We start from the raw sequence: 72,089 nt of genomic DNA, 5'->3' as shown, positions 1-72,089 counted from the left end.
CTACTACCTGTACACTGTAAGTAATATTAACTGTTTACTGTTACAGTTCTGAATGTGTTCACCCTTCACTACTACCTGTACACTGTAGGTAATATTAACTGTTTACTGTTACAGTTCTGTGTGTGTTCACCCTTCAATACTACCTGTACACTGTAGGTAACATTAACTGTTTAGTGTTACAGTTCTGTGTGTGTTCACCCTTCACTACTACCTGTACCCTAAAGGTAACATTAACTGTTTAGTGTTACAGTTCTGTGTGTGTTCACCTTCACTACTACCTGTACACTGTAGGTAACATTAACTGTTTACTGTTACAGTTCTGTGTGTGTTCACCCTTCACTACTACCTGTACACTGTAAGTAATATTAACTGTTTACTGTTACAGTTCTGTATGTGGTCACCCTTCACTACTATCTGTACACTGTAGGTAACATTAACTGTTTACTGTTACATTTCTGTGTGTGTTCACCTTTCACTACTATCCGTACACTGTAGGTAACATTAACTGTTTACTGTTACATTTCTGTGTGTGTTCACCTTTCACTACTATTTGTACACTGTAGGTAACATTAACTGTTTACTGTTACAGTTCTGTGTGTGTTCACCTTTCACTACTATTTGTACAATGTAGGTAACATTAACTGTTTACTGTTACAGTTCTGTGTGTGTTCACCTTTCACTACTATCTGTACACTGTAGGTAACATTAACTGTTTACTGTTACAGTTCTGTGTGTGTTCACCCTTCACTACTATCTGTACACTGTAGGTAACATTAACTGTTTACTGTTACAGTTCTGTGTGTGTTCACCTTTCACTACTACCTGTACACTGTAGGTAACATTAACTGTTTACTGTTACAGTTCTGTATGTGTTCACCCTTCACTACTATCTGTACACTGTAGCTAACATTAACTGTTTACTGTTACAGTTCTGTGTGTGTTCACCCTTCACTACTATCTGTACACTGCAGGTAACATTAACTGTTTACTGTTACAGTTCTGTGTGTGTTCACCTTTCACTATTATTTGTACACTGTAGGTAACATTAACTGTTTACTGTTACAGTTCTGTGTGTGTTCACCCTTCACTACTATTTGTACAATGTAGGTAACATTAACTGTTTACTGTTACAGTTCTGTGTGTGTTCACCTTTCACTACTATCTGTACACTGTAGGTAACATTAACTGTTTACTCTTACAGTTCTGTGTGTGTTCACCTTTCACTACTATCTGTACACTGTAGCTAACATTAACTGTTTAGTGTTACAGTTCTGTGTGTGTTCACCCTTCACTACTACCTGTACACTGTAGGTAACATTAACTGTTTACTGTTACAGTTCTGAATGTGTTCACCCTTCACTACTACCTGTACACTGTAAGTAATATTAACTGTTTACTGTTACAGTTCTGTGTGTGTTCACCCGTCAATACTACCTGTACACTGTAAGTAACATTAACTGTTTAGTGTTACAGTTCTGTGTGCGTTCACCCTTCACTACTACCTGTACCCTAAAGGTAACATTAACTGTTTAGTGTTACAGTTCTGTGTGTGTTCACCTTTCACTACTATCTGTACACTGTAGGTAACATTAACTGTTTACTGTTACAGTTCTGTGTGTGTTCACCTTTCACTACTACCTGTACAATGTAGGTAACATTACCTGTTTACTGTTACAGTTCTGTGTGTGTTCACCTTTCACTACTATCTGTAAACTGCAGGTAACATTAACTGTTTACTGTTACAGTTCTGTGTGTGTTCACCCTTCACTACTACCTGTACACTGTAGGTAACATTAACTGTTTACTCTCACAGTTCCGTGTGTGTTCACCATTCACTACTACCTGTACACTGTAGGTAACATTAACTGTTTACTCTTACAGTTCTGTGTGTGTTCACCCTTCAATACTACCTGTACACTGTAGGTAACATTAACTGTTTACTCTTACAGTTCTGTGTGTGTTCACCCTTCAATACTACCTGTACACTGTAAGTAATATTAACTGTTTACTGTTACAGTTCTGTATGTGGTCACCCTTCACTACTATCTGTACACTGCAGGTAACATTAAATGTTTACTGTTACATTTCTGTGTGTGTTCACCTTTCACTACTATCTGTACACTGTAGGTAACATTAACTGTTTACTGTTACATTTCTGTGTGTGTTCACCTTTCACTACTATTTGTACACTGTAGGTAACATTAACTGTTTACTGTTACAGTTCTGTGTGTGTTCACCCTTCACTACTATTTGTACAATGTAGGTAACATTAACTGTTTACTGTTACAGTTCTGTGTGTGTTCACCTTTCACTACTATCTGTACACTGTAGGTAACATTAACTGTTTACTGTTACAGTTCTGTGTGTGTTCACCCTTCACTACTATCTGTACACTGTAGGTAACATTAACTGTTTACGGTTACAGTTCTGTGTGTGTTCACACTTCACTACTATCTGTACACTGTAAGTAACATTAACTGTTTACTGTTACAGTTCTGAATGTGTTCACCCTTCACTACTATCTGTACACTGTAGCTAACATTAACTGTTTAGTGTTACAGTTCTGTGTGTTTTCACCCTTCACTACTATCTGTACACTGTAGGTAACATTAACTGTTTACTGTTACAGTTCTGTGTGTGTTCACCTTTCACTACTACCTGTATAATGTAAGTAACATTACCTGTTTACTGTCACAGTTCTGAATGTGTTCACCCTTCACTACTACCTGTACACTGTAAGTAATATTAACTGTTTACTGTAACAGTTCTGTGTGTGTTCACCTTTCATTACTATCTGTACAATGTAGGTAGCATTAACTGTTTAGTGTTACAGTTCTGCATGTGTTCACCCTTCACTACTATCTGTACAATGTAGGTAAAATTAACTGTTTACTGTTACAGTTCTGAATGTGTTCACCTTTCACTACTATCTGTACAATGTACGTAACATTACTGTTTACTGTTACAGTTCTGTGTGTGTTCACTCTTCACTACTATCTGTACACTGTAGGTAACATTAACTGTTTACTCTTACAGTTCTGTGTGTGTTCACCCTTCAATACTACCTGTACACTGTAAGTAATATTAACTGTTTACTGTTACAGTTCTGTATGTGGTCACCCTTCACTACTATCTGTACACTGCAGGTAACATTAAATGTTTACTGTTACATTTCTGTGTGTGTTCACCTTTCACTACTATCCGTACACTGTAGGTAACATTAACTGTTTACTGTTACATTTCTGTGTGTGTTCACCTTTCACTACTATTTGTACACTGTAGGTAACATTAACTGTTTACTGTTACAGTTATGTGTGTGTTCACCCTTCACTACTATTTGTACAATGTAGGTAACATTAACTGTTTACTGTTACAGTTCTGTGTGTGTTCACCCTTCACTACTATTTGTACAATGTAGGTAACATTAACTGTTTACTGTTACAGTTCTGTGTGTGTTCACCTTTCACTACTATCTGTACACTGTAGGTAACATTAACTGTTTACTGTTACAGTTCTGTGTGTGTTCACCCTTCACTACTATCTGTACACTGTAGCTAACATTAACTGTTTACTGTTACAGTTCAGTGTGTGTTCACCCGTCACTACTACCTGTACACTGTAAGTAACATTAACTGTTTACTGTTACAGTTCTGAATGTGTTCACCCTTCACTACTATCTGTACACTGTAGCTAACATTAACTGTTTAGTGTTACAGTTCTGTGTGTGTTCACCCTTCACTACTACCTGTACACTGTAGGTAACATTAACTGTTTAGTGTTACAGTTCTGAATGTGTTCACCCTTCACTACTACCTGTACACTGTAAGTAATATTAACTGTTTACTGTTACAGTTCTGAATGTGTTCACCCTTCACTACTACCTGTACACTGTAAGTAATATTAACTGTTTACTGTTACAGTTCTGTGTGTGTTCACCCTTCAATACTACCTGTACACTGTAAGTAACATTAACTGTTTAGTGTTACAGTTCTGTGTGCGTTCACCCTTCACTACTACCTGTACCCTAAAGGTAACATTAACTGTTTAGTGTTACAGTTCTGTGTGTCTTCACCTTTCAATACTACCTGTACACTGTAGGTAACATTAACTGTTTACTCTTACAGTTCTGTGTGTGTTCACCCTTCAATACTACCTGTACACTGTAGGTAACATTAACTGTTTAGTGTTACAGTTCTGAATGTGTTCACCCTTCACTACTACCTGTACACTGTAAGTAATATTAACTGTTTACTGTTACAGTTCTGAATGTGTTCACCCTTCACTACTACCTGTACACTGTAAGTAATATTAACTGTTTACTGTTACAGTTCTGTGTGTGTTCACCCTTCAATACTACCTGTACACTGTAAGTAACATTAACTGTTTAGTGTTACAGTTCTGTGTGCGTTCACCCTTCACTACTACCTGTACCCTAAAGGTAACATTAACTGTTTAGTGTTACAGTTCTGTGTGTGTTCACCCTTCACTACTACCTGTACACTGTAGGTAACATTAACTGTTTAGTGTTACAGTTCTGAATGTGTTCACCCTTCACTACTACCTGTACACTGTAAGTAATATTAACTGTTTACTGTTACAGTTCTGAATGTGTTCACCCTTCACTACTACCTGTACACTGTAAGTAATATTAACTGTTTACTGTTACAGTTCTGTGTGTGTTCACCCTTCAATACTACCTGTACACTGTAAGTAACATTAACTGTTTAGTGTTACAGTTCTGTGTGTGTTCACCCTTCACTACTACCTGTACCCTAAAGGTAACATTAACTGTTTAGTGTTACAGTTCTGTGTGTCTTCACCTTTCAATACTACCTGTACACTGTAGGTAACATTAACTGTTTACTCTTACAGTTCTGTGTGTGTTCACCCTTCAATACTACCTGTACACTGTAAGTAATATTAACTGTTTACTGTTACAGTTCTGTATGTGGTCACCCTTCACTACTATCTGTACACTGTAGGTAACATTAAATGTTTACTGTTACATTTCTGTGTGTGTTCACCTTTCACTACTATCCGTACACTGTAGGTAACATTAACTGTTTACTCTTACAGTTCTGTGTGTGTTCACCCTTCAATACTACCTGTACACTGTAAGTAATATTAACTGTTTACTGTTACAGTTCTGTATGTGGTCACCCTTCACTACTATCTGTACACTGCAGGTAACATTAAATGTTTACTGTTACATTTCTGTGTGTGTTCACCCTTCACTACTATCTGTACACTGCAGGTAACATTAACTGTTTACTGTTACAGTTCTGTGTGTGTTCACCTTTCACTATTATTTGTACACTGTAGGTAACATTAACTGTTTACTGTTACAGTTCTGTGTGTGTTCACCCTTCACTACTATTTGTACAATGTAGGTAACATTAACTGTTTACTGTTACAGTTCTGTGTGTGTTCACCTTTCACTACTATCTGTACACTGTAGGTAACATTAACTGTTTACTCTTACAGTTCTGTGTGTGTTCACCTTTCACTACTATCTGTACACTGTAGCTAACATTAACTGTTTAGTGTTACAGTTCTGTGTGTGTTCACCCTTCACTACTACCTGTACACTGTAGGTAACATTAACTGTTTACTGTTACAGTTCTGAATGTGTTCACCCTTCACTACTACCTGTACACTGTAAGTAATATTAACTGTTTACTGTTACAGTTCTGTGTGTGTTCACCCGTCAATACTACCTGTACACTGTAAGTAACATTAACTGTTTAGTGTTACAGTTCTGTGTGTGTTCACCCTTCACTACTACCTGTACCCTAAAGGTAACATTAACTGTTTAGTGTTACAGTTCTGTGTGTGTTCACCTTTCACTACTATCTGTACACTGTAGGTAACATTAACTGTTTACTGTTACAGTTCTGTGTGTGTTCACCTTTCACTACTACCTGTACAATGTAGGTAACATTACCTGTTTACTGTTACAGTTCTGTGTGTGTTCACCTTTCACTACTATCTGTAAACTGCAGGTAACATTAACTGTTTACTGTTACAGTTCTGTGTGTGTTCACCCTTCACTACTACCTGTACACTGTAGGTAACATTAACTGTTTACTCTCACAGTTCCGTGTGTGTTCACCATTCACTACTACCTGTACACTGTAGGTAACATTAACTGTTTACTCTTACAGTTCTGTGTGTGTTCACCCTTCAATACTACCTGTACACTGTAGGTAACATTAACTGTTTACTCTTACAGTTCTGTGTGTGTTCACCCTTCAATACTACCTGTACACTGTAAGTAATATTAACTGTTTACTGTTACAGTTCTGTATGTGGTCACCCTTCACTACTATCTGTACACTGCAGGTAACATTAAATGTTTACTGTTACATTTCTGTGTGTGTTCACCTTTCACTACTATCTGTACACTGTAGGTAACATTAACTGTTTACTGTTACATTTCTGTGTGTGTTCACCTTTCACTACTATTTGTACACTGTAGGTAACATTAACTGTTTACTGTTACAGTTCTGTGTGTGTTCACCCTTCACTACTATTTGTACAATGTAGGTAACATTAACTGTTTACTGTTACAGTTCTGTGTGTGTTCACCTTTCACTACTATCTGTACACTGTAGGTAACATTAACTGTTTACTGTTACAGTTCTGTGTGTGTTCACCCTTCACTACTATCTGTACACTGTAGGTAACATTAACTGTTTACGGTTACAGTTCTGTGTGTGTTCACACTTCACTACTATCTGTACACTGTAAGTAACATTAACTGTTTACTGTTACAGTTCTGAATGTGTTCACCCTTCACTACTATCTGTACACTGTAGCTAACATTAACTGTTTAGTGTTACAGTTCTGTGTGTTTTCACCCTTCACTACTATCTGTACACTGTAGGTAACATTAACTGTTTACTGTTACAGTTCTGTGTGTGTTCACCTTTCACTACTACCTGTATAATGTAAGTAACATTACCTGTTTACTGTCACAGTTCTGAATGTGTTCACCCTTCACTACTACCTGTACACTGTAAGTAATATTAACTGTTTACTGTAACAGTTCTGTGTGTGTTCACCTTTCATTACTATCTGTACAATGTAGGTAGCATTAACTGTTTAGTGTTACAGTTCTGCATGTGTTCACCCTTCACTACTATCTGTACAATGTAGGTAAAATTAACTGTTTACTGTTACAGTTCTGAATGTGTTCACCTTTCACTACTATCTGTACAATGTACGTAACATTACTGTTTACTGTTACAGTTCTGTGTGTGTTCACTCTTCACTACTATCTGTACACTGTAGGTAACATTAACTGTTTACTCTTACAGTTCTGTGTGTGTTCACCCTTCAATACTACCTGTACACTGTAAGTAATATTAACTGTTTACTGTTACAGTTCTGTATGTGGTCACCCTTCACTACTATCTGTACACTGCAGGTAACATTAAATGTTTACTGTTACATTTCTGTGTGTGTTCACCTTTCACTACTATCCGTACACTGTAGGTAACATTAACTGTTTACTGTTACATTTCTGTGTGTGTTCACCTTTCACTACTATTTGTACACTGTAGGTAACATTAACTGTTTACTGTTACAGTTATGTGTGTGTTCACCCTTCACTACTATTTGTACAATGTAGGTAACATTAACTGTTTACTGTTACAGTTCTGTGTGTGTTCACCCTTCACTACTATTTGTACAATGTAGGTAACATTAACTGTTTACTGTTACAGTTCTGTGTGTGTTCACCTTTCACTACTATCTGTACACTGTAGGTAACATTAACTGTTTACTGTTACAGTTCTGTGTGTGTTCACCCTTCACTACTATCTGTACACTGTAGCTAACATTAACTGTTTACTGTTACAGTTCAGTGTGTGTTCACCCGTCACTACTACCTGTACACTGTAAGTAACATTAACTGTTTACTGTTACAGTTCTGAATGTGTTCACCCTTCACTACTATCTGTACACTGTAGCTAACATTAACTGTTTAGTGTTACAGTTCTGTGTGTGTTCACCCTTCACTACTACCTGTACACTGTAGGTAACATTAACTGTTTAGTGTTACAGTTCTGAATGTGTTCACCCTTCACTACTACCTGTACACTGTAAGTAATATTAACTGTTTACTGTTACAGTTCTGAATGTGTTCACCCTTCACTACTACCTGTACACTGTAAGTAATATTAACTGTTTACTATTACAGTTCTGTGTGTGTTCACCCTTCAATACTACCTGTACACTGTAAGTAACATTAACTGTTTAGTGTTACAGTTCTGTGTGTTTCACCCTTCACTACTACCTGTACCCTAAAGGTAACATTAACTGTTTAGTGTTACAGTTCTGTGTGTCTTCACCTTCAATACTACCTGTACACTGTAGGTAACATTAACTGTTTACTCTTACAGTTCTGTGTGTGTTCACCCTTCAATACTACCTGTACACTGTAGGTAACATTAACTGTTTAGTGTTACAGTTCTGAATGTGTTCACCCTTCACTACTACCTGTACACTGTAAGTAATATTAACTGTTTACTGTTACAGTTCTGAATGTGTTCACCCTTCACTACTACCTGTACACTGTAAGTAATATTAACTGTTTACTGTTACAGTTCTGTGTGTGTTCACCCTTCAATACTACCTGTACACTGTAAGTAACATTAACTGTTTAGTGTTACAGTTCTGTGTGCGTTCACCCTTCACTACTACCTGTACCCTAAAGGTAACATTAACTGTTTAGTGTTACAGTTCTGTGTGTGTTCACCCTTCACTACTACCTGTACACTGTAGGTAACATTAACTGTTTAGTGTTACAGTTCTGAATGTGTTCACCCTTCACTACTACCTGTACACTGTAAGTAATATTAACTGTTTACTGTTACAGTTCTGAATGTGTTCACCCTTCACTACTACCTGTACACTGTAAGTAATATTAACTGTTTACTGTTACAGTTCTGTGTGTGTTCACCCTTCAATACTACCTGTACACTGTAAGTAACATTAACTGTTTAGTGTTACAGTTCTGTGTGCGTTCACCCTTCACTACTACCTGTACCCTAAAGGTAACATTAACTGTTTAGTGTTACAGTTCTGTGTGTCTTCACCTTTCAATACTACCTGTACACTGTAGGTAACATTAACTGTTTACTCTTACAGTTCTGTGTGTGTTCACCCTTCAATACTACCTGTACACTGTAAGTAATATTAACTGTTTACTGTTACAGTTCTGTATGTGGTCACCCTTCACTACTATCTGTACACTGTAGGTAACATTAAATGTTTACTGTTACATTTCTGTGTGTGTTCACCTTTCACTACTATCCGTACACTGTAGGTAACATTAACTGTTTACTGTTACATTTCTGTGTGTGTTCACCTTTCACTACTATTTGTACACTGTAGGTAACATTAACTGTTTACTGTTACAGTTATGTGTGTGTTCACCCTTCACTACTATTTGTACAATGTAGGTAACATTAACTGTTTACTGTTACAGTTCTGTGTGTGTTCACCTTTCACTACTATCTGTACACTGTAGGTAACATTAACTGTTTACTGTTACAGTTCTGTGTGTGTTCACCCTTCACTACTATCTGTACACTGTAGGTAACATTAACTGTTTACTGTTACAGTTCTGTATGTGTTCACCTTTCACTACTACCTGTACACTGTAGGTAACATTAACTGTTTAATGTTACAGTTCTGTATGTGTTCACCCTTCACTACTATCTCGACATTGTAGCTAACATTAACTGTTTACTGTTACAGTTCTGTGTGTGTTCACCTTTCACTACTATCTGTACACTGCAGGTAACATTAACTGTTTACTGTTACAGTTCTGTGTGTGTTCACCTTTCACTATTATTTGTACACTGTAGGTAACATTAACTGTTTACTGTTACAGTTCTGTGTGTGTTCACCCTTCACTACTATTTGTACAATGTAGGTAACATTAACTGTTTACTGTTACAGTTCTGTGTGTGTTCACCTTTCACTACTATCTGTACACTGTAGGTAACATTAACTGTTTACTGTTACAGTTCTGTGTGTGTTCACCCTTCACTACTATCTGTACACTGTAGCTAACATTAACTGTTTACTATTACAGTTCTGTGTGTGTTCACCCTTCACTACTACCTGTACACTGTAGGTAACATTAACTGTTTACGGTTACAGTTCTGTGTGTGTTCACCCTTCACTACTATCTGTACACTGTAAGTAACATTAACTGTTTACTGTTACAGTTTTGAATGTGTTCACCCTTCACTACTATCTGTACGCTGTAGCTAACATTAACTGTTTAGTGTTACAGTTCTGAATGTGTTCACCCTTCACTACTACCTGTACACTGTAAGTAATATTAACTGTTTACTGTTACAGTTCTGAATGTGTTCACCCTTCAATACTACCTGTACACTGTAAGTAATATTAACTGTTTACTGTAACAGTTCTGTGTGTGTTCACCTTTCACTACTATCTGTACAATGTAGGTAACATTAACTGTTTACTGTTACAGTTCTGTGTGTGTTCACCCTTCACAACTATCTGTACACGGCAGGTAAAATTAACTGTTTACTGTTACAGTTCTGAATGTGTTCACCCTTCACTACTATCTGTACACTGTAGCTAACATTAACTGTTTACTGTTACAGTTCAGTGTGTGTTCACCCGTCACTACTACCTGTACACTGTAAGTAACATTAACTGTTTACTGTTACAGTTCTGAATGTGTTCACCCTTCACTTCTATCTGTACACTGTAGCTAACATTAACTGTTTAGTGTTACACTTCTGCATGTGTTCACCCTTCACTACTATCTGTACACTGTAGGTAACATTAACTGTTTACTGTTACAGTTCTGTATGTGTTCACCCTTCACTACTATCTGTACACTGTAAGTAACATTAACTGTTTACTGTTACAGTTCTGTATGTGTTCACCCTTCACTACTATCTGTACACTGTAGGTAACATTAACTGTTTACTGTTACAGTTCTGAATGTGTTCACCTTTCACTACTATCTGTACAATGTACGTAACATTAACTGTTTACTGTTACAGTTCTGTGTGTGTTCACCCTTCACTACTATCTGTACACTGTAGGTAACATTAACTGTTTAGTGTTACAGTTCTGTATGTGTTCACCCTTCACTACTATCTGTACAATGTAGGTAACATTAACTGTTTACTGTTACAGTTCTGTATGTGTTCACCCTTCACTACTATCTGTACACTGTAGGTAACATTAACTGTTTAGTGTTACAGTTCTGTATGTGTTCACTCTTCACTACTATCTGTACACTGTAGGTAACATTAACTGTTTACTGTTACAGTTCTGTATGTGTTCACCCTTCACTACTATCTGTACACTGTTGGTAACATTAACTGTTTACTGTTACAGTTCTGAATGTGTTCACCCTTCACTACTATCTGTACACTGCAAGTAACATTAACTGTTTACTGTTACAGTTCTGTGTGTGTTCACCTTTCACTACTATCTGTACACTGTAGGTAACATTAACTGTTTAGTGTTACAGTTCTGTATGTGTTCACCCTTCACTACTATCTGTACAATGCAGGTAACATTAACTGTTTACTGTTACAGTTCTTAATGTGTTCACCCTTCACTACTATCTGTACACTGTAGGTAACATTAACTGTTTACTGTTACAGTTCTGAATGTGTTCACCCTTCACTACTATCTGTACACTGTAGGTAACATTAACTGTTTACTGTTACAGTTCTGAATGTGTTCACCCTTCACTACTATCTGTACAATGCAGGTAACATTAACTGTTTACTGTTACAGTTCTGAATGTGTTCACCCTTCACTACTATCTGTACAATGCAGGTAACATTAACTGTTTACTGTTACAGTTCTGTATATGTTCACCCTTCACTACTATCTGTACAATGCAGGTAACATTAACTGTTTACTGTTACAGTTCTGAATGTGTTCACCCTTCACTACTATCTGTACACTGTAGGTAACATTAACTGTTTAGTGTTACAGTTCTGTATTGTTCTACGTAATTACCAAGTTTTTAGTGCAATTCACTTACGTAGTTACAGTTAATAATAATTCAACGACATAGCTGGTGTTGACAGACATAAAACACCCACGTTATGTCCTCTGTGAAGTGCTGATAACTCCTTCCATACAAACTTAAAATAATTAGAATGAAGTAAACATTACGTTGTACAGTTTTTTATTAGCCTTAAGAAAGGAAGAAATAATCACTATAAACCTCATTCTGATGTATTTATATATACTCGTTGTGTCAGCCATTTTGGGCTCTATTTGTCTCTCTCTATAAGGCATTTCTTTTCCTTCAGTGTGTAAAAACCTGGGAAATAATCCGTTATTATTATAGTTGAGAAGACGAGGGGTGGAATAGACGCTCGCGCGCGCATGTGTGTATGGGACTTACGGGGTATGAATAACAGAAACCCCGTAATGATACCATAGTATTGTGATTACGTGAATTTTCTCTGTATATAAACATTTAGAAATATTATAACAAATGCATAAATGAAACCAAGAGTAGAAACAAACAAACAAGATGGCGATACGATATAAACAGCATCACGGTAAAATATGCTGGTTTTCTTCTCTATAATAACTCACCTAACGATCTGTTTAGCATGAACAGATTCAGTAAGGGGTTGGGCTCGTCTGGGTTTGACGAAGATGGCGGAAGTGAGAATTTATAAATCCATAGGCCGACGAGTGGTTGCTATAGTAACGGTGAACGTACGACGACAAGACTTGAAGGTCGTTCCATTTCCGAGACAGATCGGTTTTCTCGTAACTCGTCGGTTTTACTCGGGTAAACTGGTCGGTCACTCGTACTTTTTCAGTCATTGTGGTAAGCGCGAGCCGTTGCGTTTCAGGTGGATCTCCAGTTATGTATAAAGAAACGTTAATAAATAAAAAAATGAATAAATTAAAAAGCTGGCCTTATTACACAGACAACGCGACAACTCAGTAAGGAAACGTTATAATATTTATGTTAAAGACACTGTTCATTTTAAGCACAGAGCTGCACAATGGGCTGTGCGTGGTATGCCTGTAGCAGGGAACGAACTCCGAATTCTAGCTTTATGAACCATCAACAACAAGTCTTTGTATCTGTCTTAAATATTTCAGTGCTAAACAACACCTTTCTCTTGTAATGTACCGTGGGATACAAGTCCTCAATACTAGGTAAAATACGGACTGATTCACAATTAAGTGTTTTTTTTGTTGTTTTTTTCCAAGGCTATGCGATATCCGTCCCTAATTTACCAACAGTAGAAACTGACTATTGGGTTGAGGAATAATTCGTGAGCGTTTTTTCAAGTTAACAAAATATATTCATAAATGAAACGCTTTCGCAAAATAATTCTTGTCATTTGGTAGATCATTTTTTGCTCTAATAGATGGTGTGTTTGATTTTCATATGTCTTTAATTTTTGCTTTCATTTTTAGCTCATTAAATGGAATGTCAAGTGGACAAAATCGAGCATTTTCGACACCATCTGCTTTTCGCATTTAATTTCTTGCAATTTCGTTTGAAACAATGCATACTATATACCTAGGTATTACATGAAATAAAGTATCATAATAAATGTTTTGGGTGTAATGTGTTCATGCATTGAAGTATTGTATAGTCTTGCATGTAATGCTTGAATGAAATTATTTAAAAACGCTCACGAATTATTCCTCAACCTAATAGAAAGAAGACGGCTAGTTATCACCAATCACTTTTGGGCTGTTCTTTTATACACACGTTTGATGACGGAGATTAGAATCCACGACAGCGAGTGAAGTGCCATAACCACTAGGCCAAGCCGAGCCCACAAAAAAGTCACAAAATGTATTATATTTTTGTACATGTGACAACCATACGTGTATAATTTATGTTACTTTTCTTTGTATGTTTCATTTTAGATTAAAATTATTTCTTTAAGATTGACCGCTCAAAAAGTTGTTAATCGATTGCTCTAATTATCAGGACCTGCTAGGCCTCAAATGAAGCGGGAGTTCAAACAAAATTCGTGTGCCAGTTTTAGGATAATGTGGATAATTGACCTTCTAAGCTCCAGATGAACTTTTAAAATTTAAACTGACGTGAAGAAAGATAACAATAATAAAAAAAACATTATTCATTTCGTAAAAATCCTCCAAATTAACAATGAAGTCGAGGTTGTGCACTCTTCACACAAAGATGTAGTTCACATCGAGGTTGTGCACTCTTCACACAAAGATGTAGTTAACATGGAGGTTGTGCACTCTTCACACAAAAATGTAGTTAACATGGAGGTTGTGCACTCTACACACAAAGATGTAGTTCACATCGAGATTGTCTACTCTTCACACAAAGATATAGTTCACATCGAGGTTGTCTACTCTTCACACAAAGATGTAGTTCACATCAAGGTTGTCCACTCTTCACACAAAGATGTAGTTAACATGGAGGTTGTGCACTCTTCACACAAAGATGTAGTTCACATGGAAGTTGTGCACTCTTCACACAAAGATGTAGTTCACATCCAGGTTGTGCACTCTTCACACAAAGATGTAGTTAACATGGTGGTTGTGCACTCTTCACACAAAGATGTAGTTAACATGAAGGTTATGCACTCTTCACACAAAGATGTAGTTAACATGAAGGTTATGCACTCTTCACACAAAGATGTAGTTGACATGAAGGTTATGCACTCTACACACAAAGATGTAGTTCACATCGAGGTTGTCTACTCTTCACACAAAGATGTAGTTCACATCGAGGTTGTCTACTCTTCACACAAAGATGTAGTTCACATCAAGGTTGTGCACTCTTCACACAAAGATATGGTTCACATCGAGGTTGTCCACTCTTCACACAAAGATGTAGTTGACATGAAGGTTGTTCTCTCTTCACACAAAGATGTAGTTAACATGGAGGTTGTTCACTCTTCACACAAAGATGTAGTTGACATGGAGGTTGTTTACTCTTTACACAAAGATGTAGTTAACATGGAGGTTGTGCACTCTTGACACAAAGATGTAGTTAACATGGAGGTTGTGCACTCTTGACACAAAGATGTAGTTAACATGGAGGTTGTGCACTCTTGACACAAAGATATAGTTAACATCGAGGTTGTGCACTCTTCACACATAGATGTAGTTCACATCGAGGTTGTGCACTCTTCACACATAGATGTAGTTCACATCGAGATTGTGCACTCTTCACACAAAGCTGTAGTTAACATTGAGGTGGTGCACTCTTCACACAAAGATGTAGTTAACATGGAGGTTGTGCACTCTTCACACAAAGATGTAGTTAACATGGTGGTTGTGCTCTCTTCACACAAAGATGTAGTTAACATGGTGGTTGTGCACTCTACACACAAAGGTGTAGTTCACATCGAGATTGTCTACTCTTCACACAAATATGTAGTTCACATCGAGGTTGTCTACTCTTCACACAAAGATGTAGTTAACATGGAGGTTGTTCACTCTTCACACAAAGATGTAGTTGACATGGAGGTTGTTTACTCTTTACACAAAGATGTAGTTAACATGGAGGTTGTGCACTCTTGACACAAAGATGTAGTTAACATGGAGGTTGTGCACTCTTGACACAAAGATGTAGTTAACATGGAGGTTGTGCACTCTTGACACAAAGATATAGTTAACATCGAGGTTGTGCACTCTTCACACATAGATGTAGTTCACATCGAGGTTGTGCACTCTTCACACATAGATGTAGTTCACATCGAGATTGTGCACTCTTCACACAAAGCTGTAGTTAACATTGAGGTGGTGCACTCTTCACACAAAGATGTAGTTAACATGGAGGTTGTGCACTCTTCACACAAAGATGTAGTTAACATGGTGGTTGTGCTCTCTTCACACAAAGATGTAGTTAACATGGTGGTTGTGCACTCTACACACAAAGGTGTAGTTCACATCGAGATTGTCTACTCTTCACACAAATATGTAGTTCACATCGAGGTTGTCTACTCTTCACACAAAGACGTAGTTCACATCAAGGTTGTCCACTCTTCACACAAAGATGTAGTTCACATCGAGGTTGTCCACTCTTCACACAAAGATGTAGTTAACATGGAGGTTGTGCACTCTTCACACAAAGATGTAGTTAACATGGAAGTTGTGCACTCTTCACACAAAGATGTAGTTCACATCCAGGTTGTGCACTCTTCACACAAAGATGTAGTTAACATGGTGGTTGTTCACTCTTCACACAAAGATGTAGTTCACATGGTGGTTGTGCTCTCTTCACACAAAGATGTAGTTGACATGAAGGTTGTTCTCTCTTCACACAAAGATGTAGTTGACATGAAGGTTGTTCTCTCTTCACACAAATATGTAGTTAACATAGAGGTTGTTCACTCTTCACACAAAGATGTAGTTGACTTGGAGGTTGTTTACTCTTTACACAAAGATGTAGTTATCATGGAGGTTGTGCACTCTTGACACAAAGATGTAGTTAAAATGGAGGTTGTGCACTCTTGACACAAAGATGTAGTTAACATGGAGGTTGTGCACTCTTCACACATAGATGTAGTTCACATCGAGGTTGTGCACTCTTCACACAAAGATGTAGGTCACATCGAGGTTGTGCACTCTTCACACAAAGATGTAGTTAACATGGAGGTTGTGCACTCTTCACACAAAGATGTAGTTAACATGGAGGTTGTGCACTCTACACACAAAGATGTAGTTCACATCAAGATTGTCTACTCTTCACACAAAGATGTAGTTCACATCGAGGTTGTCTACTCTTCACACAAAGATGTAGTTCACATCGAGGTTGTCTACTCTTCACACAAAGATGTAGTTCACATCAAGGTTGTGCACTCTTCACACAAAGATATGGTTCACATCGAGGTTGTCCACTCTTCACACAAAGATGTAGTTGACATGAAGGTTGTTCTCTCTTCACACAAAGATGTAGTTAACATGGAGGTTGTTCACTCTTCACACAAAGATGTAGTTGACATGGAGGTTGTTTACTCTTTACACAAAGATGTAGTTGACTTGGAGGTTGTTTACTCTTTACACAAAGATGTAGTTATCATGGAGGTTGTGCACTCTTGACACAAAGATGTAGTTAACATGGAGGTTGTGCACTCTTGACACAAAGATGTAGTTAACATGGTGGTTGTGCACTCTACACACAAAGATGTAGTTCACATCGAGATTGTCTACTCTTCACACAAAGATGTAGTTCACATCGAGGTTGTCTACTCTTCACACAAAGATGTAGTTCACATCAAGATTGTGCACTCTTCACACAAAGATATGGTTCACATCGAGGTTGTCCACTCTTCACACAAAGATGTAGTTCACATCGAGGTTGTGCACTCTTCACACAAAGATGTAGTTAACATGGAAGTTGTGCACTCTTCACACAAAGATGTAGTTAACATGGAAGTTGTGCACTTTTTACACAAAGATGTAGTTCACATCGAGGTTGTGCACTCTTCACACAAAGATGTAGTTCACATCGAGGTTGTGCACTCTTCACACAAAGATGTAGTTAACATGGAAGTTGTGCACTCTTCACACAAAGATGTAGTTAACATGGAAGTTGTGCACTCTTCACACAAAGATGTAGTTCACATCGAGGTTGTGCACTCTTCACAGAAAGATGTAGTTCACATCGAGGTTGTGCACTCTTCACACAAAGATGTAGTTAACATGGTGGTTGTTCACTCTTCACACAAAGATGTAGTTAACATGGTGGTTGTTCACTCTTCACACAAAGATGTAGTTCACATCAAGGTTGTCCACTCTTCACACAAAGATGTAGTTAACATGGTGGTTGTTCACTCTTCACACAAAGATGTAGTTAACATGAAGGTTGTTCACTCTTCACACAAAGATGTAGTTAACATGGAGGTTGCATATTTTATTATTCATTGAGTAAACCACAATTGTTTTACACAAAGCTACAAAATCCCCTCCCAACCATACACACAGTGTCACAGCGATATGTCTGCAGACTCATGCTGCTAGGAAATGGGTCTCAATACCCGTGGTGGGCAGAGCAGATATAGCTCTTTATGTAGCTTTGTGCTTAATTCTAAATGATCAATCAGCAATCAAGTTGCACAAAGGGCTAAGCTGTTCTTAATTTTGAGCGGACACACTACAGGGAACCGTCCAGCACGAGGGCTACTCTTGTCTGATCGAACAGTGAGTGGTATTTAACCCCCAAACCCAAAAACCGAAGTGCCCTTTTTTTAATGTGACAGCGAGTAGCAAACCATGAATCCATTGGTTTACGTTCCAGGCACGCCACCTACGGTGCAAGAGTGCTTGTTTCGAGATGCGTGAGTTTTAGTTTCAAATTAAACAGTGTTTAAATTAGTTTGATTTTTTTTAACAATACGCCTGCTATAACTTTCCAGCCCAAAAAACGTCTTTTGTGACAAATGAGTTGAATGGTTAGGTTCAGATACAGCCATCCATAACTTTTAATCACGGACCAATGGTTGGTATCTAGTCCAGAACATCAACCAAACAAAGCAAGGAATTTTAAATCATTTAAAACTTGGACAGACAACCCCTTCCTTTCATGGATGTTAACGTCCACTCACTCTCTAATTTCCAGGAATCCATTACAAAATGAATTGAGTTTCGTTTTTTTATATTTCAAAATATTTTGGTAATAGTTTTTATTAGTTTGAAAACTGTTCAACGTCACAGTTATGTGTAAGAAATAAAATAAACATGTTTTTAGTCATAACAATAGTTCACATTGAATCTGTATAATTTTCACTTATAATGGTAAACAGCTGACACAGATGTACATCTTTAATACAATAAGGTTGTACACTTTTCAAACACACACATACACTGGTACCTAACTTTTTAATTTGTAACATAAAAACAATCAAATTTGAAAGTTACTGGCTAACAGCTGTGTCTACATTGTCCAAAATTGTGTTGGTTTATTGTTAAGCACTAAGCTACACTATGAGCTGTCAGTGTTGTATCCCGGTTCTAAGCCTTCAGAGTTACAAACCATCTAGGATTGATGTGCTTGAATACACAAATGAAACTTTACCAGAATATTCATCCGTTTAACGTCAGAGGTTTTTGCAGTAAAACAGACTTTGTGCTCCTGTTCGTGCTGTGTTATTTGGTAACAACGAACTGTTAAGAACCTAAATACATTCTTTCTGAAGTTTGACACATGTAGAGCTTTATTCGTTCGGGCTTTAGGCTTAGCCAATGAGCTAGGTACTGGTAAAGTTGAACCTTTGACGTCAAACATTCCAGCGTCAACCAAGGGTCTGCCGATTTGGTTAAGGAAAACAGAAAGACACGTTGGACTCGGATCACGAGTAGCACCCCTTTTCGATAGCACCCCTTTTCTACAGTTCATTCAGCTCCACCTGGTAACAGTAAAACACGTCACCGTTTTTTCCCAAAAAGGAAATAAACTGTAGGCCCGGCATGGCCAGGTGGGTTAAGGCGTACGACTCGTAATCTCAGGGTTGCGGGTTCGCTTCCCTGTCGCACCCAACATGCTCGCCCTTTCAGCCGTGGGGGCGTTATAATATGACGTTGGTAGTAAAAAAGTAGCCCAAGAGTTGGCGGTGGGTAGTGATGACTAGCTGCCTTCCCTTCTTTAGTCTTACACTGCTAAATTAGGGACGGCTAGCGCAGATAGCCCTCGAGTAGCTTTGTGCGAAATTCACAAACACAAACTTATACTCTGCTCTGACGTCTTTTAAATTTAAGTAAAATTAATACGTAAAAGATAATTTACTCCGTGAACCAAACGATAAACACTTGGTTTTGTTACGTGTTAATTAATCTGAGTTGTTGTATGAAATACAATAAGATAGAATTTTCATAGCGTCTTACTGCTAAGCTTTTTATTCAAATCCAAAAAGCTTGAAAACCACCTATAAATAAATTGTATAGATTTACTTTATAGCATTGCAACTTATCTTATATGTTTGGTTGTTTCAGAGTGAAGCCACTGTGTCCATAGCTGGGAATCGAACCCCGGATTTTAGTTTTGTAAGTTTGTCCGTGACCTGCCCAAAGTATGTGAGTCGTTACGTACTTACAGTAGCACATAAAGGAGAAGCTACCAACACTAACTTACAGCTGGAATGTTCTGGGATATTATCTTGTATCTTCGAACAAAATGCCACGCAATTCCAAAAACGAATAAGACAAACAATAAGACAACGCAGTAAGACAAACCCTAGTTTAAAAAAAAACAACAACAACAACGAAAACGGTTGTGCTCGTTTTAAGTATTCAAACAAGCGTTTTCTCGCATCATTGTAGAAAAACAACCTTCCAAGAGATGTTAAAGGCAACTGGTAAAATTATATTCAAGAGTTCGTGAGCCCGTGAGTGTTAAGCCTTTAAAAGTAGAATATATTTTACTTTGTGTTCGTCAAAATTCCCTATTATTTTATATTTTTGTCGCGAAGTAGAAGTGGAATATTGTAAGTCTTCTGAAATATGAGCATATTGGGGGGCTATGATGTCATGATAGAAAGGTCAGATCAAGGTCAACCACGTGCATATGAACCTGGTGTTTCGGGCACTCGCAATCTGAGAATTTCAGGTTCATATCCTGACCCTAACTGTGCCTTCCTTTTCAGTCATAAAGACGTCATTGTGTGAGGTCAGTCCCGTTATTCGTTGGTAAAACAAATTATCGTAAAGGTTGGCGGTGGGTGTTGCTGTGTAGCTACCTTTCCTCTAGTCTATTTCTTGAAAATTAAGGACCTCATCGCAGGCAGTCCATGTGTGGCTTTGTGCGAAATTCGATTCAAACATGAAGTATTTTATCTCAAGAAACCAATGTGAAAATCGTAACAAAAATAATGTTTCTCAAATAATATCGATTGATCTTTATACCTTGACGTGAAAAGTGTCTTAACACCCTCTATCAGCAGAATTTCGTGTTCCACACATACTACACAACAATAGGGAAAATCGAGGGCTTTTGACTTATCCCGCGCGCGCGCGTTTGCAAGTCAACAGTACTAATAGTGTTAGCTACACATAAGGCCATCACGCCAGTCTTATACAACGACGAAGGAAGTCGGTATAACAACCAAAACCTCAATTACGAGACTATAACTTGCAAGAAAAATGAAACATAGAACTTGTTCGTGTTGTCCTTGCTTTATTTGTTAATTCATAACGGAAGATACATTTAACACTAGCACATGCAACTGTCGAAAAAGAAATAAACGTAACCCCTGCTTTTACCATTTAATGTATACAGGTTTTGAAAATCGCCAGTTAACTGAAATTTTGCTCCTAACGCCCATGGGTGGACGTGCATCTTCCCCGCGGTCTCCTGATGATGGGTGTTGTGTTAGAATAACCTTCGCTAACAAAGCAAGATCTGATCTAGTTAAAGCAATACGTGGGCATCTTAATGAAAGGCTTCAGTATTACTACTGTACTAGCATACTAAAATGTTATTAAAGTTCGAATCTCACCGTACAGGTCGGTTATAGACTTCTCCTGGCTTTCGGTACTGGAAGTAAACAGTCGCTGATTCTAAAGCAAGTTGGCTCTTCGTCTTACACTGATGGCGTATTCACAAAACCTTGCCGACATGTCGAGACGCCCGACCGAGTCCACAGGATGGCAGCCACAGGTCGATAAGGAACCTAGAACATTCGTCAGTTAATTATACCCCTCGTGCAAATTGTCAATACCGGAAACTAATGAGTCCTCGAGTGCTGCCATCTTCTGGGTTAATTGTAACACAAGCGTAATGTTTAATAGCCGAAAACATTATCATAACCCCACACAACAATGAAGTAGGTAGGCTTCGTCTGAAGACAGGTGTCACTCGTCGTATTATAAAAGTTGTCAAAGTGTTGTGTCGGTTAGAGTGTGGTTAGACTAATGAGTGCTTGTTGCAAAACCTGTTTTCACACCTAGCATGACTTGAAGTAGAGAACCTAACAGTTGTAACCAGAATCTCATGGGGCTTTAAAAAATCATTTCACCGAATACCAGTGTGATGAGTTTGAGCAAAGGTTCAGGAGAAAGTCAGTTACACGATTTGTAGGAGCAAAGGTTCAGGAGAAAGTCAGTTACACGATTTGTAGGAGCAAAGGTTCAGGAGAAAGTCAGTTACACGATTTGTAGGAGCAAAGGTTCAGGAGAAAGTTAGTTACACGATTTGTAGGAGCAAAGGTTCAGGATAAAGTCAGTTACACGATATGTAGGAGCAAAGGTTCAGGAGAAAGTTAGTTACACGATTTGTAGGAGCAAAGGTTCAGGATAAAGTCAGTTACACGATTTGTAGGAGCAAAGGTTCAGGATAAAGTCGGTTACACGATATGTAAGAGCAAAGGTTCAGGATAAAGTCAGTTACACGATTTGTAGGAGTAAAGGTTCAGGATAAAGTCGGTTACACGATATGTAAGAGCAAAGGTTCAGGAGAAAGTCAGTTACACGATTTGTAGGAGCAAAGGTTCAGGAGAAAGTCAGTTACACGATTTGTAGGAGCAAAGGTTCAGGAGAAAGTCAGTTACACGATTTGTAGGAGCAAAGGTTCAGGAGAAAGTCAGTTACACGATTTGTAGGAGCAAAGGTTCAGGAGAAAGTCAGTTACACGATTTGTAGGAGCAAAGGTTCAGGAGAAAGTCAGTTACACGATTTGTAAGAGCAAAGGTTCAGGATAAAGTCAGTTACACGATTTGTAGGAGCAAAGGTTCAGGATAAAGTCGGTTACACGATATGTAAGAGCAAAGGTTCAGGAAAAAGTCAGTTACACGATATGTAGGAGCAAAGGTTCAGGAGAAAGTTAGTTACACGATATGTAAGAGCAAAGGTTCAGGAAAAAGTCAGTTACACGATATGTAGGAGCAAAGGTTCAGGAGAAAGTTAGTTACACGATTTGTAGGAGCAAAGGTTCAGAAGAAAGTTAGTTACACGATATGTAAGAGCAAAGGTTCAGGAAAAAGTCAGTTACACGATATGTAGGAGCAAAGGTTCAGGAGAAAGTTAGTTACACGATTTGTAGGAGCAAAGGTTCAGGAGAAAGTCAGTTACACGATTTGTAGGAGCAAAGGTTCAAGAGAAAGTCAGTTACACGCTTTGTAGGAGCAAAGGTTCAGGAGAAAGTCAGTTACACGATATGTAAGAGCAAAGGTTCAGGAAAAAGTCAGTTACACGATATGTAGGAGCAAAGGTTCAGGAGAAAGTTAGTTACACGATTTGTAGGAACAAAGGCTCAGGAGAAAGTCAGTTACACGCTTTGTAGGAGCAAAGGTTCAGGAGAAAGTCAGTTACACGCTTTGTCGGAGCAAAGGTTCAGGAGAAAGTCAGTTACACGCTTTGTAGGAGCAAAGGTTCAGGAGAAAGTCGGTTACACGCTTTGTAGGAGCAAAGGTTCAGGAGAAAGTCGGTTAAACAACACAAAGGAGTACAGGTTCAGGAAAATGCAGTTACGCTACAATTAAGAATTAAAAAAAACATGGTAAAGCAATTAAAAAGCAATTCCCAGTATTACAGCGGTAAGTACAGGGACTTAAATTCGGGTTTCTATACCCGCAATGAGTTTTGCGGAGAAACCCAATCGTACATACTTTCTCCTAACGATAAACATTATTTGTAAGTATTTTCAAGAGTAAAATGAAATAAGAAGACATGAATTTCACTCTAAAATCTCTTAAGTTCTATTTTTATGATACCTTGTGAAAGACGGCGATTATAAACCCGCTTTATTCTCTGTAAACCGGGAAAGGAAGATACCGAGATAGTGGCTGATAAAAAGCGTTAGGGTTAAAGCGTTGTAATGTTTAAAAATAGAGATGTATTTTATGGTTTCATTAAGTTTCTTGATACACGACACAATCCCGGATGTACGATTTGATTTGTTTTCTGTATTTAAATAACAGGTTGATGCTACAGAGAATTATTCGTTTCAGGAAGCCGCTAGTGACAATTGTTGAATCGATTATTAGGGAATAGTGGTTTTCTTACACCAACCAATCAGCTTGTAAGGTTTAGGGCCGGGCGTGGCCTCAAGGTTAGCGTGCTAAGACTATGAACCTGAGGCTTTCTCAGTATCGGTCAATTGTTCCCGAAAAAAAACACTTCGCAGTTTTGAGCCGTGGATGTGCTATACGATAAAGTAAAGAGTCCATTAGAATATCCCAAGAGTTGGCAGTGGGTGGTGATGACTAGCTGCCTTCCCTCTAGTCTTACACTGCTAAATTAGGGACGGCTAGCACAGATAGACCTAGAGTAGCTTTGTGCGAAATTCAAAAACAAACAAACAAAGTCCCTTTATTACGCTGTTGTTGCATTTTTACTTTTCACTCTAATATTGTGCTGGGCGTGGCCAAGCTGTTAGCATGCCCGAACGGTAAATCCAAGGGCTACTTACTGGTCAGCGTCCCCTTGCGCTCTTCATTTTGAACGCGGGGCAAAAGGGTGATGGTTAATTATCAGTGTTTGATCAGGCAACAGTAGATCAAGGGTTGGCGGTGGATGTTTTCCCTCTGGTCTTCTGCCTCTTCTACAGTTAGAATGCAGCTTTTCGACAAAATTCTAAACCAATAAACGAATCTGGTGTTATGGAGAACCTAAAAACAATATTTAGTGACTACATCCAAGGCCAAGAGAAAGATCCGACGACCAATAAAATAAGGACTTTCTCCTCCGTACACACACAAACGCTCCCTAATGGTTAACAAATCATCTGTTTCGAACACAAGGTGAAATTTAAATTGTATTTGAGATAAAAACGTAGGTGTATTTGACATTTAAAAAACTTCGAAAATTATATTAATATTTATATAAAACATTCAGTTCTAATTCATAAAATGCTCGTCACCTAGCAACGCACGTGAAAAAATCTATCAAGTCTGTCTGCACGGGATGGGGACTGACCTCTCACAAGGTCGTCATCGTGGAGCACGTGGAGTCTCGCTCGATGCAAGAGGCCCCAATATTTCTTGAATAACACCGGCCTCGAAGCTGTTGAAGGCTGTATTTGAAGTGCTAATAGGTTTGCTAAGACTACAAGGAACCTAAGTCCTCAAACGCTGCGCATAGGCAGAAATCATGTGTATTTCTCTATTTATTTCAAAATTTCTCTTCAGTAATTCGTGTAATAATATTTTATTGTAACATGTAAAAGACACAGAGACGGATCCAAACTCCCATTGGGAGAAAAGGTGCTTAAAACTGTCATGTATGGAGTTTACCTGTTACCAAGAGATATAACACACACCGTTAGGTGTCGCGATTACTAACCAGTGAACGAAAATTACCGTTTCTGTATATTCGTCTACATTTCATGCTATTAAAAAATTGTCAAGGGATCCACCGCTCTGGATCAGTCCTTGATAATCCATATTTTTCTGTAGGCACACAACAAAACTTTGTTAAGGTAAAATCAAGTCGCAAACTTCGAATAACCTATGTTTTATTTGAAGTGTTCGCACAAAGCTACACGAATTACATCCGTGCTAACCTGCCCTAATTTGTAGCTCACAGATTACAGAAAACGAAGCTATGCTAACCTGCCCTAATTTGTAGCTCACAGATTACAGAAAACGGCGCTATGCTAACCTGCCCTAATTTGTAGCTCACAGATTACAGAAAACGAAGCTACTCAACAGCAATCATCGTCAACTCTTGGACTACTGTAATCAAATAGTGGGATTTGACTCCCACTCCTATGATGCACCCACGGCTCTAATATGCGAAACGCAATTCCAAGGTAACGGGATGCGATTTCTGGACTCTCTGATTCATCGCTCGGCACGCTAACAACTAGATATATACATTCACGTTAAGGCTGACGAAACATCTAAACATTAGGAGTGCTAGGCTTAGCTTAATGTTTTATTTAACACAACAAAATTTCCCTGTGAACCGATTAAGAAAGCTTTGACTTTCTTTCTTAACTGCATTTGCTGTTTCCATAGACAACATACGTTTTATACCTATGGCTTCTAATACCTGAAGTTCTGGGTCAGAAGCACGTGAGGTACAATGTTTCTAGTAAGCTTGGAAATTTAGGCTAGAGGTTCGCGTCTACAGACAGTTGTAAAGTTGGACTGGCCAATTAAAGCTAGGTTAAGTTAAAAGTCAAAATAAACAGACGAACGCACAGCGCGAGCACAAAAACTGATTGACAGAAAGACAGATAGAAAAAAAATGAAATTTTTACCCCGTAATATGGAGTCGAGTTGGATATAACCGGTTTTTTTAGATTGCTTTGACCTATATCTCCGAAGGCAGTATTCGTAATGCCTGTTGTTATTACTGTTAGTGATTGTTCAAAACAACCGTATCTAGTTTGGAGATCAACTTTTTTGAGACTCTAAACCGTCTTTGGTCTGAAGAGTTAAATGGTCATCCATTTTATAGACTACATTAGAAGTCTGTTAATGGTTTGGTATCATATCAGAAACGACTGGCTTACCTTCAGGATTAATGGTAACCTTTGTTGTTGTCTCTTGTGCGTCACAAGTAAATAAAAGAATATTTCGAAGACTGTTTAAAAGGTTCCTAAAGGTTCCTGTGATTATATATACAGCACTGTTGTTTCCTTCTTTTAGTACTCAGTATAAAAGAACTGACCAAAGAAAGAGACATCACTCATGTAAAAACCCATAAATGACCACGGTATTTTGTGTGAATCACCACCTATTGGTTACCCAAAAACGGTCATTGGTAACTCCCTCCCTCCAAACAACTTGATGCATGCACAGCTTAGGTTTATAGGTGAACTCTGAACTGCGGATTTGAGCACTGCAAGTTTCCAACCTCAGCGCTTATCCACTGAGGAATGTTATTTATAAGTTGAGTTTTAAACTGTAATGGAACGTCTATCAGTAGTTTTGGGACAAACTTTGCACGACAGGAACTTTGGAAGACAATTTTATAATGGTAAGCATGGGTTATTGGTTAAGAGAGTAGACTCGCCGCCCTGGGATCCATCTATTTGTTGGTATAAAGAGTAGCCCAAGAGTTGGCGGTGGTTGGTGTTGACTAGTTGCCGTTCCCCTAGCCTATCGCTTCTAAATCAAGAATGGCTAGTGAGGATAGTCTTCGTGTAGTTTTTCACAAAATCCAACAAACAAACTAACCAAATGCATAAATTTATGGGTGAATATTTCGTAAGATTTCCAGTTTTAAAGCTATGTCTTTAAGAACGTCACGATTTAAGAAAATATCCACAAATCCATTGTGTCGGTTTGTTCAAAAACAAAACAAAAAAATCACCTATAACAACTGACAAACAATTAACTTTTCTAACAATAGAGCGACATCTCTATTTTGAACAATTGAACTTCTTGTTTTATCTGAGAAAATGAAAACAAAGTTTAGTATGGAGTTGCCTATTAGAAGATTACTTGGCTTCAATGTTGTTGCCTGGCATGGCCTAGCGCGTAAGGCGTGCGACTCATAATCCGAGGGTCGCGGGTTCGTGCCCGCGTCACGGCAAACATGCTCGCCCTCCCAGCCGTGGGTGCGTTATAATGTGACGGTCAATCCCACTATTCGTTAGTAAAAGAGTAGCCCAAGAGTTGGCGGTGGGTGGTGATGACTAGCTGCCTTCCCTCTAGCCTTACACTGCTAAATTAGGGACGGCTAGCACAGTGAGTCCTCGAGTAGCTTTGTGCGAAATTCCAAAACAATCAATGTTGTTTTGAAATATGATTTTAAATTTTGTTAAATCACCCTAGTCTAATTTATTTGTATTTTTGTTCTCTGCTAAAACAGCCTTTTGTTTGTTTTTGAATTTCGCACAAAGCTACTCGCGGACTATCTGCGTTAACCGTTCCTAATTTAGCAGTGTAAGACTAGCGGGAAGGAAGATAGTCATCACCACCCATTGCCAACTCTTGGGCTACTCTTTTACCAACGAATAGTGGAATTGACCGGCACATTATAACGCCCCCACGGCTGAAAGGGCGAGCATGTTTGGTGCTACGGGAATTCGAACCCGCGACTCTCAGATTACGAGTCGAACGCCTTAACCGACCTGACCATGCCGGGCCTAGTACAGCGGTAAGTCTGCGGATGTAAAACGCCAAAATCAGGGATTCAATTCCCCTCGGTGGACTCAGCAGATAGCTCAACGTGGCTTTGCTATAATAAAACACACCCTCTTTGTATTTTTATAAACCTATTCGGCAAAGTTCCAGTTTAATGGCTCCAATGAACACTACCATCTCCTTTTAACCCTAAATGCGCTTTGTTTTTCCCAATCATTCAGCATCAGCTGGGTCACATATCTAATATTTGTGTGAAAAGCAACATGACGTTGTTCATTCGTATATTTAAACCAATCATATGACGAAAATCGATCAGCAGTAACAAAAGTCTGCACTTCTGTTTTTCTAGTAATTACTTAAAAGTTAAGTAATTCTATCGTTTCAAATATCTTGAAACACAAAACGTTATCATTGTTCAATAAGAAACGACATGGAACAAACTCTATACTTTTTTTAAAAAGTCACTTTTATACGTTCTAATGACTTCGTTTTTCTATTCGTTCAGTTGTTCATTTTTTGTTTGCTGCCCAGTGAAAAGATTCTTTATAAATGTTAGAATAACTATTTAATGCGTAAGGCTATATTATATAATTATTATTAATTTATCTTTAAAGAAACGAGCAAAAAAAACATAAAAACAAGAACCTACGAACATCAGAAAGAACATGCAAAACAAACCCAGAAGAACGTAAGTGGTTTTTCCCATTAACTTCATACTGATTTCGTCTGGACTTTAGCCCAGTGGTCAGCATACAGGGCTGCCTTTCGTAAGGCCCAAGGTTCAAGCCGTAATATGCAACGTACTTTCACCTAGAATGAGGAACTTGCAATCTTCTGGCAGGTATCTTACTCCTGACCCGTAGTTATGAATCTAGAGTGACGACCTGTCATCCAGCTCCTGGGTTATTCTTCTGTAATTGATTAGTTGGGTTTGACTGACACTCTTATAACGCACATATGGTACTAAATGGATCGTGTTTTTTGTTGTGTAAAGGGGACGCAACTAGAAATTCACGGCTTCACAGTTTGGCCACGTAAAACACTAGACCACGCCTGGCCCCTGTAATAATAATAATAATAGCAAAGTATTTTTTGGCATAATTTTGTACTTTACACATCAGTAAATAGTTCTATTCGTGTTTTCACTCGTTCTTATAACACGCACAAAACTTAGCCAAGAAAGTATGACCTAATACGTCTACCCACCACCATGTGTTGTCACCATAGAAGTATCGAATGGGTTATTCGTTTAGAGCGATTAAAAAAAATACACTGTACATAAAAAAAATCGTCTTTCTTTTGTGATGAACGGTTTCAACCCCTCTCTCACCAGTCTGTCTTCCTGTACAGTAAAGAGTTGGGGGCCTATCCCGTTTTGGGTTGGCCAATCCTTTGTTGTGCATCTGTCGTGTGAGCGTACCTCACCAGATGCACAGTGGCTTTTACCCTCTTCACATGACAGACTGAGAAAAAAAAAAAAATGCCTCTTCGTCAGAGTGGGTTGTCCACAGAGAAGAGTTGGTGACGTTAGCAAATGAAGGTTTAAAAAAAATTGTCGAACAAAAAAAAGGAACCCGGAATTCTTATTTTAAAAAGTGAAGTTCGGTTGGGTGTACTAATATGGCGTTCATGCGAAGTTCCATTTAATCGCATTTTAAAAATTCCCGTTCGGTTACAAAACAAATTAATCAATCAACATGGTTGTTGTTGTGTTGAATTAAGCACAAAGCTACACAATGGGCTCTCTGTGCTCTGCCCACCACGGGTATCGAAACCCGGTTTTTAGTGTTGTAGGTCCGCAGACATACCGCTGATCCACTGGGGGGGAGGGGGAATCAATCTAGATCAAAAAGAAAAAAGCTGAACTTCCAAATTGAGTGGGCTTGCATTTCTGTTCACTCGAAAACAGTGTGTGTCACATTACTTTGAAAGTAGTGTAAGTGTATATCGCGGGTTGCTTTCATTTTAAAAACGTTTACTTTAAAGAAAACCCAACTAAAAATAGTTTTATGTTGGATATTTTAAGAAACACGTTTTTGACTAATCTTTCATGCTGTAAAATGTATATAAAGTAATCTTTCAGAGAAGGGATGATAACTATGATAAATCTCAAAATAAGACGCTTTACCGTTAAGTAGTAATCGCGTGTGGTATCTATACATGTAACTATAGTTACACGATGTTTTAAGCTCATTTCATAATTTTTTACAAAGCGATGTAACGAGTTACGTGTGGAATTTTTAAGTAACCCTTTGGGCGCGGCTCTGTGGGTAAGCTACAATGTTTGCAGTTGGCGAGCTGGATTCGAATCCGTGCAATACCAAAAATATTGGGTGTTCTTATGAGAGTGACTGTCTTCCTTTTCTCTGGTCAGTAGCTCAAAATTAGGGATAGCAGCAAATAACTTCAGCGGATTTTCTAACCCCTGACCTTTCTCTCTTTCTTCCCTAGAACGCGACATGGCCAGATGGGTCGCGGGTTCGAATCTCCTTCATACCAAACATGCTCGCCCTTTCAGCCATGGATGCGTTATAATGTGACGTTCAATCCCACTATTCGTTGGTAAAAAAGTAGCCCAAGAGTTGGCGGTGGGTGGTGATGACTAGCTCCCTTCCCTCTAGTCTTACACTGCTAAATTAGGGACGGCTAGCACAGATAGCCCTCGAGTAGCTTTGCGCAAAATTCAGAACATTTTTTTCTCTTATGTGTAAAACGCAACCTGTTGTTTAAAATAAGTATTAAAATGATGGGGTTTATACAAAGCTCACACCGTTATAATTCAGACGCTTACTTTTAATGGATTATTTTTGAGTACATTACCTGTAAATATTTCGAGGAAGCTTATTTAACAAAAGTACTTCCCTGTGTGAGGACACTGATTGTACTTACATTTGTTTGTTGTTTATTAAGTTTGTTAGACTTTTAACAACATTCCTTCTGTTAATGGATTGGGCGTAGTCCAAGCTAGTGCGTTGCAGAACTGTGAATTCGAGGATTCACGATTTGTGTTATAAAAGTGAGGGTTAAAGTGCACGCTGTTCGATTGAAGTCGCTGCAGTGTTAGTGCTGTTCACTGGTCTAGCTACTTTTCCTTCCACCCTTTAAGCCCAGGGTTAAGGATGGTTAGCCCAGATAGCCCTCTGTAGCTATGCGCGAATATCCGAGACAAAAACAAACCAGTTTTTAAATGGGACACGCACCTTGGAGGCTGCTGCATACTATTAAAGTTTCCATTTAACAACCCTAAACATAAATGTAGTAAAATACCTTTATTCTAACGTGATTGTAATCAGATGTTTTAAAAAAAAAATCCTTAACCATATTTTTATCTTCCCGTTTATGAGAATGCGATTTATTTTCTTCTCTTTAGGTCTGGAGTTTCATGACACTGAAGTTAAACATTGGTGGGTCAGAAACACACACAAAATTGTTGAAATGGTGCTAACAAGCGAAACAGGTCAAATGTCATCATGAGATGTCATGACCCCCGCCTGTAGTTTCCTTGTAGTAATAACATGCGTAAGATCGTATCAACATTCGTCCAGTGATACTTATTCTGTTGTAATGAGAACATATTTTCTTGTATGATAAAAACACGGCACGAAACAGACACGGTGGGCAGCCCTAAAAGAGAAAAAAAAACAAAAAAAACTTCCATCGTGTCTGTTGCATAAAACATTTAGAACACGTGTGTTTTAAGTAAATTAGTTATGTTTCCAACCATATGGTGTGGACTCAAAACATGGCCTAAATTAAATGAGCTCGTTCTGACAGCTTAAAAAAAACACACACAAAGAAAAACTTATTTAATCCACGTGGATGTACCGATGACGTGAGGTCACGTTCTTGGTTTGACAGCGTCACGAGAACGTTTATTCGAAAGTTAATGAGTTGCGTTTTTTTTTTATCTTTTTGTTTTTGTTAGGGTTAAGTAACGCTAACATAATTAATATGTTTCCGGCGGTTATATAGAATTGTTAAGGGTGGAAGGATGTCCAATTTGTACAGAAAAAGTAAAAGTGTTTATTATAGAGTGAATCCAACATTTCGTCCATTTCTGATCAACAATATTCGTCGTTTTCTTGTATTGTTTGTTTATTGTTCATTCTCGCGTTTCTCTACACAAAGCGCCATCTGTTCATATCTGTCAGCTCATACAGCTAGTCAACAGCACCCACCGCCAACACTTACGCTACTCTTGTCTGATAGAACAGTGCGATTTGACTATCGCTTTTATAACGCATCATCCGTCCCAAACGCATAAAACTACCAATGGTGTGTGTTTTCTTACAGCATAGCTACATCATGCCATCTGCTGAGTCCACCGAGGGAAATCGAACCCCTGATTTTAGCGTTCTAAATCCGTAGACTTACGCTGTACCAAGAGAAATGGTCCTCAACCTTTTCATCACCAAGAACCTCCTTTTATTAGAATATGGTCAGCGGAGGACAAAAATCCAATATCCATCCGTGCATTATTTAATTAAAGAAAATATCTCGCGGTTCCCAGGTTGATAACCATTTAGCCAGTCTGTTTAATTAGTAAAAAAAAATGTTTTTTTTTCGGGGGGGGAGCATATTTAACGGTTAAAATAATATAAAAAATTATCAGTTGATCATAATGTGGATCTATAACAGTTGAAACAAGTGGCTTAGAAGAACGTGAGATAGAAACAGATTTTTATTGGTAACTTCTAGCACCAGATTAGCATATTCTTTTCAGAAAGTACCTCTAAAAGTCTGACGATTCAAAGTTTTCCACCTAATTATTATTTACATGCACGAATGGGTGTAAAAAAAAAAAAAAAAAACGTTTCGCGCTATCTGATGACGTAAAATCCAGGCTTTTCAAGTAGCTGAGGTAGCGAAATCCAGGGACAGGTTGAACTGATCCCGAAGAGACCTCTTTATAATAAATACTCCCTAATTGAAAATACACTTAATTGCGTGTAGACGTAACAGTACTCGAGCAATGCAAAGATGGTGTGTGTCACACACCAAGAGTAACACAATGGTCCTCACCCGAATACGTTAACCACTCGAGAATACCTAACAAAAAGAAGATAAAAGAATAGACGCGGAAAACCTCTAAGAACTTGCTGAATTGGGGGGCTAGATTTTTTGAGTGGGCGGTGGAACTGAATATGTTTGTACGATTTGTGTGGCAGGAAACAGTGGCTTGAGATACGATTTTGATTAGATTGGAAACTTCTAGAAGTAGATATGTGGAGCACAACTATCAGTCCAAATAAGCACTTTGCACTGAATAAAGTAGTTTTATTGAGAACACTTGTGGAATGGAGAACTACCGCTTTGTTGTATAGATGCGATTCAACCGTCAAGAACCTAATATTCGGCAATGGTACATTCGTTCTGTTTTGTACAAGACATTTTCCATGTTCTGTTTATGTGATGTGTTTTTATTGCAATGGCCTTGGTATGGCTAGGTGTGTTAAGGCGTTCGACTCGTAATCCGAGGGTCGCCGGTTCGAATCCCCGTCGCACCAAACATGCTCGCCCTTTCAGCAGTGGAGGCGTTATAATGTTACAGTCAATCCCATTATTCGTTGGTAAAAGAGTAGTCCAAGAGTTGGCGGTGGGTGGTGATGACTAGCTGCCTTCCCTATAGTCTTACACTGTTAAATTAGGGACAGCTAGCGCAGATAGCCCGCCAGTAGCTTTGCGTGAAATTGAGAAAACAAAAAACAAACAGAATAACCTGATTTGGTCTCTTAGCAACAAACCTCAGAAACTCTCTGTAGACTAAACGTTTTTGCACTGTCAGCAACGAGTCTTAGAAAGTTTCTGCGTAATAAGAGGTTTTGGTCTCTTAGCAACCAGTTTTCGAAACAAGTGGAAAAGTTGAAGAAATAGTTGTACACTGTTTATGTTATTTCCACTTTGTGCGAAATTCAAAATACAAATACACCTGATGATAGGGGAAGTCAGTTACTATATTCAAGGCTTATGTTTCGAAACTGCACAACTTCTATTTCGCTCCTTTTAAGCCCCTTGCAACAAATCGAATTGCACATTTACAGTCCTAGTTTTGAAATCATAACCTAATACCTCAAGTATAGTGTAAAATGAACGTAATTTTGCTTAACAGAATTTTCATATAAAGTTAGACAAAGCTGTCCCTAACTTTTTGAATCAGAATGGAAATTTGGGAAACAAGTAGTCAGTCGCACCCACTGCCAAGTTTAGGATACTCTTGGGTAACGAAACGTGAAGCCTTGGATTATCAGTTCGAGCACACTAACTGGCCACGCCCGAACCTTGTAATGTAAAACAAGTCTTTCATTCGAGTGATAAAAAATTAATTTGAAAAAGAATAAAAAAACAACAACTTAAATCTCACTACATTGTGAGAGTAAAGTTTGGAGGAGGGAACTGTCGACCAGTTACATCTTTTCAAACAGGAACAGTTAACGCCCACAGCCCTCGTATAGCTTTCTGAGATTATTTCAAGTAAAACAAAAAAAAAACTGTTAATGGCCACAAATAATAAATATTGATTCAGATAAAGACTAGATTTGAAATAAATAATAAATATTTGGTACAGAAATAAATTGATACTGGACATTCAATTGGTCAAGGAACAGTGAGATGTTTTTTTATAATTGCTGAATTGTACATTAAAAGTCGAACGTTATAGAAGTGATTTTGGAATAAATCCAACAGTGCGTTTAATTTTTCTGAAGATAATTTTTAGGGCATATATCTTCCTTTTAGAACATCCATTCCACGATTGATCTGTTGCCCGTAACATTTGTTGAAGGATAAATTCTAAAAGTGCAACGCATTATTGATTGCAGTCAAAGTGCACAGACGGAGAAGAGACAGCCAAAGCTACAGTTTTTATCTGCTTGTCGAAAATCGAATCCACGTCTCCAACATGTTTCTTCATTCCAGACTACCGCTTGCAAAAACTACACAACTATTCTTACAACTTAAGCTGATTGTAACTTAGAAGAATGCGCAATTTAGGTTAAATTATGTTTTATCAGAATGAAAACGAAGATTTGTTTATTTGCTTGTTTAGAATTAAGCACAAAGCTACTCAATGGGCTATCTGTGCTCTGCCCACCACGAGTATCGAAACCCGGGTTTTAGTGTGTAAGTCCGCAGATATAACACTGCCACCTGGTGGGCTAAAACACGAACAAACGTTCAGTAAAATGTTAAGCAGTTTTTTTTTCCTCCAAACATTTCAGTTCCACAGTCGTTCGTAACTTGATACTGAAACTGATAAATCTTCGAATCCCCGTCACACCAAACATGCCCTCTAAGCCGTGGGGACGTCATAATATTACAGTCAATCCCACTATTCGTTAATAAAATGAGCAGCCCAGAAGTTGGCGGTGGGTGGTAATGACTAGCTAGCTGCCTTCCCTTTAGTCTTACACTGCTTGGTCCGGCATGGCCAGATGTGTTAAGGCGTTCGACTCGTAATCTGAGGGTCGCGGGTTCGAATCCCTATCGCACTAAACATGCTCGCCCTTTCAGCCGTGGGGGCGTTATAATGTAACTGTCAATCCCCACTATTCGTTTGTAAAAGAGTAGTCTAAGAGTTGACGGTGAGTGGTGATGACAAGCTGCCTTCCCTCTAGTCTTTCACTGCTAAATTAGGGACGGCTGGCGTGGGGGCTTTATAATGTGACCGTCAATCCCACTATTCGTTGGTAAAATAGTCTAAGAGTTGACGGTGGGTGGTGATGACTAGCTGCCTTCCCTCTAGTCTTTCACTGCTAAATTAGGGATGGTTGGCGCAGATAGCCCTCGTGTAGCTTTACGCGAAATCCAAACCAAACCAAACTAATAAATCGAATTATAATTTCGTCAGAGTTCAATGAACTTGTTTCAAGTTCTCAGTAGGTGGCGATGTGGTTTGATTTAAAGTCCAGCGTCCCGTGTTGTGTATAAAAAGGTCCAAGGTTCTAGCTACATCATGTCACTGAATATGCTCCTCACTTTTAGCTGTAGATACGTTATGACTAACAATTTTGCTATTCCGTTAACGATATCCGTGACAAGCGGCGGGTGCAGCTGACTGGATGCTCTCCCTGTGGTCAGTATTTCAAAATGAGGAATATCTGTGTCCAAACCTTTTAGTGTGTCAACCTGATCTTCCACGAGTCGTATGAGGCGCCGTTCACGTATAAAATATTTTTTACTTGTCAATAAATCGGCTTATATATGTTACACTCCTTACGGAACGAAGTATATACTCTTGTAGGGATGGGTAGTGGTGTAATTATCACATGCTTAAGTAAAATCATCACTTGATGTCTTTTATTTGAACTATGAACTCTTTCTTTGTATCGGAAGCGTCATAAGAAATATTTATTAAACTTTTGATTTATTTTCTCGTTAATATTTTTATATACTGCATCAAAGTTGTTGATTAGACGTTCCTGAGACCACTCTCTTAATCACCGATAACAATAGAATCGTGATTATCGTACTCGGGGTGGATAAAACACACGCAACCCATTGTGTTGTTTTGTGCTTACCCACAAACACTGAAGATTCTACAGACTTAATCTTCAATCAGATGAATGTTCTGTACTGTACTTCTGATCCTTGGTAAGACATAATATTCTACAGACTTAATCTTCAATCAGATGAATGTTCTGTACTGTACTTCTGATCCTTGGTAAGACAGAAGATTCTACAGACTTAATCTTCAATCAGATGAATGTTCTGTACTGTACTTCTGATCCTTGGTAAGACAGAAGATTCTACAGACTTAATCTTCAATCAGATGAATGTTCTGTACTGTACTTCTGATCCTTGGTAAGATAGAAGATTGTACAGACTTAATCTTCAATCAGATGAATGTTCTATACTGTACTTCTGATCCTTGGTAAGACAGAAGATTCTACAGACTTAATCTTCAATCAGATGAATGTTCTGTACTGTACTTCTGATCCTTGATAAGACAGAAGATTCTACAGACTTAATCTTCAATCAGATGAATGTTCTGTACTGTACTTCTGATCCTTGGTAAGACAGAAGATTCTACAGACTTAATCTTCAATCAGATGAATGTTCTGTACTGTACTTCTGATCCTTGGTAAGACAGAAGATTCTACAGACTTAATCTTCAATCAGATGAATGTTCTGTACTGTACTTCTGATCCTTGGTGAGACTGAAGATTCTACAGACTTCATCTTCAATCAGATGAATGTTCTGTACTGTACTTCTGATCCTTGGTGAGACTGAAGATTCTACAGACTTAATCTTCAATCAGATGAATGTTCTGTACTGTACTTCTGATTCTTGGTAAGACAGAAGATTCTACAGACTTAATCTTCAATCAGATGAATGTTCTGTACTGTACTTCTGATCCTTGGTGAGACTGAAGATTCTACAGACTTCATCTTCAACCAGATGAATGTTCTGTACTGTACTTCTGATCCTTGGTAAGACAGAAGATTCTACAGACTTAATCTTCAATCAGATGAATGTTCTGTACTGTACTTCTGATCCTTGGTAAGACAGAAGATTCTACAGACTTAATCTTCAATCAGATGAATGTTCTGTACTGTACTTCTGATCCTTGGTAAGACAGAAGATTCTACAGACTTAATCTTCAATCAGATGAATGTTCTGTACTGTACTTCTGATCCTTGGTGAGACTGAAGATTCTACAGACTTAATCTTCAATCAGATGAATGTTCTGTACTGTACTTCTGATCCTTGATAAGACAGAAGATTCTACAGACTTCATCTTCAATCAGATGAATGTTCTGTACTGTACTTCTGATCCTTGGTGAGACTGAAGATTCTACAGACTTAATCTTCAATCAGATGAATGTTCTGTACTGTACTTCTGATTCTTGGTAAGACAGAAGATTCTATAGACTTAATCTTCAATCAGATGAATGTTCTGTACTGTACTTCTGATCCTTGATAAGACAGAAGATTCTACAGACTTCATCTTCAATCAGATGAATGTTCTGTACTGTACTTCTGATCCTTGGTGAGACTGAAGATTCTACAGACTTAATCTTCAATCAGATGAATGTTCTGTACTGTACTTCTGATTCTTGGTAAGACAGAAGATTCTATAGACTTAATCTTCAATCAGATGAATGTTCTGTACTGTACTTCTGATCCTTGGTAAGACAGAAGATTTTACAGACTTAATCTTCAATTAGATGAATGTTCTGTACTGTACTTCTGATCCTTGGTAAGACAGAAGATTCTACAGACTTAATCTTCAATCAGATGAATGTTCTGTACTATACTTCTGATCCTTGGTAAGACAGAAGATTCTACAGACTTAATCTTCAATCAGATGAATGTTCTGTACTGTACTTCTGATCCTTGGTAAGACAGAAGATTCTACAGACTTAATCTTCAATCAGATGAATGTTCAGTTGCTGTCGAATATCATTCATATTTAACAGTTAAACAGGTTTTTTTCTAATCATCGAGAATATTAAAGATTTTGGTTACTTAATCCAATTCTACGTGTTGAACCCATAGCGTTAATCGGGGTTCTCTACAATTTGTAATTAGAGATTTAAGGTTCTTTGTTATGAACACAATTAGAGATGCCCTTGGTATAGATATCCAGTCTTAACTGGACGAAATTTTGCATCTTGAATATATCGCAACATCCCAGTGACAAATAAAATTGACACCAGATGTTTCAGCGACTGGTTCCAGTAACCACCATCAGGTATAGCGACTACCATCAATGTGTCCAAATTAACACCGTAGTTACTAATAACTGATAATGGTGGTGACCGAAACTAGTCGGCCGAGATTTCTGTCAGCAATTTTATCTTTTTATTGTTATAAAAAGGTCCGTTTATTTTGTTTTAATTGTTTCAATGTGCTAGCACAATGCGTTTGTGAAGAATATATAACATCTCCAACCCTTGGGAGTTAGGTACTTGGAGAAATAATAAGCTTGTGGAGGTTACAATTGGTATAGAAAGTTATAGTTTCAAAGACGAAAATTCAAACCTTGGAGGTTTTGTTGTTTTTTCCCTCTTGTAACCTTAAGATTTGGCCTTCACGAAACTTGGGTGTCAAGTCCCTAATTTCTAGCCTTAAACTCACTAAGAGACGTTTAGTGACCTTGAAAGAAAAGCATGAAACTAAAGGTTAACAAATTATTAACACACTTGTAACCTTGTAACAGGTTACTTAAATATGTTACAGAGTTAATTACTACTTTCCACGCCCTAGTCATCCAAAAAAAAAAAAAAAAAAGGCGCAACCAAGGAAGGTTTTTTTTTTTTTTAAATATAAAATACGTTTGTAATCAGTGATGACGAGAAAACCCACTAATAGGGAAAAATATATATGTAAAAACGGCGAACAACGTTTCGACCTTCTTCGGTCATCGTCAGGTTCACAAAGAAAGAGGTAACTGACCGATAGCTGACCACATGTTTGAAGAAGATTGTTTTGTTTTCAATTTCTCTGTTTTCTTCTCTTTAGGTGTTTACGTAGTATAGGTATCATTAGGTGTAGTTAAGTTTGAGTTAACCTGTACATTTACTGTTGAAGTCTCCCGCTTGTACAGCACTGAGCCTACGGATTTACAACGCTAAAATCAGGGATTCGATTCCCCTCGGTTGGCTCAGCAGATAGCCCGATGTGGCTTTGCTATAAGAAAATACACACACACACACACACACACACATACTGTTGGTATATTTTCTGTTATTATAGACTGCCAGTGTATAAATATTCTTTGACGTGATACTGAAAAGACTGATATAAATGAATTAAGTTTCTGTTCTGCTTTATTTAGTACAACGAGTCCAGTTAAGTACAGACAATACGTGAAAGCAAAGAAGTTCTGGAAGAGATATTGTGTCAGTAGCAAACTAACAGCTACAAAGACATCTGAACGTGTGACAGAATCTCATCTCTCGAAACTATCAACAAATGACTAGAACACGAATTAGTAAGACTTGATTCGATTATTTATTCAAGAGCTTGTTTTTCTTTGTTCGATGGGTCCGACATGGCCAGGTGGATAAGTCACTCGACGGGTCACGGGTTCGAATCCTCGTTACACCAAACATGTTCGCCTTTTCAGCTGTGGAGGCGTGCGGTCAATCCCAATCGTTGGTAAAAAGAGTAGCCCAAGAGTTGGTGGTGGATGGTGATGACCAGCTGCATTCCGTCTTGTCTTACACTGCTAAATTAGGGACGACTAGCGCAGATAGCCCTCGAGTAGCTTTGCCCGAAACTCAAAACAAACCAATCTTTGTTCAAAATTCCAACTTCACAATCATTCTTTCGATATAAGTTATAAGGTTATTGTTCTTATTAATATTATTTTTCCTTAGTTTACATAACCACCAACAGGGGTCAATATATTTGAAGAGTGAGAACCTTCAACGATTAAAATATTCTTTCCAGCATTGCCACCATGGGAGCCAATAAAAAAATCCGACATTTATTTAGTTCATTCAACACACGAGAAAAACAAAACTTAGTATAAGTTGTTTTTCCTGAAATGGTAAAGAATAATCTTCATTTACCTGAAAAAAAATTCGGACTGAAACAAATAAATAATAGACGCCTTCATTGTTTCTTAGTAATTATATTGACCGGAAGAGGGATTTTTGCTCAAAGGACATTTATAATAATTTAAAAGAAACAAACTGCAATAACATAAACACGTGCGTTTCTGGATCGACCACCACACTGTACGTTTTATTTCTGTTTGGTTTTGTTGGGTTTTTTTTTCACTTGCTAATCTATAAAATCTTTACTGGGTGTATATAACAATATATTTTATACATTATTAATTACATAAATTATGCTAATAGCTCTCTGATAAAAAATATGTTCGTTGTGATACAAGGTACCAGCAAGACAGGTTTGTACCTTCTTAAATGTATGTCTATTCAATGTTCTTTACAATAAAAGAAGGTCACTCTTAAATAACTCTCAAGTTGGCTCCAACAAGAATGCTATCAATCAGATTAAGGTCTTGTTATGTTTTATTTACATATTTTTCTGTAGCATTTCAAGAAACGTTATATCGATTGAAAGTAAAAAAAAAAGTTCTTAACTAGAAGTCTTGTAACATTTGTTCCAAGTTACTAAACGCTAATTAAATTTTAGTATTCACTATACAGTGATTTTCTTTGTATTTACAAGTTACGATTAGTAAGAAATATTAGTTTAACAGAGAAAAGAAAACGTACCTTATTCAATTGTTCTTAGAAATGAGACAACACGGAACCTTACTCGGTTTTTACATTGATTACAGGCCGAATTTAGGTTTAACATTTACCCCTGAATGTATTCATTTTTTTTTCTTTCTTCGTATCTTTGAATACCTTTGAATACTTAAGAGTACCTAGCTACAGATAATATAAACACTATAACAGTAGTCTTAAAGTGGTGTTTCATTAAGAGTACCTAGCTACAGATAACATAAACACTATAACAGTAGTCTTAAAGTTGTGTTTCATTAAGAGTACCTAGCTACAGATAACATAAACACTATAACAGTAATCTTAAAGTGGTGTTTTATTAAGAGTACCTAGCTACAGATAACATAAAAACACTATAACAGTAGTCTTAAAGTTGTGTTTCATTAAGAGTACCTAGCTACAGATAACATAAACACTATAACTGTAGTCTTAAAGTGGTGTTTCATTAAGAGTACCTAGCTACAGATAACATAAACACTATAACTGTAGTCTTAAAGTGGTGTTTCATTAAGAGTACCTAGCTACAGATAACATAAAAACTATAACAGTAGTCTTAAAGTGGTGTTTCATTAAGAGTATCTAGCTACAAATAACATAAACACTATAACAGTTGTCTTAAAGTGGTGTTTCATTAAGAGTACCTAGCTACAGATAACATAAACACTATAACAGTAGTCTTAAAGTGGTGTTTCATTAAGAGTACCTAGCTACAGATAACATAAAAACTATAACAGTAGTCTTAAAGTGGTGTTTCATTAAGAGTACCTAGCTACAGATAATAGAAACACTATAACAGTAATCTTAAAGTGGTGTTTCATTAAGAGTATCTAGCTACAGATAATATAAACACTACAACAGTAGTCTTAAAGTGGTGTTTCATTAAGAGTACCTAGCTACAGATAACATAAACACTACAACAGTAGTCTTAAAGTGGTGTTTCATTAAGAGTACCTAGCTACAGATAACATAAAAACTATAACAGTAGTCTTAAAGTGGTGTTTCATTAAGAGTACCTAGCTACAGATAACATAAACACTATAACAATAGTCTTAAAGTGGTGTTTCATTAAGAGTACCTAGCTACAGATAACATAAAAACTATAACAGTAGTCTTAAAGTGGTGTTTCATTAAGAGTACCAAGCTACAGATAACATAAACACTATAACAGTAGTCTTAAAGTGGTGTTTCATTAAGAGTACCTAGCTACAGATAACATAAACACTATAACAGTAGTCTTAAAGTGGTGTTTCATTAAGAGTACCTAAACACTGATAACATAAACACTATAACAGTAGTCTTAAAGTGGTGTTTCATTAAGAGTACCTAGCTACAGATAACATAAACACTATAACAGTAGTCTTAAAGTGGTGTTTCATTAAGAGTACCTAGCTACAGATAACATAAACACTATAACAGTTGTCTTAAAGTGGTGTTTCATTAAGGGTACCTAGCTACAGATAACATAAAACTCTGATAATAATTTTAACTCCTGCTCTGTTAAGAACACCGAGGGACAGTCAGTATAAAAAAACCGAAAAACAGTGGTCTCAGCTTTGTTAACAAAAAATTGCTAGAAATATTATGAAAACCCTAACACTAAGCCTAATAATGTGAAATAACACAAAATCTATACTTTTATTTTCAAAAATTAAGTCCAATTATTTAACGTTAATTAAAATTGGCGGTTTCATTAGGAAGTTGATAAAGAGAAATAACACGAAATCATGACCTTTATTGGAAACTTTAAGCTTAGTAATTTTGAGATAACGCAGAATCCACATTTTATAAGACAACTAGGCTTAGTAATGTAACACGAAACACAATATCTGCACTTGGACTTACTAACTGACGTGTATTAAATATCACAATTGAAGTTTTCCTTATCGCCAGCCCTCAGTTGAAAGTTTGAAACAAAGCTATTGTTATTCTTGTAATACGAGTCTTATTAAAACAAATAAGTTGATTATAAGACTTTAATACAAACTGAAACTACTTAGACGTTCCAGAAAATTTGTAAAACAAATATACATTCAATTTTGGGTGATTATATAAAGTTATTTAATGACATGTCATAACAAGTGAGAAATATAAACATGAATAGCTTCTATTTTAATTCAGCAAAAATGGCCTGGCAATACTTTGAAATATTAAATATCTATTAACAGGTAATTAATAAAAACATTATTAAAACTTGTGTTGACTGCACAACGTTAGAACTGAATATTGTTTACAATATTAAATATTTCGTAACAAGTAGTTAATAAAACATTAATAAAACTTGTGTTGACTGCACAACATTAGAACTGAATATTGTTTACAATATTAAACATTTCGTAACAAGTAGTTAATAAAACATTAATAAAACTTGTGTTGACTGCACAACGTTAGAACTGAATATTATTTACAATATTAAAAATTTCGTAACAAGTAGTTAATAAAACATTAATAAAACTTGTGTTGACTGCACAACGTTAGAACTAAATATTGTTTACAATATTAAACATTTCGTAACAAGTAGTTAATAAAGACATTAATAAAACTTGTGTTGACTGCACAACATTAGAACTGAATATTGTTTACAATATTAAACATTTCGTAACAAGTAGTTAATAAAGACATTAATAAAACTTGTGTTGACTGCACAACATTAGAACTGAATATTGTTTACAATATTAAACATTTCGTAACAAGTAGGACTGGATATTGTTTACGATATTACATACATATACTATTATATAACCAGCCGTCCATTATTCGCTACTGTTCACAAGACTGCGACCTAAACGTCGTTTCTACCCATCTCAACATATTGGGGAGTGCATGTAGTAAGTAGATACTACGCACAAAGGGAAGTCCGTGGTTTCACAATATTTTAAACAATATCCAGACCTGATGTTGTACTGTTAACAAGTTTTATGAATGTGTTTTTAACACTGTGATTTTTCCTGCATTGTATGTATAGGCTTCAAACCCATCCACCCTTTATTTTTAATGAAACAAACCTCTTTACCTCACAGAAAACTCGTTGAATTTCATTCAATGATGCTAACTTCAACTGCTTTAGTCATGGTTAACGCTCACCCTGGTTTGTCTGTCAAACATCTTAAAAGGCACTGATTTCTTTACCAACAAATTGAAAAGGAATCTTTGGCCAATAAATTTGTAGGCGCTACTTTAATTTCAATTTCTAAGTGACTTGCAGTTTCACAATGGCCTGGCATGGCCTAGCGCGTTAAGGCGTGCGCTTCGTAATCTGAGGGTCGCGGGTTCGCGCCTGAGTCGTACCAAGCATGCTCGCCCTCCCAGCCGTGGGGGCGTTATAATGTGACGATCAATCCCACTATTCGTTGGTAAAAGAGTAGCCCAAGAGTTGGCGGTGGGTGGTGATGACTAGCTGCCTTCCCTCTAGTCTTACATTGCTAAATTAGGGACGGCTAGCACAGATAGCCCTCGAGTAGCTTTGTGCGAAATTCCAAAAAAAACAAACAAAAGGAATTTCACAAACGTTTTCTAGAAGAGACTTCTAAAATTCTAAATTAAAGTAACTAATCTGTACAACACCAGATATAAGGACTTTTCGTAATACAACCCACTTCAACTTTATCAGTCCTCATACGGGTGTGTAAAATATAACGCAAGTTATTTTTCTAACGTAATTCGGATATAGCGTCCATTGGCACATCGGCATGTCTGCGGACTCACACCGCTAGAAAGCGGGTCTAGATAACCGTGGCGGACAGAGCTCAGATAGACCAATGTGTAGCTTCGTGAATTATTCCAAGTACAAACCCAGAAATTCGGATATCACAAAAGAAGCGTTAATGAAAATATACATTAAACAATAGGCCTAATTTTCATGAGGGACATGTCCCCCTACACGTTTCTAAGGATAAAACAAAGAATCTTATAAACACTGAAAGAACTGTTTTTATTTCTTTATTACCACGAACGTAGAATGTTATTCATTTAAATACGCCCCCTAGTGATACAGCAGCATGTCTGTGGACTCCCATCGCTAAACACCTGGTTTCGATACCCGTGATGGGCAGAGCACACTGTGTAGCTTTGCGCTTAATTACAAAACAAACAAATATTTAAACAGAGATAATTTTTCTTTTTTTTCCCGCCACATTTGAGATGTCACGTCAAATCCTTCAAAGAATTAAACATGAAATACTATTGCAAAAAAACATAAAAAGCACAGGCGTGATTTTACGGGGAACGCGTCCCCTGCGTACATTTTGAAGAATACCTTCATGTGTTATCTCGTTATCTCAGCAGCAGAAAGCGTCCCCCATACACAAAACAAAATTGCGCCACTGCACAAAATAATGTGTGGTGAGACTAGATACTTGTGTAGGAAGTTGAATTTGTCTAATTCGTTTAAGCGCTTTTATGGGGACTTATTGTTTATAAAAGAAGCATATTCGATGTGTTAGCTTGCACATGGAAAATCTCAGTGCGCAAGTTTTCTATGAAACAGGGAACAAAGATCCGTTGACTTTTGTTTTGGAAATGAATGTACGCTAAAAATTATAACACATTAAGAACTGGACTGAAAGTACGAAAATAAGCGAAGCTCATTTTGAGGAGTGGGTAATGTATTTGCACTGGAACTACTGAAACAAAAGATTCCCAGGGCGAAATTAAATCACAACGTTGCATCCCTTACCAGGAAGATCAGTCTATTATTTTTTTTTTTTTTTTTTAATTTTGCACAAAGCTACACGAGGGCTATCTGCGCTAGCCGTCCCTAATTTAGCAGTGTAAGAGTAGAGGGAAGGCAGCTAGTCATCGCCACCCACCGTCAACACTTGGGCTACTCTTTAATAAACGAATAGTGAGACTGACCGTAACGTTATAAGGCCCCCACGGCTGAAAGGGCGAGCATGTTTTGGTGAGATGGATATTCGAATCCGCGACCCTAAGATTACGATTCGAACGCCTTAACCCACCTGGCCATGCCTGACCCTTCTCTTATCTATACTGAAAATTAAGTTCCGGTATATATAAATAACCTACACGTTGTGCAAAGCGTTCCCTACACTACAAAAAAAAAAATCGTTCCGGTATATATAAATAACCTACACGTTGTGCAAAGCGTTCCCTACACTACAAAAAAAAAATCGTCTAGAAGGTTTAGTGTTTGTGCCAATCTCTGATTTTAAATAATCAACCTATCCACGCGTTAACTTCATGTTGTTCTGAATTTTTTCAATTCATTTTATGACGCTGGCTTCCAAATATCTGTAAACTTAGCCAGACAGGTATTAAAAAGGTTCACAGCATATATCTGGTTTGGTTCGAATTTCACGCAAAGCTACACGAGGGCTATCTGTGCTAGCCGCCCCTAATTTAGCAGTGTAAGACTAGAGTGAAGGCAGCTAGTCATCACCACCCCCCGCAAACTCTTGGGCTACTCTTTAATCAACGAATAATGAAACTGACTGTAACATTATAACGGACCTACGGCTGAAAAGGCGAGCATGTTTGGTGCGATGGGGATGCGAACCCGCGACCATCGTATTACGAGTCGAACGCCCTAACCATGTGGCCATGCCAGGCCAATATCTCGGCCAGTAACAAAAGTTACCACTAATAATAATAAAATGTGTGAAAAATGCTCTATTAATAGCTGAAAATTAAAAAAAAAAAAAACATTATAATTGCAATGCGTGAAAAAATGGTCTCAATGATAGTGTAAAATGAAAAATAAAAGACACCAGTAACATTGCAAGTTTAAAAAATATATTTTTTTTTGTCGGAAGAGGGCAGGATAAAAACAGTATCCTTACTTGACCACGTTTTACAGTTTATATTGGACACCATTTTTAACTGTGACATCATTACTGGTGTCTTTTACTTAAATGGACATATATTTCCGATTTACACCAGGACTACTAAAAAATCTCTAGCAACGAGTCTCACAGTGATAAATTGTTACATTTTACAGTAGATTAATGCCAAATTTCTAGTACATGAATGAACAAACAGAATCATATGTTTTAAAAAAAGCGCAAAAAAAGCACTTGTGGACAATACAGCCAACAACGAAGACACAGTTTACTGTATTATGAAACAGTCAACAGTGTAAAAGTTAAACCTTTAAGAGTAGCTTCTAGAGAAAGTTGAATAACGTGGTAAAAATTCTGTTCAGTCATATACAGAATGTTCGAAGATCAGCGAGTCGTTTTTAAAGTTGACAGTAATTTCTTTATTTGAGGAAAGAAAATACAAACAATGCATTTTCCCAAACCTTAATCAGGCATAGTTTTTTTTACCTGAAGGTTATCGTGCTGAGTTCCAAATTTCGCCAACAATATCCACAGACGGTTCATTTATCCTTCCTGTTAAATTATCTTCAAACCCACGAAATAAGTTTAAAAATTATTTTTCTTAAAGACCAACAGCCTGTGAGAAAAGAAGAGACAGTAAACCTTGTACCAGACTGTGTACCCCTCCCAGGAGTCATTGTACGAATGAAATTCTAGAAGAGACGAAAATTGAAGTTTATATGTAATATAAATATAGCTTTATTATAACACTTTCTTTAATAAGAGCAAATCTTCATATGTTATCGGTTCCATTACTTCCAAGTCACTCTTCAAGAATATTTAAAAGTTTTCACAACACGAACACATAACTTCTCCCATCGTGCAACTTCTCGTAGAAGTTCCAAAACAATGACTTCTGAGCCATGAAACCCAGACAATTTTCGGGTTTGAAAAGAAACAATTAGACTAAAAATCTATATCAAACATTTTATTATAATTTATATAAATAAATATATATGTATGATATTTAACTTTTATACGATATAAATAATACAAAAGAGAGATAAAACATCTTTCAATAGTTTGTAAAGAAACAGAAGGTGAAAAAAGGAAAGTGGAAGAGATCACTTTGAAAATTATAGTCCTGTGACAAGTCTCTGTTACCTCAACAAGGGATTCGACCAAAAGAAACTGAACAGTTAATATCTGTTACTAACAGCAACACGTGTCACTTAGTGAAAAAAAACAACAAAAAAACACCAGCTGCCCTTTTAAGTTTTCTCCAGTATGATACAGGAGTTTTTGGAAAGCCTGGTTTAAATTAACCTTGAAACGAATGACAGGTTTATACTTTCAAGACTTAATAATTAGGGTTAATTCACTTCGAAAAAATCAAAACATTTTCGATCCAATCCACTGACGGTTACAGTCGAATTATCTGTTAACGTATGTATGTGTGTGTGTGTATTATATATATATATATTTTTTTTACGAGTTCTTAAATATCGGTCTAAGCCGTTATTACCGGATTGGACGTAGTTGTCAAACGAAGCCGTGACGGAACACACCTCCGGGTTGTTTCGATAAGAGACTGCCGTAAACGAGCGCTGTTTACCAGTCCCAACAGAACGTGTAAAGTGACGTTCTAGCGGTATGTGGAGAAACCACAAACACCGAGCCAACCTCTCTATCTACCTTCTCATGCGAAATAATGAGGCATACAGACATATATCAGATCATATTCGCCGTATTTGGGCTACCGAACATTAAATTTTTATTATACACTTCTGAGTTCACTGATTTCCTTTTAAAGCGTCTTCGAGACCTTTCATGGTAACATTTATCAAACATTCTTACAGATAATTTGAGGCAGTTAAAGTGCATTCGGTAATACAAAAACATATATAATCATACCTGTATTATAGAAGATATATTAGTTACCGTTCTGTACAAGAGTAACATTGAATATTTTAACATATTTAAATAAATATTTAAAAGAAAAACACTCAACATCACAAAGGCAGAATCTATTACTGTTGCTACAGTTACTCGGATATTGTTGCTATAGTTTCTATCTTATTATTACTCAGATATTGTTGCTATAGTTTCTATCTTATTATTACTCAGATATTGTTGCTATAGTTTCTATCTTATTATTGCTCAGATATTGTTGCTATAGTTTCTATCTTATTATTGCTCAGATATTGTTGCTATAGTTTCTATCTTATTATTGCTCAGATATTGTTGCTATAGTTTCTATCTTACTGTTACTATAAGTTACTCAGATATTGTTGCTATAGTTTCTCTCTTACTGTTACTATAAGTTACTCAGATATTGTTGCTATAGTTTCTATCTTACTGTTACTATAAGTTACTCAGATATTGTTGCTATAGTTTCTATCTTACTGTTACTATAAGTTACTCAGATATTGTTGCTATAGTTTCTATCTTATTATTGCTATAAGTTACTCAGATATTGTTGCTATAGTTTCTATCTTATTATTGCTATAAGTTACTCAGATATTGTTGCTATAGTTTCTATCTTATTATTGCTATAAGTTACTCAGATATTGTTGCTATAGTTTCTATCTTATTATTGCTATAAGTTACTCAGATATTGTTGCTATAGTTTCTATCTTATTATTGCTATAAGTTACTCAGATATTGTTGCTATAGTTTCTATCTTATTATTGCTATAAGTTACTCAGATATTGTTGCTATAGTTTCTATCTTATTATTGCTATAAGTTACTCAGATATTGTTGCTATAGTTTCTATCTTATTATTGCTATAAGTTACTCAGATATTGTTGCTATAGTTTCTCTTCTATTGTTACTATAAGTTACTCAGATATTTTTGCTATAGTTTCTCCTCTATTGTTACTATAAGTTACTTAGATATTTTTGCTATAGTTTCTCCTCTATTGTTACTATAAGTTACTCAGATATTTTTGCTATAGTTTCTCCTCTATTGTTACTATAAGTTACTCAGATATTTTTGCTATAGTTTCTCTCTTATTATCATATAAATAAAAAAATAACACGTTTTTCTTGTTTTCACAAAATTTGTTAGCAGTTACTATCACATCAGTTTGAAAAATCACACAATAAATTGTAAGAATATTAAAAGACAGCGTAAAAATCATGCTCTGAAGACGCATGGTCACCAGGTGTCGATTCTTGATGGCGGTCTCACAAAGAGCTAGTTAGGATCACAGACAGACATGCTAATACCGAATACAACCAGGTAAAAGAAAAACAACAAACAAATACTTTATTGCCGATACACTCATGTTGTTGTTAAACATGACACGCTGATAAACAAAACACGTACCTTTTGCAATTTCAAGAGTTATACAGTTATCCCACTGATACTTCACCATTGGTTTGATTCACTGTCGTTTATTGTTACTGGCCTGATTTCCACGACGTTTATTAACGTATTAACGTTTTCAACATTGGCCCTAAGTCGATGAGAGCTAATACAAGTTGAAAATGCACTTTTCAGTTGTTCATAGTATGGCTAGTATCAATTGATGTTTTTACTTATTACTGTTAATTAAATCCAGAACTTTTCTTTAAACTGGGTTAGCGAAATATAAAATTACTTAAAATCACGTGACACTGTATATAACTGCTAAGTAACGCTGATCTACAGGTTGGAAGTTTCAGATTTCTGAATACATTTAAATTAAACGCTTTGGACACAGCGGTATTTGAGTGTAATCCCCAATGTTATAAACTTTGTTAAAAAAAAAACTGATGAAAACACCGTATTTCAAGAGTGTTATTTGTATACATTTTAACACACAAAATAATCGCATGGTGATGTGGTTTTCGTTCTTAGAGATCAGTTTCAGTAAAAACAACTCTCCAATCACGTTCAGCAACACTAAAAACCGACATCTTTACTACTATTAATTTCTACATGTAATCACGCCTATCGATGGTTCTTCGGCCACTAGAGGGTTCACAGAAATGAATTTCTCAACTAACTCTGTACTTGTTCATAAATAAAACAAAAAATACATTGTTTCTATTCTTATTTGATTACAACAGTAATGCGGCTTCTCTAGCTGTGTTAACACATTTTCATTATTCGAGAAGCTTTTAGTTCACGGATTGTACGTTACAAAATGTTACGTATTTGACATAACATGATTCTCGAAAACAAAACTGAAACCTGATTAGCAGTTGACAAATAATTCGGGTTTTAATATCTACAGAAAGATAAACTGCCCAACACATCTCAGCTAAAAGATAACAATAACACGTAACAGGTCAATTTCTCTCAACACTAGTTTACAGAAACAATGAAATCAACTCTAAAATCTCAACATTAGTTACTAACCAACAATATAAGCCATCAAACGACATCATTGCAACACTTGTTAATAAACACAAATATGACGTATAATAACCTAACATTTCAATACTAGTTAAGAAAACATAACGGACAATAACTCAACACCAATAAAAACATTTATATCTCAACACTAGTTGAGGTACAATAACAGAAATATCATGTTTTAACATGACGCAAACCTAATTACACCGTTCTAGCCTAAATAAGATGACGCCATCTTAAACAACAGTGAATTGAACAACAGTGAAAAATATGAACTTTATACAAATAAAACTGAAAGAATCGATAAAGGTCAGGAGGTTACAAGGTCATTTTGGAAACAAATAGGGCATTCTCTTGAACCGTACTGTGTGACAGTTTGTTACCAAGTGCTTTTGTAAAAAAAACATTATATATTTTTAAGATTCGTTAACATTAGGGTAAATCCGAAAGAAAACTTAACTCGTTCATATTTAAGATTTTAATTTAATGAAGTTAGAAGAAACAAAACAATCTGGCAAATTTTCAGTGTAGTTTTATTCCATTCGCTAGAGACTACTGTTTGTTTTGGTAACTGTTCTTATAACGTTTCAGGTTTTGCTACATAGTTTCAAATCCATCCAAACCAGTTGTTATTTCACGGTAGAGTTTTTTTTAGGGCTAGTTTTCTTAATGTACTAACGCAGCGCAAACTTTATAGGTAAAAAGAGAAAAATTCGAATCTTATTCAAGATAAACCTTGGGGCTTTCTCAACATCTTGATTTTTCTAGAATAGTGGTGTGGGTGGGGGAAAGTGATACAAATGGCAACATTGTTTGTTTGTTTTCTAGTTTATCTTCATGAAATCAGCGAGATAAAGATACAGAAATAATGCAACGAATGTCGGATGAACCCTAAATCTCTGGAAAAGTACTAATGTGTGGTAGTCACATGACTTCAACACGTCATCTGTACAACAAATCACGACTTATCATTAAATATACACAATTTACAACCCTAGGATGAGTAGCTAAGGTAAATTCATCTGTGTTAGGACATAACGGGAAAAAACATTGGTACACGTACCTAAACCGGAATATATCACGGAGTAGTTAGTACACGTACTTAAACTAATATACGTCATGGATTAGGCCCGAGGTATCAATGAAGAAAAACAGTTAATAATATTACATTTCTAGAGAACGAGATAAGAAGCTAATTCGATTCAATACAAATTGTTATCTACTGCTTACAAGTCTTAATTGATTTCTCACTAAAAATAACAAAACGTGATTCGGGTTTCAGTTGACGGAAAACACATAAACAGTTATATAATAATAAATAAAATCTTCAAAAGTAAAACTGGTACACGTACTTGAAAACTAGAGAAACCGAAGGTTGAACGAAACAAAGTTAAGATTAACCTATCTTGCAGGTTTCATTAGGCTTAGGACAGGAGTGGTTCACTGTTCAATAATTACCAAAACTTCAGGTAGTAATTAGATGGAAGACGTATAGGGAGGGTATCATGATTTGTTTGATGGAAATTAATGTTCATAATATTACATTGACAGAAAGAAAGAAATCGCTTATTAACTTATGATTGAAGAAAGTCGCCCACAGAGTGCAGAAAATCCAAATATCAAGCCAGAAATTAGTATAGTTAATTTGATATGTCGCTCATATTCTATTGTTTGTAGTGATTTGTTTCGTCATTTGAGCGAATGAAACCTAGGTAACATCTCATGAGGTTTCCCAACTTTGGAGACTACAAAATACCAGCTTACAAAGAAGATTCATAACTACTCTGACAAATCCCTAGCATGGTTCATCATGAAACATAAAACAAAGCCCCCACAAAGAATACTTACTACATCACGAAACAAGGTCCACACACGGAGTACCAAAACATAAAACAAAGCCCCCACAAGGAATACTTACTACATCACGAAACAAGGTCCACACACGGAGGACCAAAACATAAAACAAAGCCCCCACAAGGAATACTTACTACATCACGAAACAAGGTCCACACACGGAGTACCAAAACATAAAACAAAGCCCCCACAAGGAATACTTACTACATCACGAAACAAGGTCCACACACGGAGAACCAAAACATAAAACAAAGCCCCCACAAGGAATACTTACTACATCACGAAACAAGGTCCACACACGGAGGACCAAAACATAAAACAAAGCCCCCAGAAGGAATACTTACTACATCACGAAACAAGGTCCACACACGGAGTACCAAAACATAAAACAAAGCCCCCACAAGGAAAACTTACTACATCACGAAACAAGGTCCACACACGGAGTACCAAAACATAAAACAAAGCCCCCACAAGGAATACTTACTACATCACGAAACAAGGTCCACACACGGAGTACCAAAACATAAAACAAAGTCCCCACAAGGAATACTTACTACATCACGAAACAAGGTCCACACACGGAGTACCAAAACATAAAACAAAGTCCCCACAAGGGATACTTACTGCATCACGAAACAAGGTCCAAACACGGAATACCAAAACATAAAACAAAGTCCCCACAAGGGATACTTACTACATCATGAAACAAGGTCCCGAAACAGAGTACCAGAATATGGAACAATATCTCAACACTAGTTAAGAAACAATCATGAAACAAAGTCTCCACACGGAGTACAATATCATGAAAGAAGGGTACCACAAGAAATACCAACATGTCATTTAGTAAAGCCTCTATTGACACGGAGCTATATCCCTCGAACGAGCACTGAAACCTCAAACATGACTTCTATAAAGATTACCAAAACGACATTGAAAAGCCCTCGTCAGTGGAATGGTAAGGTTTACTATACAAGCACAAGTAATTTCTAATACTCATTAGTTTACTATTTTGTTATAACTTTGTGCTATTCAAATAATTCTATTGTTTCATTGTAAACAGTGAAGTCATTTGAATAAAATATTATAATTTTTTTAACAAATTACAGTTTAAAAAATAACCTACGTGTGTATATTTTTTTTTTTAATCAGAAAATAATGTTGAGACGTCACGACCTACCAAATGATAAATATTTAGCTGAAGACCATCATGTACCAAAAGGCCAAAGATGTAGCAAGTGTCCCTGTACCAAGAATTAGAAGGTCATCCTTGTGGTCAATCATCAATAATTGAAACGCACGTGAAAGCACAATGTACATGTTTTTAATACTGTCCGTGGTCAGTTACAGGGATTATTAATACTGTCCGTGGTCAGTTACAGGGATTATTAATACTGTCCGTGGTCAGTTACAGGGATTATTAATACTGTCCGTGGTCAGTTACAGGGATTATTAATACTGTCCGTGGTCAGTTACAGGGATTATTAATACTATCCGTGGTCAGTTACAGGGATTAAATACAGAAAGAAGAACCTATGGAAGAAATGCTCGAAACTCTCCCAAGAATGATAAACGTGTTTACGTGTGTATTTTAAAACGAAGTAAAACAGCATGTTGTAGAAAGTAGAAAAACCTGAAAGAGTATAACGTTGAGACGAGTCAACGGGTCAGTTAGAAAGCACACTTTGTGTAAATAAGCAGGGGGTAAGGTGCATTCACCCCCTTCTAAATTGCATCAGTATGTGAACAAAACACGTCTAAAAGGTGCAAAAACAAATTCAGGTGTCGTCAAACATTGTCGCTGTTTAGTGATTTTATTTGAGTTGTTTTGAAGTTCTCGCAAAGCTACACGAAGGCTATCTGCGCTACCCGTCCCTAATTTAGCAGTGTAAGACTAGAGGAAAGAGAGCTAGTCATCAACACCGACCACCAACTCTTGGGCTACTCTTTTACCAACGAACAGTGGGATTGACCGTCACATTATAACACCCCCACGGCTGAAAAGGCAATCTAAGGGTCGCGAGTTCGAATCCCCGTCACACCAAACATGTTCGCCCTCGCAGTCGTGGGGCCATTATAAAGTTACGGCCAATCCCACTAATCGTTGGTAAAAGAGTAGCCCAAGAGTTGGCGGTGGGTGGTGATGACTAGCTGCCTTCCCACTAATCTTACACTGCTAAATTATGAATGGCTATCCCCTCGTGTAATTTTACGCAAAATGCAAAACAAACAGACAAACGAACAACCGTCAGCGAAGCCTCATTTTCAAATTTCTGTATTTACCCTTGTTACCTATAAGGTTAGTTAATACATTAATTAATTAATTAATTAGTTAATACACTGAAAAAGAAAACAAATTCCAACAATTCTACTATTTTTGCCCTATAGGTGAATAGTATTTGTTCGAACTAATTTTAAAACAAAATGAGAAATATTTATATAAAGTTTTTAAACGCACGAGCTAATCCAAGATTCCTTGATAACCCAGCGCCTACATTTGATTTTTTTTTTTTTAATACCGTGTTTAAATTTTATATGTTAGCCCCACCGACCCTTCGTTGAAGAAACGTCTGAATCCCCGAGGGACAGGCTTGTCTGGTACGGGCGGACAACAACCAGCGTCCCCAGTGGGGCCTCCGCCTGCTTTTCCCGAGGCGGTCAGGCCACGAGCACGAGAAACGATTTTTTTTCGTTCTCACGCAACCACTTCGGTACACGTACTGACAACTAACTTCCCAATGAGACTGTATCATGTGACCGATTACGTAAGTAGTCTCGAATTGTTACTTTACGTTATAAACCCCACGTTTTAGCTATTACTGTTTAAAACAAAGTTTATAACTTAACAGCGTAACTCTCAAATTCCCGGATCGTTTTTATACCGTTTCATACCGGTGAGGGTCCACTAGCAGTTACATATTTTTGCGTGTTACAGCATTCAGGGTAAGCACGGCATAGTCTGGTAGATTTAGGGCGCTTGACTCGTAATCTTATGGTCGTGGGTTCCTATCCCTGTAACACCAAACATGTTGGTCCTTTGAGTGTCAGGAGCATAATATAGTGACGGCAAATCTCACTGTCAGTTAGTAAAAAGTAACCCCAGAATTGGCGGTGGATGGCGATGACTAACTGCCTTCCCTCCAATCTTACACTGCTAAATTAAGAATGGCTAGCGCAGATAGCTCTCGTGTACCTTTGCGCGAAATTCAAAAGCAAAAAGTATTCGGGTCAAAGAACTGGTCAGAAATTATTCATTTAATGTGTCACATATATAGACGTAACCTGCGGGTTAACTGAAATTGACAACGCTTTTTGTATTTATTTTGTACGAGATTCGTAAGCTTCCAAGGGCTATGTAACCAGTAAAGTGATGGGTCCACAATTTAGGGCAGAGATGCAGAAAAATGTGTTGAAAGGTCAGAGTGGCCTATAACCTCCGAGTGGCTAACTCTGAGATATCACTCGAGTTAAAAACCTCTCAACTGCCTTCTTATCACAGCATATCCGAGAACAACCAGTGGGGAAGAAACTCGCCAATTAGAAACACTGTAGGGGCAAAATGCGTGCCAAATGCTCTAGTCGCAGTGCCACTGAACATGTTCAACACTTTTAGCTGTGGGTATAGTTATAAGAGTGACTGTAAGTCCAAAGCTGAAAAAGGCCCATGTATCGCAGGTTATGTTCAATGTTAGTGGTTTAAAATTATGGACTATTCCACCTGAACCCTAGAGTCTCTGACCTGGCCGTTAACCACCATAAAAAATACTACTGCCAGAAATATGAGGGAACAGATCTTTAGCCAGTCGTGGCTTTTAAAACACCGCGTGTATTGTTAAACTAAATACCATACTTATAAGGCCAAGCTGCCTTCCCTCTAGTCTTACATTGCTAAATTAGGGACGGCTAGCGCAGATAGCCCTCGAGTAGCTTTGCGCGAGATTCAAAGTAAAATAACCATACATGGATATGAATAAAAAAAACCTGAGATTCATTCATCGTTTCGAAATGTCTTCGCCAACCATCAGAGGTGAATCTAACCTGACATTATCCGAAATCTATCGTCCTCCAATGAGACAGCAGTAAAGTTGCGGAGTTACAGCGCTGAAATTTGAGGTTTGATTCCCCGCGGTGGACCCAACAGATAGCCCAGTGTAGATTTGCTTGAAAACAACCAAAATGAATCACTATCTACAACCCAAAACTAGTTATGTAGAGAAGCAATATGGGTATTATACCATCACTTCCCTCACAATACAGGACAGTGTTTAATCATTTATTAACAACAATTTTTTACCGTTAGCTTGAGATCCATTTGTATATAGGACAACAGTAACCGTTTGATTTATTTAAAATGTAAATTTGAAACTACTCATGAACTAAGAAGAGATAAAACTAAATTTAACTAAACTTTAATATCGTGTATACTTCAAGATATGACTTACTAGTCAACTTTATTTAATGATATATAACAACAGATGCAATCCCTATACATTCACCATTTGAAACTGCTTGTATCGTTTGTTTATTTGTGGTCAAGCACAAAGTTACAAAATCTACCTATGTTGTGCCCATCACAGTTGTAGGACCCCAGTTACTTATGTTGTAAGTCCGAAAACTTATCGCTGCGTTACTGGGTAACATCTCTTATTAACAGGTTTATAGTTACAAACCAAAAGTGGCTAGGTGGGTTGAGGCACTCGACTCGTAATCCGAGGGTCGCGGGTTCGAATCCCCTTCACACCAAACATGCTCGTCCTTTCAGCCGTGGGGACGTTATAATTTCGTTGGTAAAAGAGTTGGCGGTGGGTGGTGATGACTAGCTGCCTTTCCTCTAGTCTTTAACTGCTAAATTATTACATATACACAACACAGTACTAAATATTGACCCCTGCTATTGTAACGCCGCACTCATGTTATTAATATTCTAGAACAGTACTAGAGAAACATACACGGAAAACTGTTTCATAGTTAACAACGGCGGTTTAACATAGTACAACTATGTTTTATACCACGACAGTATATAGCTAAGTCGATGGGTTGGTAGTTTTAAAGCTACAAATTCAGATATGTAATGAAATTCGAAAATAATGGATAACAAACAACTTTTGGTCAAAAGGTTAATCGTATCACTTGCTTTTTCCTTCTGTGATAGTTTAAAAAAAAAGACAGCGTTAAAACTTCAACAAAACTACTGACTTTAACCACAAAACCATCGGGTTTAACACTAAACTGTTGTAGTGTAAAACAAACTGTAGAGTTGACGTTTTTAATTCATTTAGACGTTCGTTATACATACTGTAATATTTAGCATAATGCTTTTTATCACAGGGCATCTTTTGAGATCTTTCTCCGAATTACTTGGTTTGGTTCGTTTTGAATTTTGCGCAAAGCCACATGAGGGCTATCTGCGCTAGCCGTCCCTAATTTAGCAGTGCAAGACAAGAGGGAAAGCACCTAGTCATCATCACCCACCGCCAACTGTTGGACTACTCTTTTACCAACGAATATTGGAGTTGACCGTCACATTATAACGCCCCCATGGCTAAAAGGGGACTACTCTTTTTACCAACGAATATTGGAGTTGACCGTCACATTATAACGCCCCCACGGCTAAAAGGGGCGAGCATGTTTGGTGTGACGGGGATTCGAACCCGCGATCCTCAGATTACGAGTCGAACGCCTTAACCCACCTGGCCATGCCGGGCCATAATTAAAAGACAAACAAGTATGATTTCAGAAGTAATATTGTGTGAAAACATTTTGCAACAAAAAATAAATAGGTATTTCGCCAATTCATATTAGGGACAGTCTAAATATTTAAACAACTCGCTTATCTGGTAATAAATCAAATTATTTCAATTACGTTTTATATTGAGTTTTACGACACGTTTTACGTTGTAATAAAAACAAGCAACACAAACAATCTATTCCTCTCGTAGGTTCTTTGGGTTAACTAGAAGTGAATTATTGCTGTAGTTCATTAGAGTTAACTGGAAGTGAATTATTGCTGTAGTTCATTAGGGTTAACTGGAAGTGAATTATTGCTGTAGTTCATTAGGGTTAACTGGAAGTGAATTATTGCTGTAGTTCATTAGAGTTAACTAGAAGTGAATTATTGCTGTAGTTCATTAGGGTTAACTAGAAGTGAATTATTGCTGTAGTTCATTAGAGTTAACTAGAAGTGAATTATTGCTGTAGTTCATTAGGGTTAACTGGAAGTGAATTATTGCTGCAGTTCATTAGGGTTAACTGGAAGTGAATTATTGCTGCAGTTCATTAGGGTTAACTGGAAGTGAATTATTGCTGCAGTTCATTAGGGTTAACTGGAAGTGAATTATTGCTGCAGTTCATTAGGGTTAACTGGAAGTGAATTATTGCTGCAGTTCATTAGGGTTAACTGGAAGTGAATTATTGCTGCAGTTCATTAGGGTTAACTGGAAGTGAATTATTGCTGTAGTTCATTAGGGTTAACTGGAAGTGAATTATTGCTGTAGTTCATTAGGGTTAACTGGAAGTGAATTATTGCTGTAGTTCATTAGGGTTAACTGGAAGTGAATTATTGCTGTAGTTCATTAGGGTTAACTGGAAGTGAATTATTGCTGTAGTTCATTAGGGTTAACTGGAAGTGAATTATTGCTGTAGTTCATTAGGGTTAACTGGAAGTGAATTATTGCTGTAGTTCATTAGGGTTAACTGGAAGTGAATTATTGCTGTAGTTCATTAGGGTTAACTGGAAGTGAATTATTGCTGTAGTTCATTAGGGTTAACTGGAAGTGAATTATTGCTGTAGTTCATTAGGGTTAACTGGAAGTGAATTATTGCTGTAGTTCATTAGGGTTAACTGGAAGTGAATTATTGCTGTAGTTCATTAGGGTTAACTGGAAGTGAATTATTGCTGTAGTTCATTAGGGTTAACTGGAAGTGAATTATTGCTGTAGTTCAGTAGGGTTAACTGGAAGTGAATTATTGCTGTAGTTCATTAGGGTTAACTGGAAGTGAATTATTACTGTAGTTCATTAGGGTTAACTGGAAGTGAATTATTACTGTAGTTCATTAGGGTTAACTGGAAGTGAATTATTACTGTAGTTCATTAAAATCTGATATATATCCAGAGTGTAAACTTAACACAGAGTGCTTATACAAGGAGGGAAATGGTTTATAGACAACATGAGATTTCAGTGAAGCTCTTGCCAAATTTCTTCAAACGGAGCATTCAGGTAAGAAAGACTCGTTGAGGTTGAATCATCTTTCATTTTTCTTACCTATCGTTAACACTGTAATGACCCTCCTTTGTCATTAATGACATTCGTTGCCGACACCACAGGATCTCAGATTTAGTGTTAAGATAACCGAACCTCAATATTATGCTATCCACAGTTAACGAAACAGTAATAGGACTAAGCCCTAAAGGGCCCGGCATGGTCAGGTGGGTTAAGGCGTTCGACTCGTAATCCGAGGATCGCGGGTTCGAATCCCCGTCACACCAAACATGCTCGCCCTTTCAGCCGTGGGATCGTTATTGTGTGACGGTCAATCCCACTATTCGTTGGTAAAAGAGTGGGTGGTTTTTTATAGCAAAGCCAGGGCTATCTGCTGATCCCACCGATGGGGAATTGAACCCCTGATTTTAGCGTTGTAAAACCGTAGACTTACCGCTGTACAAGCGAGAGGCGAGGTAAAAGAGTAGCCCAACAGTTGGCGATGGGTGGTGATGACTAGCTGCATTCCCTCTAGTCTTACACTGTTAAATTAAAGACGGCTAGTGCACATAGCCCTCGAGTAGCATTGCGCGAAATTCATAAAGCAAACAAACAAGCGAAGCTCTGCTATTGTTCTCTCATAAATGTTTCGCTCTAGCAGCATATCTGGACATTGGAATGTGAAACAGTAATACGATGAAGCCCTGATGCTGTTCTCTTACTAACGTTTCGCGCTGGTAACGTTTCTAATTCAACGAATGTGCTGAACTTTGTATCCTCTCCCCTGCCGGTGCATCAGCGATAGCTGTGCGGACTTGCAACGTTAAAATCCGGAGCTCGATTCGCCACGAGTAGACAAAACGAAACTAGTCCAATGTGTAGTGTTGCGCTGGAAACTAAAAGAACAGCAATAATCGAGATATGTTGCCAATTTTCCTACCACTACATAATGTTTATGGGCCCGGCATGGCCAGGTGGGTTAAGTCATGCGACTCGTAATCCAAGGGTCGCAGGTTCGAATCCCCGTGGTACCAAACATGCTCGCCCTTTCAGCCGTAGGGACGTAATAACGTGACGGTCAATCCCACTATTCGTTGGTAAAAGAGTAGCCCAAGAGTTGACGGTGGGTGGTGATGACTAGCTGCCTTCCCTCTAATCTTACACTCCTAAATTAGGGACTACTGACGCAGATAGCCCTCGTGTTGTTTTGCGCGAAATTCATAAACAAAGTAATCATATTAAACTTTAATATGAATAATTAAAGGTATCAACTTCACACAGTTCGTGATACAAGAAATGTGTTACAATTACCAGATGAAATACTGGTTATATCTGGTTTATAAAACGTTTACACTTATTTAAGAGTATTACAAGAATGCAGAAGACTTGGATGTATTTCAGGTGTATTCTGAGAAATGTGATGGATTTGAGCCTGTTCTGGGACGTCAAGTAAATTGCGACAAATTTGTTAAATTCAGAGAAATATTTGACAAAACCAGATAAATTTTCAAATGTGTGATCATTTTAAAAGACATTGTTAGACAGTTGATGAATTTACATTAATTTTAAAAAGTCAAATATTTCTGAAATGTCCAGGGATTCCGAAATGGTAAATACGTTTTAAGAAATGCTTGAGATGTCTGAACAAATTTAAGTGTTTTAAGAAACGTTTGAAATGCCTAAATACATTCTAACAAGGTGGCAGATTTAGGTAGTTTTAAAAGTGCTCCTAGAAGGTTTCATTAAATTGAATGCATTTTGAAAAGTGTGACGGTCGTGGGCGTATTTTGGACATTGAAACGGAGATAAATGTGCTTTTTGTGACCTGGAAAATGGGGCAGAGGCGTAATTTATGTATTATAAAACGTGGAACGAAGTTAGAGGTATTATGTGTAATCTAGAAAGTGTGCAAAAAGTTAGGTGTATTATGTGTATTCTAGAAAGTGTGCAAAGAGTTAGGTGTATTTTGTGTATCCTAGAAAGTGTGCAAAGAGTTAGGTGTATTTTGTGTATCCTAGAAAGTGTGCAAAGAGTTAGGTGTATTTTGTGTATCCTAGAAAGTGTGCAAAGAGTTAGGTGTATTTTGTGTATCCTAGAAAGTGTGCAAAGAGTTAGGTGTATTTTGTGTATCCTAGAAAGTGTGCAAAGAGTTAGGTGTATTTTGTGCATTCTATAAAGTGGGACAGAGTTAGTGATGCTTCAAAACATTTGATCGCGAAAGTAACGTATGTGATAAGATATTTGAAATATTCTAATTTAACGTGCAATTTGTTGTTTTAAGCCTATTATGTAATACTTTAGTTGCTTATTGGACCTGAAAATGACCACGTAATAACAAGCGAACAGAAATGGAATTCTTGTACAGATAATTTAGAAAAGTAACATAAATACAGAAAACAACTGTTGTGAGGAATCCTCCAAAGTTAAGGTCAAATTGTGACAGCTAGGGTAATGTTTTAATTCACTCGTCAGTCAGCACTCTTTTTTCTAGCGGAATTCTAATATAAGATGAATTCAATATAAAACGTATGAATACCAACACGTAATACCGCTGTAACACCCACTGTTTGAAATAGCAATGTAAACTCTTTTATTTTTATCTTTGTAAAAGCTCAGAAGAAAACGGAAATGATTCAGAACCACTAATTTTGTGTTCTTACTGTAAATATGAAATGTCTGTGGACTTGGCTTGATTTTTCGAGCTATGTTATATATTGTATTACCGTTAACCAAAATTCAAATAGGACTACATATTTCGAGATTTTCTTAAACACAAAACTATCTAATGGGCTATCTTTGCTATGCCCACCAGAACTTTCAAACTCTAACCGGTTTTGAGCGTTTTAAGCTTTCTGACTTAGCTTTGAGCCATTAAGGGGCTTTATATTTCTAGATACAGCCATCGTATCAATCCCACCATTAGATATAAATCAAATTACAACAACAGAAAGTACAAATACAATGAAAATTATCATCGAACCAGTAACAAATACGTCTGATATTAAGCCTAAAATCTACTTGTAGAAATTAAAGACAAGTGTTATGAGGTGATAATAGTTGTTTCAAAAAGAACGAAAATTTCGCTTGTTTGAATGCAGTCAAGGTCTTCTGTGTAAAAAGGAAGATATGTGGTTTACATGTTAAAGACACCGAGCTTTTGATTTCTGTTCTGTCCAAAAACGATTTCCGTTTTACACTGGGACAGTGTAGAGAAAAATAAAATGTTAAAAAGAACGTATTATCAAATAAAACATAACTTAGCCGTACTGTAAACAAGGCATGTTGTATATATTATAGCTGAAAACCTTAAGTGAAGGTACCCGGGGGCATAATGCAACCCTTAATGCAACCGATACACAAGGAAATGGTTTACATATATACTTATAAAATTAAACTTAACTAACTTATTGACTTAACCTAAGGAGGTCACTAACCCAAAACGCTGTACATCAGGTTTATGTAAACGCATATATTTTCATATTTTACTGTCTTTTCGGTTATTATTACTTTCTCTACAAGTTAACCTAACATAGTTTGTAACTAGGACTAACGTTAGGCTTACGTTAATTACGATGCTATGTAATTACTCAAACTTATTTAAATGCTAATCGTTAAAATCAAATATATATTACCTTATTTACATGCACATAAATTTTGAATATATCATACATACATACAAATATATACTTTGTACTTTAATTTCACTTTATACAGTTTGTTCATGTATAAAAGTCACAGACTTTTGTAATGCCACTAGAGTATAGCTAAACGCATGTCTTAAAAATATCTAAAGAACAGTTGTTCTCCGTTGCTCGTATTAGGCTTATAAATTTATGAATAACATCCGCCATTTTGTTAGTTTTTAGTGTCTTTAACACCCGACGAGATTATTGACTGCCTAACGTTTTCACAATTAATACTTCATTGTTTGAACTAGAGTACAATATATACCAAATAACATTTAAAAGTATACACTGACTAAAAAACAATTTCTACCCAAGTAACCTTCAATTTTTGGTTATTTCTATAAGTGTATAGATTACATTTTAAATTGTATTCATTTATGAAAACAGTATTACCACAGAGTAGCCAGTTGGTTATCCCTTTGTTTGAACATACGCATTATCACTATGGTAAGTATATTATTCTAATTACAAGTTATAACTTTTAGAGTGAGGGCGAAAATTTTTAAAACAGGTTCGACTTGTGCACTATAGAATGACCGCAACGGTGACCGAAACGTCGTATCTGTTCCAAAAATAACCTTCATTATTGTAAAGTCTGTAATAAGCCAATAGTTAAAATAAGTACGTAAACTTGAATCGAATGTTCTTACTATCACTATAGTAACCGCTTTCTTGGGTAACGTCCATAATGTCACTTTGAAGTAGGTTAGGTCGTTCTATAGGCCAATAAGAGCTGATGTACCATTAAAAAAAAAAAACAACTTAAAAAGACAATCAACTGTTCGCTGTTTTCGGTTTAACTACAATATGAGCAGTTGTATTTTTAACAGGAAGTGGGGGCCTGTGGTGAAAACATAATATATACCAATTACCACTTCACTTTCCCTACCTGTTCTCATACATTAGCGCTGTACTTATGTGGAACATTCAAAGTACACATAATTAATTATTAGGCATAGAATAATTAGTCACGGTAACGGCAGTGCTTAAACTTACCTCAGCTACCATTAAAGTAACCAAAGGCGTGTTTTAAAAAACAGTGGGAGGTGAGATGAAGTGATTCGTCTTTTGAAAAGTTCAAATGATGTCTGTAACAATAGACATCATGTAATCCGAGGTAAGGAAACCGACATATTTATAATTGAATGGCTTCACATAGTACACTTGGATTCAACATATTCAGTGACGTAATTAAGAAATTACTTTCTTTAAAACTACATACATACAAGTTTTTATATAAAATACGAAACATCAATTTATATTGTTTATAATAGTATTAATTCATCAGGAACTGCAGAAGACATTGAGAGAAGGTTTCACATCAAAATATGCTAGGCCTATTCTTTGTTGCCCTGAGGTTTCTTTCTCTCTCTCCGTTTATTTTTTAAGGAATAAAGTTTAGTGCTAACAGGAATATGTTGCAATTTACAACAATGCTACACTGAAGCTAAAACATATATTGATTTCTCATGGATTTGTAAAATAAACTTCGATTAAAATTTATCATCCATAATTACAAACTCTCAAAGATTCATCCAATCTGTTTTGGTTACTGTTATCACGGCTTTATTGAATTAATTCAATAGGACTTACCTCGATTTGGATTGCACGTATTCTTGATTAGTCTTAAGGCTCGGCTGTCATTCCCTGTGTTGGGTTTAGCTGTACTTGTTGTGAAGGTCAGGAATTACCACGAGCATGGTATGAAGTTCCTACCTTCTATTAGCACAGTAAGAACTCCATACCTCGCTCTCAGTAAACCAACCACTCCCTTTCTGGTTTTGTTTTTTTAATAATTAGGACAAGAACATTTTCTACTATTTCGAAGTCCTTTTTTCTCTGCTTGCAAAACGCCGTCAGAGAATTAATTTATAACACGTTCAAGGCAACAATACTGCATTTTGTCCTGCGATAACCACCAACAAACACGTTATAACACTGAGATGTTCACTTGGAAAGTACTACACATCTCGCTGTGTAGGACTTAGAATAATGCGATAATGGTCTTGAAAGTCTTTAAAAACTATCCAAAAAATATGATTCAAATATCCTATCTTCCTTTTCAACATAATTTTCTACACGGAAAGGTTTTTTTTTGTTGTTTTTTTTCCCTTTGACAGCCGCTGAAGAGCGTTAGGCCTAACGTAATTAAACTTAAATGTTTATGGGGTTTTCTCCATTAATCACTTTTATTTTATGCCACCACTTGTATGAAATAAGGCTGTCTTCCTTGCTGTTAAAACAACAACAACCAAACTGTTGCACTGAAGTTTTGGAAAGTTTAGAACTATACTTGAAACCTTTAATGACAGTTTTCTCATAACTGTTGGCGCAGATAGCCTAGCTGCTTTGCGTCGTAAAACACTAAATCAAACCAACCAACCAAATTCTCATAACTGAACAAAGTCGTCTGTTTTGATCAAGCACTTAGGTTTCAAGATAAATTTAAAAACAAGTATCAGTATTTGGATCAGCTAAATGTATATAAAAATTATCCTCTCCTGTCTTTAATACTAATACTTCTAACAAATGACACGGTTAGGCTAGAACGATTGTTTGTTTTTGAAATTCGCGCAAAGCTATTCGAGGGCTATCTGTGCTAGCCGTCCCTAATTTAGCAGTGTAAGATTAGAGGGAAGGCAGCTAGTCATCACCATCCACCGCCAACTCTTGGGCTACTCTTTTACCAACGAATAGTGGGATTGAACGTAAAATTATAACACCCCCACGGCTGAATGGGCGAGCATGCTTGGTGTGACATGGATGCGAACCCGCGACTCTCGGATTATGAGTCGAACTCCTTAAATCACCTGGCCATGTCGGGCCTTAGCTAGAACGATGTTATGTTATATGTAAATATAATATCTAACGTCTACAGTTTGGTTTTTTTTTGTTTGTTTTTTTGTTAATTGGAAGCCGTAAAAGTCCTTCCCGCATGAAGTTAATTTTCTACTTCTCACTAAAACCTTAACTTAATATATTTTGAAGAGAAAACTTCGGAAAGCCTTGAACTTTAGAGACCACTGTTTTTACAATCGTATTTTCTAATATTCCAAATAACAGCCTTGTATATTTTCACGTTTTTTTTAATTTTCTGCTGTCGGCATATTTAAATCTGATTTAGAAAAACGTTTTAGAATCTAATCACGGGTTCATTAGCCTGTAAGTACAAATCTAAACCACACATTTTCAGTTTATATTTAAAAAAGGTAACAAACGAAACACTTTTTTCTCTTTCTGTCAATAATTTTAAATATTATGTTTAGGAGGCAATACATTATTGGAAAAGACCCTCTTCGTAGCTCAACATAGACTGTTGTAACATTATTTTCTCATGATAAAACGTGTTACCTCATGTTTTCTTTTCAGCGTTAGGCCTCTCTTCTGCTGCTGTTGGTGATTTTTTTTTTTTTTGTCAACGTTTGGATTCACCAAAACTTCACCTTAAATTTGCTGTATTTCTACAATGTCCCTTGTTTTGTTAAAGCTACAAGCTTCACAATTCCAGTGTAAAATCCATTTTTTGAACACTTTAATCATCGCTGTTGTGGCTGTTTCTTCCAAAAACGACACTTTCCTAAAACTCATTTTTACATCCATAACATTAGCTTGACAAATGTTCCGTTAAAACTGCAGAAAAATCAGATAACTTTGTCCATCCTAAAGTGGTAAACGAAAATATATTTCTTCTATTTCAGTCGAAGGAACTTAAAGAGACACGAGCTTGAATGGGGTTCCTTCTTGTTCCGTTGTTGGGGTTTTTTTAAAAAAAATTACGTTGAATTTAGAATAACGGAGCCTCAACTGTGAACCATGCTTCGTCAGATCTCCACGCTACACACGGAACGTCAGTTAGGGTTACGAGACTCAAGCCTAACGAACAACGGCGTGCGCACAGCTATGGGCGAGAGGAACGAACGCTCTATTCAACAACGCTGCTGCACGCGCTTTATCCACCGCACCTCCATTTTGAGAACTCTTTTTTTTTTCTCTCTCTCTCTTTCACTCAAGCGTTCTTTTCATATCGATGTTTTCTGGAGAGAGATGATTGCCAGGAACAGTGGTATCAGAGAGTTAAGCGTTCTATCTCCAGCAAAAAAGATATTTATTCCCCTACAAAAGAATACCCACTCCACCAGAGTCTGGCAACAAGGTGACTGTCCTTACTACAACTCTTCCTTCTGACCTACTCAGCCAAAGGCTCTTCCTTTTTTTTTCTCTCCCCCCCTTTGGTTCGATACCGTGTGGCTGTCAACGTTCAGTAGCAGTTCATTGGTTCGTCACTGCCATCAGGGCCTCCTTTGCATAAGATATACATCCATTCAGGGCTGTGTTAGGGAGGTTTTATCCAATGAACAGCCTCTCCTGTTGACGTACGTATTCTTTTCTACTGCAGCGGTTAATGTGACTACAGCTTTTATCTGGAATTGGCCGCAATCAATGACTGCTAAAGAAATTTCGGTGGACTTGCGCAGTTGTGCAACAGGACCCAGCTTACCAGGGCCTGCATCTAATTATACCTGGGAGCAGTGTTGTTTTTTTTATGATCCAACAGTAATGAGAAATGCTATTTCTTCTTCTTTCGCAGAACCACTGTATACCAAACTGGAATTCTGGGAAAAAGATCGAGCCAGTGATTTTCGAAACTAGGCTTATGGTTTAGTTCTAATGGTATGCGGAAGCATATCTGTAAATGTTTACTGCTTTCGAAATTTTCTCATTGGTGTAATATTGTGGAGGCCAATATCTCGTAATGTTATTAATCGTACAAGAGTAATAACTCTTTACGTTACAGCTGGTTCCAATATTTAATAGACCAACAGTTTTCGATCTGCCAGTAAAATTAGAATTGAAATAATGTGAGTTTTTTTTCATGATGTTGAATTCTCACGTACGTTCGTTGAACCATAATAATATTAACATTACGCACATCAGCCTTTAATGTAGTTACGAAAATTTAGATTGGAAAGCCAGGTTACGGGCAGTCGTGCCTGAATTGTAATTGATTTCAATACATATTGTGGCTCAAATGTAATTTAACTGTGAAACACTGAAGTGGGTTGAACAGATTTTTGTAACTTGTTAAAAGTAAACATGACAGTAACAATAACAACATTAATTTCCTGGTCACAAACTGCTCGAGGCGTGGAAAACCAAACCTCCCTCTCTTCTTCTGTTTTAACAGTTAATCTTCTATTTTATGATATTACCACCAGGTGGCAGGACCAACAAGGTATGATTCTAGAATATTTATAGCTCATGTAATTTTTTCTTCTTAATAACAATAGGAATGCCAAAAAAATCGATAAAATAATTTACAACTTTAAAATAAAACAAATGATTTCAGTTTTCATTAGTGAATTAAAAATAATATGAGTTTAGCCTAAATTTGACTGTTCTTAATTTAGAAGAGGGTTGGGCGAGGCCTAGAACTAAAATGAGTCAGACGATCCCCCTACCAGCAAAATCGGGCTCTCCTGCCCCCTTGGGTCGAGGGTGCGTTATAAAAGTGAAAGTTTGTTTTTATTATTTTTGAATTTCGCGCAAAGCTGCACGAAGACTATCTGCGTTAGCCGTCCCTAATTTAACAGTGTAAGACTAGAGGGAAGACAGCTAGTCATCACCACCCACCGCCAATTCTTGGGCTACTCTTTTACCAACGAATAGTGGGATTGACCGTACATTATAACGCTCCCACGGCTGAAAGAGCGAGCATGTTTGGTGCGACGGGGATGCGACTACGAGTCGAACACTTCAACCTACGTGACCATTTCGGGCCATTATTAGTTCAGACTAATCCAAAAGTTGGCAACGGCCTCTGTTGATTGGCTACCTTCCTCAATTACGAACAACCAGCGTAGATAGCTCTTATATAGCTTTACGTGTATATTCGAAACTAACAAATAGATATGCAGGCAAAAAAAAAAATCATAACTCTTTGTTTTTGTAAATTTCAACGTCACATCCTCGTGCGCTTTCATAATTTTATAATTTATATTTCTAATTTCATTTGTCCTCTTACACACAGAAGCTGTTCCTGATGTGACACGCTGGTCGTCCGCAGTATTTTTACAGTAAAGAAACTAGAAATAGCCTAAAAACAACAATTACATTTAGTTCTAAAAGGACACTGTTGCGAGTGACGTCAGAACATATTAAGATAACAAATACAGAGTACAAGCAAAAATGATCTGTAAAAACACAGCCAATGGAGAGAAAACAAAAATATTTGTACTTACAAGTTTCAAACTTTTCTTCCCACGAGGGTTAAATCTGCTATTATTAACACGTGGCTGTCAATTAACAAGTTTTAAGCCTAATTTACTTCATTTGATATTACAACTTTACGCTGCTTTTATGATTACCTGCTCAGACTGACGTTGTCTTCCACTGAGACTGTTCTCGTGGTCCACGTGCTTCAAGTCGTACTTTATTGTCAGTTCCAAGTTTTCGCGAACAGAAAGAAAGGCGCTGTTCTGTCGTTTAAACTCGTGGATTCGGAAACCTTAAAACTGTGACGTAATAATCCTTCTATATTATCATTATTAGCCACGCCCCAAGGTATTTAATGTATCACGTTCAACGCGAGGCATGCTTTCACCATAGAAACTCGCATATGAACACATACATCTATCTGTGTACGATAAAGAAGTTTTTTGTTTTTTTTTTTACAAGTAAAGTCGCCCCCCGCTAGTACAGCGGTAAGTCTACGGATTTACAATAATAAAATCAGGGGTTTGATTCCCCTCGGTGTGCTCAGCAGATGGCCCGAGGTGGCTTTGCTATAAGAAAAACACATTCAAGTAAAGTTTTCCAATGATCGAATAAATAGCGCCATTAAATAATTCAACATCAGAAGATCTATTTCTACATCTGAAGGAGACACTAACGACCTCTCGTCTGGGTGCTCATGAGGAGAAACAAAGCCTAACAACTTTAAAAACAACGTCTGTACAGAGATGATGTCTGATATTCTTTTGGAAAAACCTGTCTGTTTTAATTTGTATAATAACTTAAATCATAAAATGTTCCTAGTCTACAAAAAATGGCCTCCCCCTGGTCTTTTTTAGACCCTAACGATAATAAACTTTAATTACTGGAGTCCGGAATTTTCGAATCAATCGAGAAACTCTGAACAGAAGAAAAATGATTGAACTTGGTAATAAATAAATGAAATTATTCAAGGGTTAACCTTAGTTTTTCACTTATAATTTTTACATTCGTCCCCCAGTGGCACGTACAACTACAGAAACCGGGTTTCAGTACCCGTGGTTGGCGTAGCACAGATAACCCATTTTGTAGCTTTGTGTTTAACTTCAAATAAACGAAGAATATTCATCCTTCACATTATTTATCTTTTCTGTCACACCAAACATGCTCGCCCTTACACTGCTAAATTAGGGACAGCTAGTCCAGATAGCCCTCGAGTAGCTTTGCGCGAAATTCAAAACAAACAAACTCAACAAACATGGCGAACATTTAAGTAAATTTCAATAAGTAAATAAATATATGTTATGTAAACATAAATACTATTTGGACATTTAATTATTACATCTATAACGGTTAGGACCGTATCTCTTTGTCATTTTTTTTGGCTTCTTTTCTCCTAAGAACAATCCGTACACAACACTCACCAGAGAGTAAAGGGTGATTTAAATGTATCTTATTTTATTTTACTTTTATTTTTCTGATCTCATTCAGGTGTGAGAATGTTTGAACGGAGATTAAGATTGATAGACAGTGTATCCCCACCAATATGTGGATCCTAGATATATTTAGCTACCTCCGAAAACCAGGACACATTATATATTGTACATTACAGCCTATGCTCTAGTAACTTTGTTGTGCAGTATTTTATATATATCTGTCTATGTACACACCAGCTTACACACGATAGTATGTCTATCTAATTGGAGTATACATATCACACCAATACATTTCGGTAATATTGGAGGGTTTGTTTTTCTCTGTCTCTTTATTTTACATGTCAGATTACGTCTTCAGAATGTTCAAGAGT

The 72,089-nt window shown here is 37.0% G+C and overlaps 1 long non-coding RNA gene across 1 annotated transcript; it reads right to left on the bottom strand.

Moving 5' to 3' along the window:
• Positions 1-12,630: 12,630 nt before the first annotated feature.
• Positions 12,631-65,680, bottom strand: LOC143256391 (uncharacterized). Its single transcript, XR_013031335.1, has 3 exons — positions 65,666-65,680; positions 21,477-21,650; positions 12,631-12,896 (listed from the first exon to the last, which is right to left on the bottom strand). It is a non-coding gene; the product is annotated as an uncharacterized LOC143256391 (long non-coding RNA).
• Between the last annotated feature and the right edge of the window lie 6,409 nt (positions 65,681-72,089).

The sequence above is a fragment of the Tachypleus tridentatus genome, chromosome 7 (genome assembly GCF_004210375.1).
Source record: "Tachypleus tridentatus isolate NWPU-2018 chromosome 7, ASM421037v1, whole genome shotgun sequence".
NCBI lineage: Eukaryota > Metazoa > Arthropoda > Merostomata > Xiphosura > Limulidae > Tachypleus > Tachypleus tridentatus.
The sequence above is the reverse complement of the archived record's forward strand: the minus strand, read 5'-3'. Positions and strand labels throughout refer to the sequence as shown.